Raw genomic sequence first — 69,509 nt, 5'->3', positions numbered from 1 at the left:
TACCCGTGCCTTTCATCCTGTCTCACAACCGCCTCCGTCAGAGCCTTTGCTAACACCAGCCTTCCTCCCAGACCAGGGACCAGAATCCTGGAGGCTAATCTACTTTTCCATCTCACGAGGCCCTGGGATGCCTCCCCAGGTTGTCTTCCTGAACCACCCGGACAACCCCAAGCTCCCGTGAAGTCACTGGAAATAAAGGATCGCCAGAACCGTGCCGACTTTGGGCGTGCTGTCTCCCCCGCTGCCCTGCGCCCAGCACACAGTAGGTGCCCTCAGCAGCTGTTGGAGACCCCAATGACGAGCCCTGTACTGACAAACCCTCATCACGCTACACTGTGCTCATCCGAAAAGACCGTAACACCTCACCTCTTGCCAGAAAGGTTTTCAAATTGTCTACCATGCAGATGGCCAGGCCTGAAAGCAGCAAATGGGGTGTGGCCCTGAAATCTGCATTTTAACCACACTCCCAGGGGACTCTGATGCACGCCCTCCACGGGCTCCTCTTTAAGAAGTTCCACCGTGGACAGTAGGGAGCCACGGAAGGTGTGTGAGCAAGAACAGCATGACTCTATCAGTGCGGGATTTAAATAGGGCTGCGGTCTGGAAGGTGAAGTGGTGGACCCCGGGCTGGGGTTGGCGGGAGGAGGGGGGGCGGTGGTGGGAGAGATGGGCTGGGAGACAGCGTGACGGTAGAAGTTCCAGAACTCTGTCGCGAGCTTAGAGGCAGAATCTGCTCAGAAGGGGCTTTAGGGGACTTAGAGTGTGTTCATTTGGGGTATTTCGGGGAGGTGTTCTGGGCTTTACCGCTTCATGGGAGAAGGGGCCATGAACATGAAGAAATGGGCAGATCACAAGGTTGGGATGTCTGTGGGGACAGAAAAAAAGGAAAGACATCCCCCCTTTCCTTCTTTTATTCCCTCCCCCTCCACTTCCGAATCCCCCTTAGCCAACCTCTGAACCTCTAATTCCAGCAGCACTCCCCACCCCAGCCTGCAGGGTCCGGAGGGACCAGACTCCCAGCTTCTACCCCGCCAGGTTGCTCTCAACAGCATCCGGCCCCGGAACCTGGGCTCCGGCCGGCGGCATCTGTTTGCAATGTTTGACTCAGTAGTTTTATTTCTGCTCAGCGGTATAATATAAACTATCTTGTTACACGGCAGGCAGGCTGGGCACTGAGCCGGGCCTCTCTGCAATCCTGCAGCAGGACCAAAGCACAGCGTAAATGAGCTGGTGGGCTCGGGCAAGGCCCTTTCTGCAGTCAGGAAATGGCTGCTTTTCTAGAACGTTTTCCCCTGGCCTGGGCCTCTGCCGTGTGAGTCCCCGAGGCAGCTCCTGGCTGACCTCTGGAAACTACGCCGCCCACAACAACATCCATGCGTGTGCTCACAGCGTGCACGCACACACAGGCACGCATATCCCACACCCCACGTCTTGTCCATTTCGGAGTCTGTACGGATAGATGAGAACTACTTGCTGTTAAGGATGGATGTTGGGTAAAAGCTCAACTCCTGGAGGCGGTCTGCCTGGCCATCAATCCTTGGCGTATGATTTTGGGTCAAGGCCTTCACCTCCCCTGGCCTCAGTTTCTCCATCGGTGCAGTGGGATCCACTGTCCTTCCCTGCCCCCATGTTCCAGGGCTGTTCGGAGACCCGATCTCTGCAAAGCGCTGAGCCCGGCCCCCCGTGTGTGGTGTGCGCTTTCCGTAAACACTAGCTGTTATTACAATCACTGGGATGTTTGAAACAAAATGAAAAGAAAGGCCAGCTGGTACTGGGAGCAGCAACTGGAATCGTCATTACGCACAGCCCAGATCGAAGGAAATGTTCATCCCCCCACCTGACGTGGGGGCAAACTCGAGAGGAAACCAAACCTCTCTCCCTGCTCCCCGCAGATGCCCTTTGTGGTAGATGATGGGGTCCCCACCTTGGGATAGAAGACAGGCAGGCCCCTATGTCTGACTCCCCAAAGATATGCTGACACCTGATGGAGGGACAGGACCCCCCGAGCCCTCTGATTTCTCGTATCAGTGGTCAAGGTCGAAGAAAGTGAAGAAAGAACAGTGTGGACAAGGACAGCCCCGACCAGCCCCAAGCTCGCGGGCACTAAGGTGGGGGCTCTTGACTCTGACCACAGCGAGGTGCTGGGCATCTCTACCACGCCACAGACCCTGCATTTAGATATTCCCCAAGTCAGAGAGGTTGTCCGTGTGCCCTTGTGCCCTGGACCCTGAGGGATGGTCCCACCACCCCTTCCAGGGCAGCCTCCCTCTGGTTCACCCCGACTGCAGGGCGCCCGGGCAGCCCCGCCTCTAGGGGGAGCCCTAGAGAAGCACCTTCACTTCCTTTTTCTTTCCCTATTGAATACCCAGCCCAGTACTCGGAGTCCAGTAGTTGCTCCGGGAATGTGGAATGCCTGTGTATCCACACATGTGTGCTACAGTGAGTGAAACATGTATGTGTGTCTGGTGGACTTTCGAGCGGTGTGTGTGCACACATGCGGGGAGGCTGTGTGACGGCGCGTGCACACACACACACACGCACACACGTGTACACACACACACATCCCTACAACAAGACATCAAGCTCTGCCCAGCCGCAGAGATGCTGGCCCGACACACCCAGGCTCCCACCCAGGGCAGACGGAGAGAAACTGGAAAGTTGAAGATGGGGAGGTCATTAAAAAACACTTATAAAAGCCACTTTCTCCAGAAAGGACACTGAGCCCACTACAAATTGTAGCCAAAGACCTTTACTGTGACAGCCAGGGACCCACGTCTCAGATAATCTCAAATCCCTGCCCTGAAATGAATGATTTTACATCGATTTGGTTTTTTGTCCGCTGTTGGCTACAGATCCCACCCTCTGGTTCTGTCTTAAGCACCGGTGCTCTTCCTCTGTGTCCCTCACTCTCTGTCTCTCTCTCTCTCTCTCCTGTGCTTATGCTTCCACCTCTGTCTCTCTGGGTCTGCCTGTTTCCCTGTCTCTCCCTCTCTGCAGCCTTCCTGTCCCTACTCTCTGTCTCCCCATGTGCCTCCCTCCCCTTCTCTCTCTCTGTTTCTCCCTTCAACTGCCAACCTCAAAACCTGCCTCCGTCTCTCCGGTGTGTTTTTCTCTCTCTCACTATCTATTTCCGACCTCTGTCTGGGTCTCCTCCATGTGCCTCGGTCTCAGGGAATCTCCCTCCCCGCCCCCTGTGCATCCTGGCAGCCCGCCCCAACCTCAGGGCCTGGGGATCATCACTCAGCGGCCCTGCCCGATCCAGCGCCGGCCCCTTTGTTCACTGCTCCCTCCCCTCGCTGCCCACCCTCCGGGCCTTGCTTTCTCTTCCTCCTTCCCAGGCCCCAAAGCTAGGCAGCCCAAAATGTGGGAGAATGTGGCCCCGTCTCTGGGGCTCAGGCACCAGGAGGCCCAGGATGGGTGTCAGAGCTGGAACACCCCCACACAACCCCTGGGGCCATTGGGGAGACAACCCCCACCACCACTTTCACCACCCCACAGTCCCTGACCCCTGCTGCTCACAGCTCCACTGGGCAGCCTGCAGCACGGGTAAGGTCAAGTTCAAGGCCAGGGCAGGCCTGACGCCACTGGCCTTGGCCAAGTGAGTGCCCTTCTCAGGCTCTGTAAAATAATTCTCAGGGCCCATCCAGCTGTAAGTGAAGAGACAATGGTTTATCCACGCTGTCCGCCCCCTGTCTCCAGTCAATACCCAGCCTCCAGGTAGGTGATGCGCCGACTGATATCCACAGTAGGTCTTCCAAGAGGCTTTTCCTGGCTCGGCCTTCAGGCTGCCTCCATCTGTTGCCTTGGGCACCAGTGCCCCTTACCCACCCTCTCCCATTTCCTGGAGCAGATAAGGAAGACCTGACATTTCTGTAGCGAAAAGTTCTGTCCCCCTCCGCGGAGTCACTAGGAATAGAATTAGCTCAATAAATCAGCCCCAGAACATTCATCGGCACATTTCTGGAGCTATCGGCTGGAGCGCAGATGAGACCAGTTGTTGCAGGAACAATCCACCGCCCAGGACTCTGGCTTTGGGTATCTGTGATCACCGCAAGGATGGTCCAGCTCGGGGCCAGATTCAGGTCAGGGAGATGCAGTACTGTAACCTGCTTACATAGCAGGGGCCAGAGGAGGTGCAGTCCTTAAGCTGCAACGGTAATAACAATGAAGAAGGGGGGGTTAAGTAGGGGTGCACCATGTCTATAGGGGTCTCAAATTAGTACTCGCATGGGCTGTGAATGAATCCTTATGCAGGCATAAGCAGGCAATCTCCCAGGCCGAGCCTAATTCCTCCAGCCAAGCCCTTTTGCCCTTCAAAATACTCTAACCCCGAACCACAATGATTTTGCAGTTGGAGAAACTGAGGCCCAGAGAGGTGACTGACTGGCACAAAGTCACACAGTAATTTGAGCACAGAAGAAAAAACCAAAGTCTGACTCAGGGCACTGCCTCGCTTCCTCCCTCAGAGCTGCAGCAAGGACCCTTGCCCAGGAGGGAGACGGTGAGGGGCAGAGCATTTGGGTTCCACTTTTGTTTCCCCTCCCGACTTGATACGGAACATCAAGCCCTGCTCAGTCCCTCACCAGGCCTCAGTCTCCCCATCTGCAGGGTAGCGGGAGATCCCAAGATCCACTCATTCCATTTTGCAGCTGGTGTCAGAGGCAGTCAGAAGTGACCACCATCAGAATGTGCCAGATTTACAGAAAATGAGCTCCCACTGAGAACCTCCTCCCTCCCAGAGTTCTGGACCCACGACTTTACTAGCTCTGTGACTGAACAGATGACTTAATCTTTCTGTGTTCTTTAAAGATACGAACTTTTGAATGTCCCTGCCTACAGGGTTATTAACATGCAAAAAGAACTATGCATCAGACGTAGCATAGTAGGTGCTCAATAAAATGCTGGCAACTATTATTTTTTTTATTCTTAGTAGTAATACCTGTAATACCTGTAATCCGTTTCTCACATCTGCAGTTTCAAGAATTCCCTCCCAGATCTGCTCCACCATCAGCTCAGCCCTTGGACTAAGAGGAGATAGGGTCCATCCCCCATTGGGAGATGGAGGGTGAACAGCCCTTCGCTTGCAGGGGCTGGTGCCCAGAGCCAAGGCTATGTACCTCCATGGTGGCCCCCTTGGAAAACACGACCTTACTTAACTCTTGGCATCCCCCCTCCATCTTCCTGTTTGTTCCCAGGGTGACCTTGGGGAAGAAAACAAAGCTCAGGGTTAGTAAGCCTGGGATTTCTTTCACATGACTTGGGATAATGTTGGGAAAAGTTCTCCAAAGGCATGAATAGTGGTGGTGAGGAGTGCCTGTGCCTGAGTTCAAATCCTGACTCCAGGAGCACCAGGGTGGCTTGGTCCGTTAACCACAGACTCTTGATCTCAGCTCTGGTCTCCATCTCAGGGTTGTGAGTTCAAGCTCCGTGTTGGGCTCCGTGCTGGGCGTGGAGCCTACTTAAAAAAAATAAAATAATAAAAATCCTGACTTCAGCTCTTCCTTGCTGTGTGACTTTGGGCGGGAGACAACTTCTCTGTGCCTCCATTTTCCTATCTGCCATGTGAAAAGTATGTAATTCATAAAGGCATTATGAAAAATATTTGTGAAAGATGCATGAGTAGAAGGCTTAGAACAGTGGCTAGCCTATAACAGCTGCTTTATCAAAGGGCCATTGTGATACATATTTAATAATCTTACATTAAGTCATCACTAATAATTATTGTTGGAGGGGGAAAAAGGTTTGCTCAAAATTGAAACTGAATTCCAAAGGGGAAGCTGTGAAACTGACCTCAGTTTGCAAAATGACCATAACACCTCCTAGCCCAGGAAACCCTGAAAAATGAATGAGGACTTCCATGCAGAGAGCAGTACTGGACACTCAGTAAGCTTATTTCAGCGGAGCCCCAATCCACTACCTCCCTCAGGAGACTTCCAACCGGTTAGGGAATGCGCGCTCTCCAAGGAACACACACCCAAGGAACACACACACACACACTATTCCTTTTAAAAAGGGTCGCGGAGGGAGGCAGTTATTCGGACGTTTCACCTCCCCTCCCCCAATTCGCTCTCCAAAAGGGTCTGAGGGCGCCTGCTGAAAAGCTCTGATCCACCAGAACAGCCTCCGCCTCCCCTCGCGGGTGTAGACCGAGATTCGCGGGGACAGGAGGGAGGAAGAATGTTTGCGCGGCCTTCAAACGACTTGGCAGGCCACAAGAGGGAAAAGGCCGCTCCGGGGAGAGTTCAAATTGAAATTACACGGAGTGGAGAACGTGCAGATCAGCTCTGAAGCTCATAAAAAAAAGCGAGGTGACTGAGAAGAACAAACACGCCTCCAGAAGGAAAATGGAAAAGTTCGTAAAACGCGCTCTTCAAAGCCTGGCCGGGGTGCGGGGGAGGGGCTGGGCAGTGGCCTCGGGACAAGGCCACGGCCCCCTGGGCTGTTCCCATCCCGGATCTGAAAGGGAGAAACTGGCCAGGCCTCCCTCTCCTCTGCCCCCTCCTCCGTTGTGCTTCCACGCGGGGAACGGGAGGGGTTGCGGAGAGTGGTGCGAGCTCCAACAGAAGCAGAGCCTGAGGTCTGGGTGGACCCGACCCCAGCGAAAGTGGGGGTGGGGCGTGTACTAGTTAAATCTGAGTCCTGAACCGTAGGCAGCGGCTAGATCATTGGGTCCTTCATTCTTCGCTGGAGGTCTGGCATTGTTTGCGTTTTACTCAAAGAACACTTGGAAAACCTACGGAACCTTCCAGAGGAATAGCATGCTCTCCTGCCGCTGATCCTCCCCACCTCAGATTGCTTCCACTTGGGAGAAGGCCACGGTTGCCCTAGCCTCACGCGGCGGGCGGTGCGCCGTGCGCTCTGCGCTCTGCGTTCGGGCGCTTGGCACAACCCGCGCCCGGCGAGGTCCACGCGGACCCGCCCTGCTCCCCGGTTTGCCCCGACGCTCAGCCCCCTGTGCAGTTCATTAGCATTACAGACCCTCGATCACTCTCGCACACTTTGCAGAAAAGCCTGGACGTGAACCTCACGCCCCGCTCGCACTACCCCATGTCACCCCAAGCGGAGTATTCTCATAAAAGATGCGCGGCGCCAGCTCCCGAATCCCCAGCAGTCGCGAGCCGGCGTGCGCCCCCGCCTACGTCTCTCGCCTCTCGCTCCGGCTTCATCTTCCGCGCGCCGGAGAAACTTTCCACGGGCTACTGACCTGAGCTGCGCTGGAAACTGGTCCTGAGACGGGACTCCGTAACTTCCACGGAGCTTCTACAAGCCTCTAGCCTCATTCGAACCGCAGTGATCCCGCCAGGTCGGGGAAGTTGAGGCTCGCGAAAGTCGTGCTGCCCCCAAAGCAGGCCGCCCGGGAGAGACGAAGTGGGCCTGAACTCAGGGTTTACAGGTTTCGGATCGGAGTGGGCACGTCCTGAGGCACCTCTCTGACCTGCTCGAATTGGGTCGTGCGCGGTCGTCCACCCTGCAGAGAACGGAGGCTCTGACCCAGGAGGCTCTAGGGCGAGAGGGCTGCTCTGCCCTTCATCCTCATCCTCTCCGGGCTGGAGCCGATTTCTCCCACCCACACTCCACTCCCTCCCCATCCCCTCCATGCCCTCCAACCCCCGCTGAGCTTCTTAGAATTTCTTGACCCAAACCTCGAAACTAACCAGAAACTTCAAACCTCCCTGGCAAAGCCCGCGCTTACGTCCGTTATATCGCAGGTTCTCAGCCTCAGTGAGCACGGCAGTCACCTGAGGGGCCTGCTAGAACCAGACTGCCGGCCCGGTCCCCAAGACGCGGGATTCAGTAGGTCTGCGGTGCGGCGGGAGAATTTGCATTTCTAACAGGTTCCCGGGGCGGGCCATGCAGGTGCGGCCGCTCTCGAATACGCTTTCAGAACCCGCGCTCGACCTGTGTGGGTTTGATGCTCGGTTCCTCCGTTCCTAAGTCTGCGGAGTTTGCCTACTCCCCTTCAATGCGAGGACGTCAGGCTTCTTAGTACCTACCACAAGGCTCTGCACGCAGTAGGTGCCTCATGAATACTTGGGCTTCATCAGGAATGTCCCCATAAAGTCACCCATTACAGAGGTTGAGTGTGCCAGGCGGCACTCTTCTGGGTGCATTAGAAGTAGCGATTTAATACCAACCACGGGCAAATCCCAAAACAGAGCCTTAGGATGGAGATGCACCCAGAAAGTCCCCACGTGGAAGCCAAGCGCTGCCCAGTGATTAGCAACTGCTGTCTTCTCCACAAACCGCACAGTCCGGGAAGGCTGGGCTCTCCAGGCAGGCAAGAGTAGAATAGGGAAGTCCTGAACTGATCAAAGTTCCCCACACCCTAGAATATGCGCCCCTGGCACCCACCTTGTACCTGCTTGGACCAGCCTATCTGTGCATCCCGAGGCTGGAAGGCACCCAGCACGCCTGGAGCCACACCTTCTGTGCCAGTTACCCATAACCTTTCTAAAAGTTCCAGAACCCTCTACCAAGCACTGTAGGGGTTTCGACACCAGAGGATTCAACAGTTTAGGTGAAGAGGCTTAACTATCCAGTCAGTGATGCTATGCCTCAATAGGAAACCATCACCCAGGTAATACAAGGGTGAGCGCGAGAGGGTCCCCTGGAGAACTGAGGGCACCCCCTCTTACAACCTCCAGGTGGAGGCCCCCTCCCCTTCTAGTGCTGGGGCCAAGCTTCTGTATTCAAACTGTATTTTGTCCCTGAGTTCTGCACACAGCTCAGCGTTCCTGGGCCACATCATAAAAAAATTTACAAGACTATGTTAAACTGGCAGTAAAAACAATTAACTTTAATGGTACCTTGGGTGGGTGGCTGGGTGGGTCAGAGGGAGGGCCCAAGCTTCCTCCTCTCCTGATTGAGAAGCCAGGTAAGGGAGGGGACCTGTTGTCAGGCAGGCCTTTGGGTTCAGAGGTACAAAGTTAAATCTAGAAGAGGGCAGAGCACAGGGACCACAGGGGAAGAGTTCAAGTTCCGCCTTGATGGTAGCCAGCTGAGTGATCCTGAAGAAGCCTCTTAACCACTCTGGGACTCACTATTCTTATCTATGAAATGGGAAAGTATTTTTTAAAAATCTATTAAAATGGGAATTTGTAAAAAAAAAAAAAAAAAAAAAAAAAACTCCTTCTCATGATTGTAAGGTTTGCAAATAACAGTAATTTTGTTAAGCACCTCCCACTGGGCCTGGTTGGAAAGTGGGTTGGTAGGCAGATAGTAGATAGATAGACAGATTTATTAAGCATGTTTGTTTAATAAATGAAAAATGTTAGTTTCTGGAGGACTCAGGCTCCCCAGGTGTAAAGAGAAAGGGAAAGGGTAGGCTGTTGCAGAGGCTGGAGCCTCCCCCCTTCAGAGCCCTGATGTGGCCCCCATCACTTACAGGTAGGTTTCCTGCTGAAATTGACCTCCTTGTTCAGTCAATGACCCTGGCAACCACCCTCTCCTCAGGTAGCCTGGAGCCCCAGGCTTTGAAACTGACCTGGATTTCTGGAGAACTGGTAAGGAAAGGAGAGCGGCCAGGGGGTGGGGACAGGGCCTCTGCTCCCATGTGACCTGGTTCAGACCTGGAAGCTCTAATTCTGCAGGCTCCCTTGACCAGGAGACAATCAACCATCCATTTCCGGGAAACCTCTGTTGTCTGTGTGTGGCCCTCTCAGCCAACCAAGACTGGGGAGAGATGCCCACAGGAGGAAAGCACCCACTGACCTGTTTACCCACATTAGAACATGCACCTGCCACTCCTTTCTGGGTAACAAAATCAATTCAGAGCCCATTTCCGTTTTTTCTCAACCTCACCCCCCAGCAGAGATTTGTCCCCATTCATTTAAGGCCCTTAAAAAAAGTTAAAAGACCGGCATGATGATCTGGATGAAGGTAGAATGATGCCTAATTTTTTGACTGGGCTAAAGGATGCCCAGATAGTTGGTAAAATATTATTCCTCCGTGTATCTGTGAGGCTGTTTCCAAAAGAGGTTGTCATTTGAATGGTGGATTGGTTTAATAAGACAGTCCTCACCAATGTGGGCGGTCACCATGCAATCCACTGAGGACCCCCCATAACACAAAGAGGAGGAGGAAGGGCCAATCTGCTCTTGGCTTGAGCTGGGACATTTGTGATCTCCTGCCCTCAGGCCTCACTGCTTCTGAGTCTCAGGCCTTGGACTTCCATCTTCATTGGTCCCCAGTGCGAAGACCTTCAGACTTGGACTGAACCACACCAACAGCTCCCCTGGGTCTCCCCAGCTTGCAGAGGGCAGGTCACGGGACTTCGCAGCCTCCATAACCACAGGCATCAATTCCTGTAATAAATCCCGTTGCCGTGATGCAAGAAATCCCAAGCTGCCCGAACAGGCCACAGGGAGTTGTTGCAATCAACTGTCCCAGCTCAGCCCAGCCTTTGAGTCAGCCAGCTCCAGGTCCAGACACATGAACGAGCCAGCCTTCAGGTGTCTGAACTATCCCCGAACTGCTCAAGTCACTCCTAGCCCTTCAGACACCATGAAGCAGGGACAGGCTATCCCTGATTCCTGATGCACAGAATTTGTGAGCATAATATAAATGAAACGTCTTTAGGCCACCAAGTCCACAGTGGTTTGTTACATAATGATAGATAACCAGTAACCAATAACCAGTACAGTGACCTTCCCCAATTTGAGCCCCACTTTCCCCCTCTGCAACAGGTGATCTGGAAGTAAACGTGTTCATACAAATAGCCAATAACCAGGCATGTAGACCCACTGGATTTATGAGGTTAGAACATGCTGTACAGCCCATAGAGAGCTGGGGACCCTGAGATTCTAGACACCTGGACCACCTCCTCCATGTCACGACACCCAGAGAAACTCACCCAAAACTTCCCCTAGATCTCATGCCCAAAAGGAGCTCCCCACACTGCAGATACCCCAGTGCTATCAACCTCCCTTTGCATTCCCACCAAGGATTTCATGTCCAGACGGCAAGCCTGCCAACAGCAGAAATAAATCACGACTGGAAAGCACAGGAACATTATCCAAAGTGGAACAATTTAGCCAACATCTCCCCCCCTTCCTCACCCCTTCCAAACCAATAACAATTCAATTATTTGGCCTTCAGTATAAATGATGGGGCACCACGTGGCGTCCCTGGGTGGGAAGAGGGAAAACTTTGGGAAAGGAGATGAAAACCAGCCAGGAGGACACACAGAGGATCACAAAAAGGGGGGAAAGTGGGGATGTCCCTCTCTGAAATTGGGGGAAGGATTAACACGGGTCAGTCTCACAGCCAGTGGCATAACCCTTTGTTAGACAATGCCCCTACATCCATTACTGTGTTGTTGACCCTGGAGAAAGCCGGCAATGTAGCCTGGGATGATGTAATCCATCCCCATGGATCAGAGACAGGAAGTGGTGCTCAGAAAAGCAGTCAGGTGTGACCGAAGGAGCACCCAGGCCAGAGGGAGAAAAAGCTGATTGGTTCACATAGTCCATGACTATTTTAAAAACCGTCTACGTACTGGTCACAAGACTGGGTTCTGGGGACACATCAATGAACAGACCGCACAAAAATGCCCACGGAATTTCCATTCTAATTTGAAGAGAAAGATAATTTTTAAAATAAGCATAGTAAAAAAAAAATTGTTTTAAATAAGCATAGTAAAGAAAGGTATGAAATGGCTCCCTACAAAGCAAGAGGGGCCACGATGAAGACAAAAGCAAGGCAGGAGAGATGGGAGGGACAGGATTGCACTTTTGGATGAGGTGCACAGCGAAGACCCCAGGATACGAGCAAAGGCTAGAAAGAGACTAAGGAACCTGTCCCACTGCAGTGGGGGAGAAGGGCACCACTGGCAGGTGCTCAGTAAAGGGACGCAGAAGGAATCAAGTGGGCTGTTGGAGAAAGTCTTTTCAATGAGATGCGCTCAAAAGCTGAGGTTTAAAGGCTGGGTAAGAGACAAAGGGATTAGGACATCCAACAGAGGGTGGCCCCAATGATTCTGCCTCCTGGTAGTCACAGCCCGGGTAGCCCCCTCCCCCATCCGATAGGACCAACTTGCGTTACTAATAGGATACTGCAAAAATCATGAAGGGTGGCTCCCAAAACTAGGACAGAAAAGACATTGCAGCTTCTACCGTCTTCATCTTGAATCTTACTCAGGGGGTGTTTTCATGAAGTCACTCAAGCAGCCCGTGGACAGACCCATATTGGGTGGGGGGTACTGAGGCTTCCAGCTGATACATATGCAGGAGAAACTGAGGCTTCTATCTGATAGCCGGCACCTATGTAAATTCATCCCCGGTGTGAATCCATCCTGCAATTGGATCCCACAGCCCCAGCGGAGCCTTCTGATGACAGCAGCCCCTGTTCACTTTCACTTACACCTTCACAAGACCTTGAGCCAGATCTGTCCAGCCAGGCTATGCCAATGCCTGACCCACGGAATCATGTGAGATCATAAAATCTTACTGTTGTTGTGAGCCTGAAGTTAAGGGTAATTTGTTACACAGCAGTAGCTAACTGATACAATGCACAGAGTTAAGGGAGAAAAATAAAAGATTAAGTGGCTTAAACTTACACATGCAGGACAGAAAAACAGGAGGTAAGGCCTAAGAGAGAGCCAAAAGCCAACCCACGGAAAGCATCACAAGCCCCAGGAAGGAGATTGGATTTCATTTTAAGTGCACTGGGAAGTTATCAAAGGTTTTGTTTTTTTTGTTTTTTTTTTTGTAGGAGAATAACATCACCCACATTTATAGTCTCAAGATCTTCTGAAAAGGGATATGACAGGAGCAGGAAATCACAAGGAGGCTTGCAGTCTCCAAGCAGGCAGCGAGGATGATTGTCAAGTTGGAAAGAAACCAACTTACCGAAGGCAGAGTTCAAAGGCCAGCTCGACCGAATCAGGTGAGAGTTTGGATTATAGCGAACAGAGCAGAAGAGAAGAAGTCAGTGTTTGGGGCCTCTGTTCTCCATGGGAAGCGAGTCCTTCTCAGGAAATTGTCATACTTGAGAAAGAAGTTTCCGAAGGAGAGTGCTGAGAGTTTTGCTTTGGACATCTGAAATATCAGCTCCGTTGGAGAGGCCAGTGGGCTGCTGAATGAAGTTCTAAGCCCAGAATAGGAGATGAGACGGGAACTCACAATTTAGCATAGAGTCGTCACCAAAAGTCATAGAACCTGTGGGGCATCTAGTAGGGACACACTACTGAGAAGAGAACTGGAAAATATTGCCAGATCTCCCAATGTTGGGAGATTGAGGAGAGCAAGAAACATCCAAAGGAAACAGAAAGAGGTGGAAGAATACAGGGACACGGAGGGGTGTCCCCAAGGCTGACTTGAAAGGAGCACAAGGGAACTTGGGGGGCTGATAGAACTAGAAATCTCTAGGTCCTGATCCCAGTGGCAGTGATTTGACTGTAGGCATTTATCAAACTCCTAGAACCTTACACCAAAACCTGAATTTTGCTGCATATAAATGACCCTCCAATTAAAAAAAAAAAGTTCTAGAACTGTAAAGACATGCCTGCATGCTGCGAGAAGGGACACTGTAGAGAAGGAGAAATGAGTGATGCTTCAGAGAAAAGGTTAAGCGAAGGAAGTCATCAGAAGCCCAGATGCACCACTTACCAGCTGAGTGACTTTGAACAAGCCCATCTCCAGACCTCAGTCTCTGCACCTGTAGAATGGGTATCTTTCCTTAGAGCTGTTTTCGAAGATTATGAGATGATGTATGTCAAGGGCTTCCCAGGGTGCCTGGCTTAGGGAAGGACCCTGCAAATCTCAGTTCTTCTTTCCCTTCCCCTCCTGAAAAAGCAAGCTCTCTCAGGGATGCCCAGACCATCCGATCTGAATTCCAGGCTTAGGAATTATCAGACTATGGAACAATGGACGAGGCCCAGCCTGACGGCCCCACGGACTGCCTTCTGAGTGCCCGGCACTGTGCCAGCCTCTTTCCATGCACTATCTCATTCATCCTCCCCGTCATGCTCAGAAGCCCGTAATTACTATCACTGCGCCAACCTCAAAGCCTCTGGGCTCTCAAATTCCCATGACGTGATGTCACAAAGCAAGTCCCGGCTGTCATTTCCAGTCCCCAGGGAGAGAGACCACAGATATGCAGGTTGCCCAAGAGACAGCAAGAACCGAAGGATATCCTATTGGAAGCCACGGAGTCCTGTCCCTTGGATGGACCCTGGAAAAGGAAACTCTGACTGCTGTGCCCTGTGACCTTCTGAATCAGAGCTCAGCAGGTTCTCTCTCTGATGTCCCCGGCTGGACTCATCAGTCCTGCAAAAGGCAGGAGAGTATCGTGGTCTGTCAAGAGCGTAGCATCTAGAACCTATCTGCCTGGGTTCAAAAAGCCCAGCTTTGTCATTTACTAGCATGTAGGACACTAGAGAAGTTACATAACTTCTCTGTGCCTCACTTTTCCCATCTTTAAAATGGGGATAATCCACACCACGCCACAGGGCTGACCTAAGGATCAAGTTATTTGTACATGTAAGATGCTTAGGCCCTGATGGCCAAGGCTATGGGGTGAGCTGACCTGCTTTTCCCATAATGAGATGCTCTCTGGGACGCAGATTATCCAGGGGAGAGGAGAAGGAAGGAGGAAGAAAGGGAATTTCCATAGGGCAAGAAGCACAGGCTGGATCCACAGTGTGCACGGCCTGCATGTGTCAGTGAAGAACGGGGAGATCTGTAGCCTGAAGAACGGGCCTGTGGGACAGCAAGCGAGACCCCGTTCAAGATGTGAGCTACTGCCCACATGCCATTTTTCTTGAACGTTCGTCCGTAGTGTTCACACAGTAAGAGCCAGGAGGTATGTCCACTGTTGTCCCTTGCGGGCAGCACAGGACAGACTTCCAAGGGAACTGTTCTTGCTGTAGATTGAACATAACTGACTATCAGCAATCGTGTAAGGTTCAACCTCATATAATTTTGGAACTAAAAAAAAAAATTCTAAGTATGTTTATGGTCTGAAATGTGTCCCCCCCACCCCAATTCCTATGTTGAAGCCCTAATCCCCAGGACCTCAGAATGTGACTGTATCTGGAGTTAAGGTCTTTATTATTTTTTTAAAGATTTTATTTATTTGACAGAGAGCGAGACAGAGAGAGAGAGAGCACAACCTGGGGTGCGGTGGTCAGGCAGAGGGAGAGGGGAAAGCAGGCTTCCAGCTGAGCTGGGAGCCTGATGCAGGACTCGATCTCAGCACCCCAGGGTCATGACCTGAGCTGAAGTCAGATGCTTAACCGACTGAGCCACCCAGGGACTCCTGCAGGTGGGGTCTTTAAAGAGGTGATTACGGGAGAGGAGGTCTTTAGGGTGGCCCTAAACCAATCTGACGGGTGTCCTTAGAAGAGATGAGGAACACAGAGAGATGCAGGACACGGGTGCCCAGCAGGACGCCCTTGTGAAGAGAAACAAGAAGACGACCACCTGCAAGCCGAAGAGAAAGGCTTCAGAGGAAACTGACCCTGCCAGCACCTTGACCTTGGACTTCCAGCCTCCAGAGCTGTGAGAAAATCCCTTTCTGTTATTCAAGCCACTCCATCTGTCACATTTTGTTATGGCAGCCCGAGCAAATGAATACAATTCTTTTTAAAGTAAAAATGTCCTAAAAAGATGGCTGCACAAATCATAATCCGAGTGACCACCTCCTCTCCCTGCACGCCAGCCTGGCCTTCTCTGCTACACACTGTCTGGCCTCCATAACGGGGGGAGGAGGAAGAGAAGGAGGAAGGAGGGTAGGAAGGATATGAAAGAGAATGGAAAAAAAATCGGGGCGCCTGGGTGGCTCAGTGGATTAAAGCCTCTGCCTTCAGCTCAGGTCATGATCCCAGGGTCCTGGGATCGAGCCCCACATTGGGCTCTCTGCTCAGTGGGGAGCCTGCTTCCTCCTCTCTCTCTCTGCCTGCCTCTCTGCCTATTTGTGATCTCTGTCTGTCAAATAAATAAATAAAGTCTTTAAAAAAAAAAAAAGAATGGAAAAAAATGATCAATCCCTGTGTGCTCAATAGGTGTCTGACACCAACGGTTCTAAGTGCTGCACGTGGACATTCTTACTCGATTCCCACTAGAATCCATTTTACAGATGAGAAGACAGAGTCCCAGGGAGGTGACACAACATCCCGAAAGCCACACAGCCGGGAAATAATAAAAACAATGGATTGAGCAAATGCACACTACCTTTAAAATGAGACTCCTGATAAAAAGGGGCTGGAGAATGCTCCGGAGACACACACGCTCCAAATTCCTCTCCAAGTGCGACAGCCACACACTTGAGCCCTATCTGGGCGCTGACAGGTGGAGAGAGTGTTTCGCGCAAGATTCAGTGAGCACGCCGCAGTTCCAGGAAATTCCCAGCGCACCTACTGAAACGCACCCAAGAGTCCCCTTTCTCTGCAGAAAATAGTCTCAAGGTCACGGAATTTGTTCCTAATGGGAGGCTTATAAAGGGCAGGGGATGGGGCCTAGTCTGTGCTATTTATTCTGCACCTCCCAACCCCCCTTCCCAAAACCACACACACACACACACACACACACACACACACACACACACACACCTGGGCTTCACTTTCTTTGTTCAGAAGGTTCACCTCTTGAACCTGACCAGACCCCTTGCTCGCTAGCTCCTGAATGGGCGTAGCTCATGGAAGGCATTGGCTGCAGATAGGAGGGAGCGTGAATTGAGAGATCATCTCAGAATATGTATTCTCACCCCTCTCTGAACATGACCCTCATGCTGGATTCTCTCTGTGGTTCACTCCCTCATGCTGGACTCACTCGTCTCTGTGGTTCCAGCCCTCATGGGCTAAGTTTACCCCACACCTCGCCCCTGCAACCCAAGGGGCGGTATTGGCTCCCACTGTTGCTGGCCCCAGAGATCTCCAGCCTCTCTTGCTGGCTTCCCTAACCCCACTCACCCCCTCTGTAAGTAGCTCTTATAGGAAAGTAAACGTTTCCTGCTTGAATAGGGTGAGATGAAGCTGTTTCCTGCCAAGGCCCTCCCTGATCTAAAGCCCATGGTGGACAGGGTGCCTGGGTGGCTCAGTGGGTTAAGCCTCTGCCTTCAGCTCAGGTCATGATCTCAGGGTCCTGGGATCGAGCCCCACTTCGGGGCTCTCTGCTCAGCAGGGAGCCTACTTCCCTCTCTCTCTCTGCCTGCCTCTCTACCTACTTGTGATCTCTGTCTGTCAAATAAATAAATAAATAACACTTTTTTAAAAGACACACACAAACAAAACAAAAACAATAAATAAATAAATAAAGCCTGTGGTGGAACTAGAAAAAAAAAAAGATCCTAGATTTTAACTGTCTCTCTAAAACCAGTTTCAGGCCAAAGTGAAGTCAAGGAAGAAGAAGAAAGATCAAAGATCTCACTCGGCCTCAGACACCATCTCTCTTCATACAAGCTCAGAGCAATGGATAAAGGCTGGCCATTGTATCCAGACAGATCTTGATTCAAATCCTGACTCTGTCACAGAGGTCTAGGTCTAGGAGGCCTTAGCCCCACTGCTTACCTCCCCTGAGACTCAGTCTGCTCATATGCACAATGGGCTCCCTACTGCCCAGGACTGTTGAGTGGGCAGGACAATGGATGGAACACTGTCCCGTGGTACCTGGAGCCATAATGGATGCTCAGTAAATTCTTGGTCCCTTCCTCTCCCCACACTTCCCTCTTCCTTTACCTAAATTCTGTCCTTAATAAGTAAGAAGGCAAGAAAATAATAACCATCACGCCAATACATTAGGATTGCTTCATGACTCACAGAGAACGTCCATGGCTCTTATTTTGTCCCTTTAGGCAAGTTGGAACTCTTACAGGTGAAAGGACCTAGCTTTCAAATGTCTGCAGCCAACTGGATCAAGAGAAGAAGCTGTCAACATTTGGATCAAAAGCAAGAAAGATCAGGGTTTCTGGAAATAAGAAAACCTCAGTTATTCACCGTATCGATTACCGATTGCTCCGAAACGAACCGCCTCAAAAGTGATAGCTTCAGTGAACAATAAGTTTAGGGGTGCACGGGTGGCACAGTCGGTGGAGCGTCCGACTCTTGGTATCGGCTCAGGTCACGATCTCAGCGTCGTGAGATCGAGCCCCACATTGGGCTCCACGCTGGGCGGGGCATCTGCTTAAGATCCTCTCCCCGACACACACTCGTGCTCTCTCTCTTGCTCTTTCTAAAAACAAAATTACAAATAAAATAAAATAAAAGAAAGATACTGTTAAAAAAGAACAAACCTGTAAGCTTGTTCTGAGACTTACCTTCCTCCGAAGGTCTGGAGGTCTTCATCTTAGTGTCTCACGTGGACAGCGTGACGACGTTCAACTCACAGGCTAACCCAAATCCACTCATCGTCTTACAACAAACTTGGTATCTCTCCATAAGTCGGTGGGACGTGAACCTTCCAAACACGCTCTTGAGTCAGGAACCAGCGAGTCCACTGTACCCAGCTCTCTTAATCTGTAGATCAGGAAACCATGGTCCAGAGAGACTGAGTGACTTTCCTCGGATCACACAGGAGAGCCCAGGAAGAAGAGACTAAACCTGGGCCCCATGCTTGATCTCTTTCTCTCCTCCCTTTAGATGTCCATATCCAGGAAGTCACAGTTCTGACCCTGTGCCTCCCACCAGAGCTGCCTCGGTTTCCCTTCCTCATGATTCTCTCCCCTCCCCCGGGGATGCTGCGAGCACTAATGAGTTAATGTGTCTAAAAGCCTGCAGAACCTCGAATGAGATATAATTACAGAGAATTACCATCCACAGCCTTCTGGGAAGGATTTTGTCAGGGAGTAGGTAAATAAATTATGTCCTGTGGTTCTCTCTTCCCCACGGGCTCCTTAACTCTCCCAGAAAATGTTCCCCAGCGACTGAGGTGTTGGAGACCCTTGGCCGGCCCAGCCTCCCGCAATCCGGGGCTCCCTTCTTGTCTCTAGACACTTTCCAGGCTGCGCCCAGTCTGGACACACATCTCTGGGATCTTGTTCTTCTCAGGATGGATCCAAAGCCCTGGTTTCCAGGCCACAGGGGACCCCCACCCCCTACCCTGGCCACGTTCAGCCCCAGCCCCAGGTGAGTGGTTTCCAAGAGTTAACCATCCTCCACAGAATTCCTGGGCGAATACCATCCAGGCTGCCAGATTTATTGCCTTTTAATGTCTCCCGTGTGGTTCCATTAGCTTTCCCTCCTGATCCGTCTATCTTTTCCACCTGACTTCTCCTCGCCCATGTTCCATAACCCCGGGTTACATATCTTCCCATTAGCTTCTGCATTGAGATCTGGGCATAAAAAGTCACCGGGCTCCCCAACCACCTCCGCCACCCCCGCATCGAAATATTTACTTAGATGTTCCTTATCTCTTCCTGAGCATCTCTCTGCGTCTCTCATTTTCTCTGGCAGCTGCAGGTCCCCTCTCCTGCTTCGGAGAACTTCTCGATAGAGCTGTGGTTGCTTGTTAAATTGACCTCTAACTTGGTTGACTCATCAACCCCACTCTGCCAGGAACCCCTTTCTTTTGTTTCTGTTTTAGTCAATGCCCCCACCCTGAGCTACTGTCCCTAACCTGGCTCCAACAGCCGGTGGCCGCACTGTCCCCAAGGTCTTTCCCTATCTGCCCTCCCTGAAGGACAACATCCCAATGGCTGAGCCTGGCCGTCCACAGGCTGGGAGCAGAACTGACTGACGTCTCAGACACAAGAGTCTGCAGCCAGGCGGGCTGAGTTCAAATCCTGCCCCTGGCACTTCTTCATCTCCTTGTGACTTGGGGTTAAGTTATTCAACTTCTCTGTGCTTTGCTTTCCTGATCTGTAAACTAGGGAGACGACAGCACCAACTTCCTTCGTGGTAGGGGTGGGTGAGGCCAGGATTAGACTCATAATATGTGTCAAGTGTTTAACACAACACAGGGTAAGTGCTAGATAAATATTAACCCTCGGTATTTGCCAGCTAGCCAGGCGCTTAGGCCTTGACCCTCCCTGGCTTGCACCATCAACCAATTTGCCATCCCCTAAATACTTTCATGCTCCTGTCCACGTCTCTGGGTGTCTCTTTGTGCCCTCTGCTCTGTCCTGAATATCTCCCCTCCCCACGACATACCACTTGGGGGATTTGACTCCTCTCTATGGCCCAGCTCGAATGTCCCCTCCTCCAGCTCGAATGTCCCCTCCTCCATGACGCCTCCCTCCGTGCCCTGCAGCTAGCCATTGATTCCCCTTCAATGCTACGCAGCTCTAACAGGCTACACCCCTTTCCATGCCCTTAAGACTCAGCCCAAGAGGAGCACCTGGGTGGCGCAGTGAGTTGGGCAGCGATCTTGGGATCCTGGGGGCTGTGGGGTCAAGCCCGTCGGGGGGCTTCAGACTCAGGGCAGAGTCTGCTTGGGATTTTCTCTCCCTCTCCCTCTGCCCCCTCCCTCCCTTCTCTCTCTCTCTCTAATAAATAAATGAAACTTTAAGAAAAAGATTCAGCCCAAGGATTACCCACTCTAGAAGTCTCTCCTGGCATCGTGTGGAGACTCTAAGGGCTGGCGTGTACGTGAATAGATCAGTGATGATGGCAGCCAGCCCAGACTTACTTTGTTCTCAACCTGAATCCGGTCACCTTTGAGGACCTGCTGCTGTGTACCCGTGTTTCCCCACCTGTTTCATGTTTTTATTCCATACTGGTCTTTCAGACCCTAAGAGCTATTCATCTTAGACTCAAAATACCTTTGACCCTGAGAAATTGCTGTGGACCCCTTCATTTGTTGATCCATTCCACAAACTACCTCGAGTGTCTACTACGTTCCTGGAGAGGTAGTGTTCTAGGCACTGGGGATACAAATTTGAACCACCCAGAAAGCTCCTGACCTGACAAGAGTCTAGGGAGGAAGACAGATTAACAATTGGCCCATCACCTAAAGGTACAACTCTGATAAGGGCCATGAAGGAGAGACAAGGTGCTGTAGCGGGTGTGGAATGGGGGTTCACGCCTATTCTGAAGGGCCAGGAAAGGCTTCTCAAGGGAAGTAAGCTTTGAGCTGAGCTTTGAAGCATGAACAGGAGTCACACGAGTGACGAGGAGGCAGCATCCTGGGCTCTGTTAGAGGAAGCATGGCGAGAATGAATACTTCCCCCCCGCCCAAACCAGGGTGTCTTGTATCAGTCAGCTACCACTGCGAAACAAGCAAGTATCTTGCCTCAGGGGCTATAAGAAGAAGCATTTGTTTCTTACATGTTCCCAGGTTGGTTGAACTTGGCTGGGCTCAGCTAGGCTTTTGTGCTGCAAGCTGTGGGTCTGTCGGGGCTTAGCTCCCAGAGGCGAATCGGAATCCAGCCTGCTCCTTGTGCCCTCCTTCCAAGTGGGACCCAGGCTTCAGGGGCAATGGCTCTTCAGGGAAACCTCCTCAGTGGGTAGCAGCAGAGGCACAAGAGAACCAGGAGAAAATGGGAGGAGCCCTGGGGTTGGAACTGGCCGCTTTTTCATTTCTGCCCACTTTTGTTCATCTGACCTAGCCCAAAGCCACAGGTCAGGGAAGTGACCTCGGTCTCAAGTGAGAGGGACTTCCAAGGCCCAAGGCCAAGCAGACACACCAGAGTGAAGGTGTGGGTTCCGCCATTCCATCTGCCACAAGGCGAGAGGAGAGAAAAACGTCTACGAGCTTGAGGCAGATCGAATCAGAGAGCAGAACCAGACCCCGCAGAACTTCGAAACTCCAATTAAAATGTGGTCTTTCCCTGAAGAGCGATGGAAGCTACGGAAGGTGCATAGTGAGGTGGCGAATGATGATTCGACCTGGGTTCTAAAATCCTCCTCTGGGTGCTTGTAGGGGAGCACCCTGAAATACTAAGTAAGAAATCACAAAAATAATATTGAAAATCCCACATGCCCTACAGCTCCAGTTCTGCACGGATTTTCAGTGTATGTGTGTGCGCACGTGTGAGTGTTTATGCTTGCACATTTGTACAGCCAGTCCTCCCTTGGAGCATGTAGCTCCCCGGGATTTATCTTTCCACGCATCTGAAGAGCAGCTTATCTGCATATCGACTGAACCAACCCTTCTATTGCTCCATCTGTGGAACTCCCAGAATTTCACACTTTTCCAACATGGAGCACAGGAAGATTTCTGCGTGCTGGACAGATGTCAGTGGACTTCACTCCCAGCTGCTTCCCTTATCGCCATGACGTCCAGCATAACAATCCAACTTCCAACCATTCTGTACTTTCAAGTTCACCGAGGATTTTATCCATGGGGCCCCAGGAGATGGAGCAAGAAGCTTTAGCCCCTGGATAGGGTACTAAGGGATCAAGAAGTTGTCCGACTGGCTTTGTTCGTGATGTCGGGAATCAATGAGTCTAAAACCCATCATCTGCACTCAAAACCCAAGCAAGCTGGCTTTTCCACCAGCTTGTCTGTCCTGAAACTCTGAAACTTACATCGGTAAATCCAGCTGATGATGCTCTGTTTTCTAAAATTGTTTGACCAGTGGGGACAGTGACTACCCAGGAGGTATGTTCAGAAACGCATCCCAGAACTCCTGCAAACACCTTTGGACCTCCTTCCCCTGCAAACATTCCTGAAAGTCCCTGGCTTCCCCCAGTCAAGAGAAACATCTGTCTTAAGGGTAGTCAGCCAGAAAAACCTGTTTGCCAGCAAAATTTCACTAGTTTTCACAAAGACACAGAAAGAGAGGGGCCATGTGATGAGAAAAGCCATCAGCCAGAGGAGCAAGGACTAGAGACTGACCTTCTTTCTTCCCCAGCCGTGAAACCACAGATCAGCTCTACGTCTCAGTTCTGCACCAGGCCATCAGGGTGGGGGTGGCGGAGATAAAGAAGCAGGCTTAGTTGCTTTAGTGCAACACAAGAAACAAGGTCAACACAGCAGGGCTGCAAGTTTGCAAAGCTGGGGCAAAAATTCAAGCAGCTTCTCTCCTGTCAGCCTTTCAGGACAGGAGGGAAAGATTTACCGCCAGCCTCGCCTGACAGCCTTTTTAGAGCCATTGCAAATGGATTTGAGACAGCAGAGTAGTGGGCTGAACTGACCACGGAGGGACCGTGGCAGGCTCATTTTAAGACCCATCCAGCAGCACGGGCACCATAAAGGGGTGCTCCTTGCCAGAAAAGAGCACAAGATTCCGCTGGAACCTTCGAAGGCCAATGCTCTTAAAACACATGGCCAAGTTGCTGAGGGTTTCAAGACGTAAATGTTTTCAGCACGCTTGCTCAGCCTGGCATTTTCTGTCCATTTAGCAAGATCTGCCTGCAGTGTAGGCAAAAGTCTTGAGGTCCCGTTGATGGGGTAGCGCATTTATTATTGATAAAGGCCAAGGAAGAATGGCTTTTGTGTCTGGGTAACACCTGGCCCGACAGACTTACTGTTTATGTAGTGGATATTCATGATTTACCCCTAGATGCCATGTGCTACCATCTCTCGGCAGAGTACCCACTTTGTCTGACCTGGTCTCTCTTTTTTCTAGAGGGATGATTCCTTAAATGTCAAATTCAATATGAATTATTAAAAATATATTCCCTGTATATCAATTCACAATAAAAAGTCATCCTTCATATAAAATATAATACATTCTGGCATGAATAATATATTCCAGGAAATAAAAGAAAGTAATGTATCAGTGAAACTGTATATGTATGTTTAGAAATATACATACACACACACACACACATATCTATAAATATTTTATATACACTGTATATAATATAAACAGATAGTATGTATGTTATATACTATATATTAATATAACCAGAAGGATACATATATATTAATGTATATGTTAACATAACTATAAAGAAACACATTGAGATCAGAAATTGCTTACAAGGAATGGAAGTGGGAAAGAAATGAGGGAGAATTACTTTTCTTTTTTTTTTTTCCAAGATTTTATTTATTTATTTGACAGAGAGAAATCACAAGTAGATGGAGAGGCAGGCAGAGAGAGAGAGGAGGAAGCAGGCTCCCTGCCAAGCAGAGAGCCCGATGCGGGACTCGATCCCAGGACCCTGAGATCATGACCTGAGCCGAAGGCAGCGGCTTAACCCACTGAGCCACCCAGGCGCCCCAGAGAATTACTTTTCATTTATGGTTTAGTACCTCTTAGATTTGAGACCTTGTACACATTATAACCTACTGAAGAGGAAAAGTTTTTTGTTTTTTTTTTTTTTTTTAACTATATGCCTGGTGGGGGAGGAAGAAGGGAAGTGATTATTATTAGAATTGTGACTAAGGTTTTCTGTACATTTCACATTTACACTATGAATCTATTGACTTTTTCAATTTATTTATTTTTTTGCTTTTGCTTTTGCTTTTGTTGATTTTTTGTTGTTGTTGACTTTTTTAATCAGAAAAAAAATGCCTGCTTATTTGCTTCTTTATTGATGGCAAATGCACATGTATGCCGTGTAATTCCAAATTGTTTATAGTGGAAAAGAGGTTCACCTCCAGCCCAGGTTTCCAAGTTCAGCTCCCCATTGGAAACCAGGATCTCCAGATAAATATTTATGTGAAAATAACAGTTTGGGGTGTTTGTTTGTCTTTTTCCCCATAGCATGGGTACAGAGTGTGATCTTGGGAAATACAGGGATTAAACAGAGGGAAAAGGGTGTGCATGTGAGGTGGGGAGGAAGTAAAGAGAATGGGGCACATTACACTGTAATATATATTTTAAATACTCAAGGGAGCCCAGACAGGGGGTGGGGATCACCCTGGGCACCCCCCCCCCGTACCCTCCGCCCTCCCCACCCCCCCAAGCATTGCCCCCCCCCCCACCCCACGTTGCTCTGGAACCCAGGACAAAGAAAGGCAAGTCGACCTGGTCCCAGGCGGTGGGTATGGGTGGGGGAAGGAATGGGGAGGTACCTGAGAAGGGGACCTCAGATGGAGAAGCCCACACTGTCCTCCTCCTGTTGTGTTTTTTTTTTCCCTTTCCCCCTCTATAAACACGTGATTAATGCCTCCAAAAGAGGCACAAACCCACCTCCCCTGAGGCAAGGGAGCCTGCCAGATTCCCCAGCCTTAATTCTGCTGTTAACACTCCTAACACTCCTCAGGCAGAGGGATGAAGAGTAAATCCCCTCCTTTACAAAGCGGACCTGCCGGCAATGTGGTTTGTTTAAAGTCCCTCTCCTGGGCTATTGACCTGCCTGCCTCCCGTTTGCTCAGAGGGAGTGAAGGTTTTAAAATTAAAAATTAAACACGCACACCTTCCTCTAATGCACGTTCTAGTTTGTAAAGCCCAATTGCCAAGGACCCCCCTCCCCAAATGGACCCAGGTTTGGCAGAATCTTCCTTTCATTCTCCCAACCGGCATCGGGGAACAGTGGGGAGAGCGAAAGGATGCGCGGTGACAGTTTCCACAGGCTCCTTTCTCATTTGGTTTGCAAGAGACATACTGACTTATTTAAGGGGGAAAAAAAAAAAAAAAGTAAAGCTGTACACGCCCCAGGATTGTGCAAATAAACCACAACCACCGAGCCTGGGAAGAATGTCCATACGCATCTATTTTTCTTTTTAAGCTATCCTCTTTGATTTCCATTTCAGAGCAGTTCAACAATATATAGTCCATAGTCAACTCAGCAGAAGAGCTACATGAATTAGAAATGTGAGAATATATAGATATCAGACGTTCTACTAAAATCTAAGTGTTTCTGTTTGTTGGGTTTCTTTTCAATAGCACAGAGCCTAACATAGGACCCAAACTCACGATCTTGAAATCAAGACCTGAGCTGAGGTCAAGAGTCCGATGCTTAACCGACTGAGCCACCCAAGCACCCCTTCAATCTTGGTTTTTAATGATTTGGTATCTTCCAAAGAAATTTGGGAATAGTCCATCAATAAACAGAGAAGAAATGAAAGAAGAAAATCTCACCGTCTTGCAAACCCCTAACGACACGTTGGATCCATCCAGAAAATGGTCATCAGAAGCTACTCATAAATCAAGAAGAACGAGAAGTAACATTATACCCCTCCTGATGGACGTATACAGCGCCATCTCTAAAGAGGGTTTGCCCAAAGAATCAAGTCTGAGCCCTCACACTTCTCTGTCTAAACTGAGACTGTAGGAAATCCAGGGGATAGAGAAACACAACCAATGGACACCACAGAGATGCAAATGGTAAGAGCCATACAGATCCATGATTTCAATTTAAAACTTTTTGAAGGGAAAATAATAAGTGGAAGGAGGGTATAAGAGATTCATCCCCAAACACAGTGGAGACACCTTGTCCTCATTGTGACTAGAACAAGCCCGCTGTAATGAAATCGTAAGAAGAGTAGAAACAATCAGAGAACACTGAGACCAACTGAGTATTTCATAACACTGTGCAATCATTGTCTTTTGGAGTGTGTGTTATAACAGTATTATGGTTAGTGGGGTTTTCCTTTTTTTCTTTTTTTAAAGATTTTACTTATTTATTTGACAGAGAGAGAGATCACAAGTAGACAGAGAGGCAGGCAGAGAGAGGGGGGAAGCACGCTCCCCGCTGAGCAGAGAGCCTGATACGGGGCTCAATCCCAGGACCCTGAGACCATGACCCAAGCCGAAGGCAGAGGCTTTAACCCACTGAGCCACCTAGGTGCCTCTAATCTTATCTTTCTTGTTCAGCAATTGTGGAAGATTAATATGATTGGTTTGACCACTATATGACCATTTTATAGATAAGGAAACTGAGGCTCAGGGAACCAAAGTGACTTGCCGTACGGTGCCAAGACAAGAAGAAGAGCCGCTGATGAGCTAGGACATCTAGCTATTAAGTCTTTCTTTGTGACCTTGAAAAAGTACTTGTCCTCTTAGGTCTCCTTTTACCTAGCTATAAGGCTGGGCTAATGATTCACAAAAGCAAATTTTACTCGTAGGGTTTTTTCTGCCATACTTCTCTCCCCTTTTTATTTTTTTCTGTCTTCCCAGGAATGTGCCATAGCCTGGTATGGAAGAAAGGACAACTGGGTCCTGGGTTCCAATTATTGTTCTGCTATCTGCTATTAGAATGACCTTGAGCAAGTCATTTAATCTCTCCGAGCCTCACCTTTCCCAACCATAAACTAGGGAAGGAAACAGTATCTCTCTCTGGGCACGCCTGGAATGATCAAGACAGCGGAGAGAGAATGGCCACCTCAGAGTCCAGTTGGGGCAGGTGTTTCCAGTAAGGATGGGTCTCTTGTACCTGCCTCCTCTCTTAACACTTCCCCAGTCATTCCCAGGCTTGTTCCTTGGGAACAAGGCTTGTTCCTCTCTCCCCTAGGTCATGGCTGAAATGTCATCTTCTCAGTGAGGCCTTCTCTGACCTCCCCCTAAAATTAACACCTCCCCAGCCCCCATTCATTACTCCCTGATTGTTTTCCCAACGACTCATCACCATCAAACATTTATTTTACCTGTTGGTGATCATTCTGCCCCCTACTCAAAGGTCTTTGCAGACAATCATTTTTGTGTTTGGTATCTCATTGGTATCTTCTTAGCCTGAGACACGCCGTGGGCCCCTGGAACATCTGTTGAATAATGAGTGAATGAATGAGTTCATGAATGCATGAGTATGAGATCTGGTACCTTGGAATGCAAGCAAAGAAGAGGGCATAGGTCTTCCACAAAGTAGCTGGTCAGTAAATGCTTCTGTACTTGTTTTGTTGGGACCTTAGAATCCGCTGAGGTTACTCTGTTCACTTTTATTTTTACTTTGTTCACTTTTAAGCAACACCCAATCCACCTGAGGGAGTTCTAACAGCTTCCAGCTTTCTTAATTCTGGCTCTCCCTTAAATCATCCTTCCAGTACCTGTCCCAGTAGCCCAGAGGTCTAGAAGCTGTATTTCACCAAGGACAGTGAGCGCCACTATCCTGAGGCCATTTGCAAAGATGCTTGACTAAGAGCTTTGTTTCAAGGCAGATTAAGTGGCTCAGCAACCCCGACTTAATCTTTACAAAGGGATTACCCAATGCTGAGGTGGGTCTTGTCCACAGATTCTTTGGGGCAACAGAGCCGCAAATGTGTCTGGTATGATCAGAGAAAAGGAAGCAGCCCAGGATCCTTTATCCAGGGGGCCAGGCAAAGGTTCTAGAAGGGCCAGAGTTGCTCACAACATCCCCCCCCCCCCCAGAGGAGGAGTGAGGATGTGTTGGGACGGGGGTATTGATGGCCACTTTCTGGGAAGCCTCCCTACCCAGGCACAGGTCTCTAAGCCAAAGCTGCCCCACGGCAGACCTCCCTCCCTCCTGGGCCCATTGAGAAATAGCCCTGAAAATGTTGATCATGGCTTTCCTCTCCTCCTTGCTCAGAGTACCAGCAAGTCCTGCCAGCTTTCAAAGCTTGTTTCTCATGGGAACCTTCCTCTGTCCCCACAAAAGACTGAGAGCCTAATTCATTCCTTCTACATCTCGGGGTTTCTTGCCCTGGTGTCCTCCAACAGACTCTTACAGGAGCGCAGGAGCCCATGGGTTGAAAATTCAGGCGTCTGTGAACTTGGGATTTCACTCCATTTTCATGGTTCCTCAACTCAAAATGAAATGAGGGTTTTCTTCCATGATAAACGCAGGTGACCGCACCCAGAGGGCTTTGCAGTGACGGCGACTTGGTCACCAGTGAAGCCACAAGTACTTCTTTTCATGTGACATTAGAGGTGTGATGAGAAATGCCAGTTTCCTCATCCCGACTTCAACAGTACCATGCCAGAGCCCCTGCCCGATGGCGTTCCTGAATGCTCCAATAAGGAGCCTATGTGTTACTATACTTTGGTGCTTAATACTGCTTCTATTTGAAAATTGTAATTCTACACCTTCTAAAAATCTCAGGCTGAGGAGGCATCTACAGGCTTCACCAGATAGCCCCAGGGGTCCATGGCCCCACAAGGTCACGGTGAAAGCCTTCTTGGCGATGGGATAAATGAAGCAAAGGCTTGACTGTGATGGCGAGGAAGATGGTAGCAGAGCCCAGAAACACGAAATGACCATTAATGCTTCTGTGTTTTTAAAAAGCTCTAGGAGGGGCACCTGGGTGGCTCAGTGGGTTAAGCCTCTGCCTTCGGCTCAGGTCATGATCTCAGGGTCCTGGGATCCAGCCCAGGGAGCCTGTTTCCTCTGCCTGCTGCTCTGCCTGCTTATGATCTCTCTCTCTCTCTCTCTCTCTCTCTCTCTGTCAAATAAATGAATAAAATCTTAAAAAAAAAAAAAAAAAAAAAAAAAAAAAAAAAGCTCTAAGAAAGCCCACTGAGAGGTGTTCCCCAAAATGTCACGCTCCACGTGTAGGAGCAGAATGTGGTTTTGTTTGGCTCTGAATCATGGGGAAGAAAACAAGTACCCTCTCCGTCTCTTCCCAGACCCTCCTTTAAGCTCAGTCTTAGAGGGGTGCTAACCGGGCTTGTACGCCCTTCCGGCGGGAGCCCTGCTTTATCATGGAGGAGACAGAGAGCCTCTAGCAGCCGAGCCCCGGGAACATTGCTTTCTTCTCACTGCTTATCATGGTCTGGTTCCCTTCTACTTCTGGAAAGTGAGGCAGGAGGACTTTATTTACACTACCTAAAGATTTCATTTTCAACAAATAGGCTATTTTGAAAAAGTGAGCCCCCCGGGGCACCTGCGTGGCTCAGTCGGTGAAGCTTCTCCCTTGGGCTCAGGTCATGATCCCAGGGTGCTGGCACAGAGCTGCTTGCTCAGTGGGGAGCCTGCTTCTCCCTTTTTCTCTCCCTCTGTGCGCGCTCTCTCTCTCTCAAATAAATAAATAAAATCTTTTTAAAAAGAAAAAGAAAAAAAGAGTCAATTATAAAAATACAAATTAAGGAAATCGTTATGAAGATGGTACCAGGTCTGTAAAATATGAGTGTGCTATGTCACAACGACCCCTCCCACCCCCAGTCTTACCAGCAAGGGAACTGAGGCCAGAGGCTTGCCCAGTGCCTGTTAATTCCCCCAGCAAAGCGCAAGGCCTTTCCCTGTGGCATTCTCTGGCAGCTGGTGGCCTGCCATCTGCCCCTTCTCATCCTCTTAGATCTCTGCGGGGCCAGGGCTAGAGAAGCCAGGGACTCGAAGTTCCCAGCACGGGTGTCAAACATGCCTTCTGAGTGTCCTGGCTCCAGGGTCCCCCGTCCTGAAGGGCCCAGCTGAGTGGGGCTTTCATCAGCCTCTGAGAGGTGGCAACGAGTTTCAGGGCAGGACGTCTGCTGCCCACTGCTCCCCACTTGGGCAGACCAGGCAGAGTGCTGGAAAGACTGGGAGCAAGATTCCAGAGGCATCTGGACAGTATCAGTCACTCAACTGTCGGGCCAGTGCGGTGGGGTGGGGCTGGTGGCAGGGGGCAGAAACTGGCTGGAGGGTGGAGTCAGAAATCCCACACAGATTCCTGGGGCCAGACCCGACTGACTCCCAGGGAGGAGGGAGGAGCACGGAGGACGGCCACGATGCACTAGGGCTGCAAATCCCGCACGCTGCCCAGCCCTCATTAGGCGGCAGGACCAAAGGCAGCTGAAAGTCAATGATGTATTTGTCTGACAGAGGAAATGGGAGGGAGGGGCTGGTGGGCAGAGAGGGATGAGAGAGGCAGCCAGACTACTCCACTGGGCAGCACTTGAGGACAGCAAGGGGGTGGGAGGGGCAAGGCTCGCCCTCTGGTCCACTTGAAGATTCCTGCTTCAAAACTAACCCTGATGGCTTCCAGACAAGTCGGCACCAAGGGTCACTTCTGGAGGCTGTAAGTGTTGTTGATGGCAGCTGTAGGGACAGGTGTAAATCTGTCCATGCATTCCTTCCCGATACCCCTCCCATCTTTCTGCACCTGAAGCAGGTCCCATTTATTACTGCAAGCCGGCCCAAGAGGCCTACACACACACACACACACACACACACACACACAAACACACATGCACACATATGCACGATTATGCGTGTTCACAGTTAAGGCTCGGCCTGCCCTGGGGGTACTTTTTTTTTTTTTTTTTTTTAGCTCCCTTAAAGCAAACCCTATCAGCTGTTTGTTAAAGCAAAGCAAACACAAGCCTTTGCAACAACAACAACAAAAAAACAAAGAACAAAAAAAGAAAAGAAAAGAAAAGAAAAGAAAAAGAAAGAAAGAAAGAAAAAAAGAAAAGAAAAGATGCAGGGGAAAGGAAAAGAAATTTTTTGAATTTGCTACCATGAAAATGTTCTTTTAATATACCTTTCTGGGCAGACTGGGAGGCCAGTTAGGGAGGAGGCGTGGTTACAGGGAGGAAGAGCTGTGCTGTGTGGGCAGCCCACAGAGTGATGAGTCCCGGAGAGGGCACTTCACCTGAACCGGCCTTCTGGCTAGTGAACCCTCCTCCTCCTCCTCTCTCCCTGGGCCTCCCACCCCATGAGCAAAGAGCTGCCTTCCCAGGACTCGTGGGGGCCCCTGGCTCCCACCCCCACCCCACCCTCTCCACAGGAAGCCTCTAGGAAATGGCGATACCCTTCTCCATCTCTACAAATGCGCTCTGGGAATCTGGAGGCCTCCGGAGGAGGAATGCTTCCTCCGCTTGGCCGGCTAGACCCCACCAACCCAACCCTCTTTGTGGGTTTGAGCAGCTGGGGAGCCGAGGGGCTTGGAGGCCAAGCTAGCGAGCAAAAGAGGGAACCGCAGCCCCAGCAGGCTCTCGGCCACCAGCTTCCCACCCTCCACTGCCAAGCCCTTGTAGGGGGCCCCTGGAAGCCCCCTAATGAATGATAACTTATCTGCTATGTTGCTGGTATCTGATGCTTTATATGGTTTTGAAAACCATATTCCCTGAGGGCTGGAGGCTACTTCGGGAACTGGTCAGTTGGAGCAGCTCAATCGCGATTTAATGGAGGCATTTATATGGTGCTAGATGATCTCCGAATGTTAAGTAATACAGCAGGAGGGCGGCCTGGGCGGGGTGGGCTGTGCGGCTTCTGTCTCCCTGTGGCCCTGCCTTCCTTGGCTCCCACATCCCCCCTGCCCCCCCCCCAACTGTCCTCGCCCTGTGCCTCCCCCCCCTCCCTTCCCTGGCTCTCCTCCAGGTCCCTCCCCGCTCCCCCAGCCCCTCCCTCCTTCTCTCCCCCACGTCTCCCTGGCATTGTCCTCCATTTGTCCCTCTCCCCATTTTTCTTTCTCCTCTCTCTCCTCCCCCTCCCCACCCATCCACCCCCAGGTCTCAGGCAGGTTTGCTGCCCCTGCCATGGTTTGCAGAGCCCCAGAGCACTGGGGACAGGTACGGCGGGCTCCTGCTGCTGATCATAAGCCTAGGCCTGGGAGTGGGGACCTCAGTCACAGCACCACACTGACAGCCCAGAGGCCTTGGGGCCTCACCTGGAGCCTGAAATGCCTTCACATGCAGCCCTGCCTCACTGATGGGGGGGCAAAGCCTCCCATAACGTTGTTCCTTTACCCTGCACAAACTCTTTCTGCTCAATAGATCTGAGAAAACTTCTCTCACCTGGGGCGGGGGGGGGGGCAGGTGGAGAAGGCCTGGATTTGAATTCAGGACACCTGGGATCCCAACTCCCAGGCAAGAGGAGGAAGGGGGCACTCTACCTTTGGGATCGCTTACAGTTTTGGGATCCCAGGATTTGGGAAAGGGGCATTAAGCTTTGAATGGGAAGCTTGAGAAAGCATCTCTCCGCAGTGTCTTCTTGGGAGGAGACCAAGAAATGGACCTACAGGCAGATCTGGGAACAGAACTGGGCACGAATGATACTAATAGAGATGGGGCTTAATATATGCCACTTAGTTGTCTAAGAATATACAGAGAAATACTTCTAAGTACTCTAAATATATATAGTGTATGCTTTGAGTATGTGTATATGGTTGATACTAAGTATATACCAAGAGTAGATGAGATAAATAGACCGAGCAGAGGGAGCTTAGGCGTCCAAACAGCTCATGTTTAATGAGGACGTACTAGGTGCCAAGCTGTGGCTGAGCACTGTACACACCCGATGACATTTACCCGGTGCCATGTGCTCTGTGGCAGGACCTGTTTCCCTGGTTTTCAGAGGAGGTAACCGAGGCTCAGGCTCGGAAGGGCTAATGGACTCATGGGAAGTTCTAAGGCTCTGACAGGGCACTTCTCAAATCTCAGTGGGAGGTGTGTCAACACAACCCCGTGAACCAGCGCTGGGTCTGCAAATGCCCCAAAGCCAGGAGCAGCAGCAGTCCCAGCGGAGCAGATAGGCACACAGGAACCTGCTCCGCGCACCCCCGTGCACCTGCTGGCTAAGACAGGCTTGTCCTCGCCTACAGGCACACAGGCACACAGGCACACAGGCTGTGGGTGGCCCTTACAGAAGACTGGGGTCCTGGCGTTGGCGGGCTCCATTCCGAGGATGGCAAGCGAGGCAGCACCAGCGTTTCCTCTCCTCTTCTGTGCATGCAAGTGGGTAAAAGTCCGCGGTGAAAGGGAGCGCAAAAGGAAGCGGGGTTCCTCTGCACCCCTCCCTTCACACGCAGCAACTGCGCTCCCACCACCAACCAATCCATCCCCTGTTCCTTCTCCTCCTTCTCCTCCAGCCGTGTGGCCGTCACTTCTCCAACCCGAAAGCAGCGGGGAAACTGAGGCCCAGAGCGGCTGGCGCCGAGCGCGAGCGGAAAGCTCGCCAAGCTGCTGCGCCCGCGCCAGGCAGGGATGTGGCGAGCGGAAACCACAGTGCCGGGCCTCCTGCGAGAGACGGGAGCCGAGCCAAGCACGGCGCAGGCGCCTCGGCGCCTCGCGTGAAGCCAAAGTCGGCCAAGTTGGCAAAAGAAGGTAGAAAAAACGCGAGTCCGGGCCGCCGCTGGGAACGCATGCGTTCGCCGAAATCCTCCGCGCGAGTCTAGGACCTCCCGGAGGCGGCTTGGGAAGGGGCTGGGCGGTGGGCGAGGCAGGGAGGGCGCGGGGTCCACGTGGGCTTGTTGAGCCGCTCGGATCCTGGCGGGAGGCGGCAGGTGGACGTTCTGACCTCCGCTTCGGAGTCCGATTCCATGTGCAACTCGGGGAGTGAAAGACTAAAGCAGAGACAGAGCAAGAAAAACAAAAAGACGAGAGAGAAATACAGAGACCGAGAGGTTACGGGCCTTGGAGCCAAGCGGGGTAGGCGAGATGATTCTGGCGACCCTCGGCCTGTCCATAAACATTCGGACGCCCGCCAGTGCCTCCCTAGAAGGTGGCACCCTCAGCCTTGCCTCCCCTTGGCGGAGTGCCCCCAGGAAATACACTCGCGACTCCGAGCCCTGAGTACCATACCTCCACACCTTAAGTGCAAGGAAGTTGGCACGCGGCGCAAAAAGACCTTGAAATAACTGGGTTTAAGATTTGTGCCTCCCTTCCCTTCCCTCCAACAGAACTGCTTTTGATGAAAACACCCTGGTCTTCCTCGCCCAGGGGTTGACAGGGAATGACTGGAGATGCTGGACCAGGAACGTACACAGCAGGCGCTCAATTATTGCTCAGGTATTGCAGGTCTGCCTTAATCCCCTATCATATGCGGACAAAGATGACCGGTTACCATGCCTTTTCAAAACCACCTAGAGGGCCCTCCTAACCACCAGTAAGAGCCCCCATCCAAGGTGACTCAAGGATGAAGAGTTGTGTCTCCAGGAACCCACAGCAGGCCTCAGGGATCCAAAACAGGGGCTCATTTCCACCGGGTCTCCCTAAGTCAAGGATTCTCAACATCCCCAGCGCTGTCCCCAAACCACCCAGCTCCAGATCCTGCTAGGCTGAGGCTGGGACCTTTTTAATTTTTTTTTAAGATTTTATTTATTTATGAGAGAGTGAGAGCAGGAGAGGCAGGGAAGAGGGAGAAACAAGCTCCTGGCTGAGCAGGGAGCCCTACACGGGGCTCGACGCAGAACCCCGGGATCATGACCTAAGCTGAAGGCAGACCCTAAACAAACTGAGCCACCCAAATGCCCCAAAACCGAGACTTTAGAGAGAGGACAGGTGTCCGACGGAGAACCTGGGAAGCAGCGCGGCCGAAGAAGAGGAAGGGAGAGCCGGCGTAGGGAACCCGAGTAAAATTCAGGGAGCAGGGGAGAACCGGAGAAGGCTCTGGCCCAGTCAAAAAGACGGGGTGGGGAGGAGAGAGCAGTGAGAGAGGAGACACAGAACCAGGGAAGCAGACAACGGACGCGAGAGCCTGAGGGAGTGAGCGAACCCGCTCGAGAGCAAGGCGCCTGGCGCTGGACGGCCAGAGGCGCCCCAGCTCTGCTCCCCACCGCGCCCTACCGAGCCCAAGGGGAGCGCCCCGCCGACCAATTTGCCTTGCACAAAACCCGCGCCCCAGGGGCCTTTGCCTGGCCGCTGGGGCTTGAGTCGTTTCTTGACTAATTAACTGGAAGCTACGTCGCCCCTTCTTTCAGGGCCCAATTAATTCGCCGCGGGCGGTTGGGCGGGGGCCTTGAGGCTGAGGCGCCCGCCTGGAGCCCCTTTGTAAAGGGCTGTCTGGACCATATTGATTCCACACACACACACACACACACACACACACACACACCCCCCTTCCTTCGAAAAAAAAAAAAAAAAAAAAAAAGTCTTGAAAGCGCTGGATTGCCAGAGTTTAAGGATTGTCAGACTCACAATCCCTCCTCCCACCCAACCGATTGCATTAGCTTCCAGAAGGAAGGGACCCACCGGCCAAGGCAGTTTCCAGATAAGCCTCAGAAAGGGTTACATGGAATTTCTCCCCGCAGAGGGCAAAGAAGTAAAGGAGACAGGTGGCCACTGTGTGCCTACTCTGTGTGTGCGCCAGGCACCTTCTGCCTCGCAGTTAAAATCCAGACGACAACACAGACAATCCCCAGGGGGAATCCCAGCTCCAGAAGAGACTAACTCGCTGCGGAACTATCTATCTCTCTGCATGACTCAGTTTCCTCATCTGGAGAATGGAGCTCACTGAAAAGACTCTTGCCTCCTCCAATTGCTGTATTTGATGAGCTGATGGGTGGGGCAAGTCTTAGAACATTATCATCCACCGGAACATTTCACAAATGCCATTTTCAATAAATAGCATTTCAGAAAAAAAAAAAAAAACCATTTTGTTGATGAGGAAGCCGGGGCTACGGAGCGCAGACCTGCTGCATAACGATCCTGGTGCTTGATTCCAAGGCCAAGACGCTCCAGAACGAAATCTACCAGGGGGTTTCTCCAGCACTCTGCGGGCTGGGTGCGAGTGGGGAGTGCTCTCCCGGTCTGATGGACCCAGAGGCTTACTCGGAGGGGGCTGGAGGGTTACCCCCTCTCTCCCCTCCCCCCATCCTCCCTTCAGTTCAATACCGACTGCAAGGATCCAGAAACTCCAAATCCCGAAAGCTTCCGGTTGGAACCCAGAGCGCGGCTCCGGCGGTGATTTCCCAGCGGTTGTGGGGGCCTCAGCGATTGTACTGACCTCACGGTAGGTCAGCTTGTCTCCTTCATCGATCAACCAAACGAAGTCTAGGACTAAAATATAGACGCAAGGGAATCACAGCCGTCTTTGCAAAGCTAGTGGGAAGTGGCCTCGCTGTGCCAAAGCGCGCGGGGGACCCAAGCCGGCCCCACCCTCCGTCACCGCGTCAGGAAACGGAGCTTCTCACCTCACTCCCCTTTATTCAATCATTGTTTCATTTTTTTAGTTCTGTGTTATACTAAAAACAAAACAAAACAAAAAGGATTAGTTTATTCAATCAACAAACACTTGATAAACACACCGACTAAGCCACACTGCACTGGTCACTGGGGTACTAATGAGGGAGGAGGGTCTGCCCAAAAGCATAAAATCCTAGCTAGGAAGGGGTTGTAAAGGCTTTTCTGCTGTCACTTTTTAGCAAATGCGACCTTGGGCACGACTCCCTAGCTATCTGTCCCACAGTTTTTTGCCCATGAAGAGCGACAACACCGTCTAGTCCTAAACAAGGTGTAGGCGCTGCGTGGTAGAAACGGATAAGGGAGTGTAGAAGTTAGATCCTTCCGCACAGCCCGGGGCTCAGAGCTGCTGTGAGCAGATCTGGGTAAGTCCTTTACGAAGCCTGGAGTGGGTGTAGGCTCCTTACTCCTGAAAATTGATGGGAGCCCAAGATCGCAGCTTCCTCTTCTAGGGAACAGAAAACCACGGCTGTACCAACCCCAGCAGGCAGAAAAGCTGAGGCTGGACAGAATTTGGCCTTCCTGTCAGAGACCTTGAACGGAATCCCTCTCCCACCGCACCTTTCCTGGGCCTCAACTTTCCTCATCTTTAAAATGGAAATGTATAGGCAGGTACAATCATCACAGTGAATAAGGCTCAGGACAATGGGCATCAAACCAGCCAGGACCCAGGGTCTCCAGCGCTTAGCAGGGTACCTGGACCAAGAAGCCCCTTAGTCAATATCTGTGGGATGATCTGGTGGATGTTTCTGTCCATGACCCCAAACTTCCCAAACTCCCCTTCCCACGACCATCCTTACACTGTTGCGCTTTACATATCAGAATGTTTGCATTGTAGCCACTCAGTTTGATGCTGATTTTCTAAAAATGCACTTCTGGAGTGATCATTTGTTTCCAAATGCACGAAGAAACCCCTTTAGTCCTTCTCCCCTTCTTCATTGACTTTTATGCCTCTACTGAAAGATATTCACTGAGCACCTATCAATTGCCAAGCACTGTAATCTGTGATTGAAGTTGGAGATAGGATGAGTCAGTCACTCCTCTGCTTCCAGGAGCTTACAAAATAGAGACCTAATGTTAGACACTCCTGGCTGGACCATGTGGCCAGCGAACCTCTTTGGTTATGGTGGATTTTTTTTTTCCCCCTTTCCTTTCTACGTCACTTTGACCAGATCATAAAGTCTAACACCGTGCCTGGAACACAGTAAGGGCTCAGCAAGCGCCACATGAATTTATTCTTCGCAATACTGTAGCCACACTCCTCCTTTGGCTGGTGCGAGAGGTCTTCTCTCTTTGGTGCCTTCAGAGACACTTCCAAATGAGGGCTCCATTAGATCGGGGCGCAACTCGAACCCTAACATTTCCAATTCCGGGTAATTCAGGCCGGTAAGGCCAGCCCCTCCGACTTCAACTGAGCATGTCTGGGCCCGGTTTGCAAAAGAGGGTGTACCCGTTTTGCATCTCCACACCTATCTGGCCGTCCTCCTTTCCAGATACGCCCCCCCCCCCCCCGCACACACGTACACACACACTTTTCCCGGTAAACAAGAGCTAGTACAGGTGGCGCCTAAGAAACGAGGCGCCAGTTTGCGCTGAGAACCCTCGTCCCCTGCATCCCGGTTCTACCCTAGCCTCTCGGGATCCAACTTCCAAGTTCGGCAGACTGTGAGCGACCCTCTCCCGCCCCAACCTGCAGGAACAGGCTTGACCTCCCGGCGCATCCGGAATTGGCACTGCGGAAGCTCAAAACTGAGGTCCCAACCCCGCGCGCGTCGGTGGAGATCCGCTCAGGCCCTGCGGGGTCCTCCGAGGACCGAGGTCCGCCGCCGCATCTCCCCCCGAGCGCCATCCAGCGGCGAGAAGGCAGGGGCACCTTCCGCCGAGTTTCCGGGCGAACTTCTCCAGGAGCGAGGCGCGCAGGTTTCCAAGTGGGAAGCAGCCCCTTCCTCCACCCACTACCTCCCCTCACCTCCGAGATAGGGGCACGTCTCTCTCCTCTGCCTCCCCACGTACTTCCCGCGCTGCTTGAGGCTGATTCGGGTTCACCCGGCGTTCAACACCACCTTCCCCCTTTTATTTATGCCCAACATATGCACTGGACAGGGAATTTTTTCAAGGCGAGCAGAAAGAAAAGAAGGAAGGAGGAAAAATTAAAAAGGTGTTTGCACCGCCATTGTCTGGGAACTTTCCTGTGGCGGCTCAGGGGGTTTCATCCCAGACCTGGTGACTCTTGTTCTCCCTTCGCTGAGAACGGACGTGTTAAGTCCTGCCTTCCTAATTCTACACCTATGACCTTATCCTGGTTGGAGTCAGGCGCTCTGACTCCCTGCCCTTGCATGCAACCCAGCCTGGAAACCTCCCCCGCGACCCCCATGGGCATCTGCCCCCCCCCCCAAAATGGGTGTCCCTGAGTGGCAATGCAGCACGCACGGAATCTTAAATGCAGAGGGAGAAAAACACCATTCTTCATACACCCGGAATGTTATCGCTAATTTTTTGGAAAAGTGCCTGTGTACACACATATTACATATATTATGAGCGGGTTAGTGCAAGACTAAGAATACCGAACGACAATGGGGGGGGGGATATTCTCCAATTCTCTGGTAATTTGTAACAGGCAGACTTGATTGCTCAGAGAGAAAAGGAGTAGCTGTATAGCTGGAAAACAAATTTAATTCTGTCTATATTGATCAAATGGGAGTCTGCCCGTGGGGTGTGATTGCAATGCATTTTTTAATCTGATATTTAATTTCATATTTCGGGCTACTTGGAATGTCCATATGTACACACTTGTACCCACATAGGACAATTTGGAACCACACCTGCATATTCTATTACATTTAAATAATGCAGTGGAATATGGCCTTTAAGTCGGGCCCATACATGGTTCAGCAAGCTCCCCAGACATTAGGAAGATCTAAAATGAAGCCCTGGAAAGCCGGGAAAGCGGGGCCCTCCTCTCTTCCAGATTCAGTTTGGGGCAATCTTCTGATACCCCAACTACACAACATTTCTTTGGCCTCTTACCTCTCCTTCACCTAATCTCTCCAACTGAAAAAGTTTATAATAACTCAACTCCAATATCCCTGATATTGAAATCCGTCTCATTCCCTAAAAATAAAAAAATAAATCACAAACCCACACTCAAAAGGCCTTTCTGTGACTCCAACAATTCTCCAATTCTAGACGGAGAAATGAAACAGAGGAGTTGTCCTGGGTATTCACGGCATTAATACACGGACATAAAAGTGAGTGCAACATCGTATTTTAACTTGTCTAATAGAAAAATCCTGACTGCCTCACTGGTCTTCCTCCTCCCCACTTTCCTCTAAAGGAGCAGAGTCTTGGAGTTGGGGGAGCGGGAAGAGGGGGGAGCAGTGAAATGAAGTCGCTTGGAAAGGGTAAAAAAAAAAAAAAAGCAAGAGCATTATTTACACCTGCAAACTTGGATTGCTGTGTTCGGCCCCAATTGGCTTAATTGTAAATCTTTTCCTCATGGCCCCGATTCCTGGACGGAGCGTCTGGGTTTAATAATGTGCCCCGGCACCCCAGCAGGGCCGGGCTGAAAAGAGAGAATCCCCCCGCCCCACCCCCACTCAGCGCAGAGGTAATTAGAGCAGCCCCCCTCCCGCTCCCCACTACCAAAACCCTGCTTGAGGTACCAGAAGACCAGAGTCAGACATGTGGGGAACTCATATTTTACCGTCTGAAGACAAGAGGAGCTATTTCAGAAGCAACTATACCCTCCAAGTCAGAAGTGGAAAGTAGCTCCCTCCACCCCCCCGCCTTGTCCCCCCCCCCCCCCCCCCCCCGTTCGCTTGTAGGGAAAGAGAGGCGTCTGCACCCGTAACCAGACACAGCCTCAAACTCCCTCGGCTGGCAGTGTAGGGCTGACCTGTTTATAGAACTTGCTGTTAAGAAAACATGTAAAAACACACCCCAGCGGTGGGAGAGGAGAACGCTCCCTCGCACCCCACCCTCTCTTTGTACGCGAAGATTCTCCCAGGACTCGGCTCCGTGGCCTTGTTTTTCTCCCCAGGAGGCTATCTCCTTGCAATTGTTTTTTCATCAGTTAGAGAGCCTGAGAGAGCTATACTAGTCCTTTATTTTTGGTAACCCCCGCACCCCCTGCGCTGGAGGTCTTTACTAACCACCCCGGCTTTGTCCTTTGCAAGCGGACTGGAGAGGGGGAGGTGGGAATCACCCCTGTAAAAAGACGCTGGGTGCTGGGGCGGGGGTGCTCCTCACCGAACCCCGGTAACCCTAGTTTGAGCTCTCGAGGAGCAAGGCCTGCGCTCCGGCGGAGGGGCGGGCGCGCCTTCTGCACCCGCACCCGGAGCCTGCTCGCCCCGCCCCGGGAGCTGCTGAGGGAGAGCAGGTAACCCGAGCGCAGGGAGCCGGGGCGCTTGGTTCGGGGACTCCCGGGCCTGGCAGCACCTCCTCGCGACCGAGGGCCGGGGCAGGCCAGCCAGTGCGGGGACCCTTTTTGCTCCCCCGCTGGCCGGGCCCGGCCGGACCTGAGCCTCGACCCCGCCACCCCCGGGTGCGGATGTAATCCGAGGCAGCGAACCTCTCCTCGGGTTCCGCGCTGGGCGAGGCCTGCAGCCGCACGGAACACGTCCAGCTTCCGTATTTGGAACCGGGGTAAGGCGGGTGCGGCGGTAGGGGAAGCACCCCGGGGCGGAATCCATCGCCACGAGGACCTGATGGGGCGCTCTGAGCGGTCTCTGCCTCACACCCCTCATGGGGGTGGGCAGTGGGGCGGGGGCGCAAGTTTTCCTTTTCCAGGGAAAAGTTGGAAAGGACATTGCCAGGAAAGGTTCCTAGATCTGGAAAGGCCGCTCCTCTCTGCCCTCCCGCCCGCCTGCCAGAAGGATTTTTAATATTTGGCTTGGAGATGAAATGAACTGAGGTTTGCGAGCCAGCAAAAGCAGCGCTTAGGAAAAGCGCTTTGACAATTCCAAACATTCCCTCTTTCTATGTATGTGTGTGTCTGCCTCTCTCTCCTTCCTCTTAAAAATAAATCAAATTTTAAAAAGAAAAGAGAGAGAGAGAGACTTCTCTAGTCCTCAAGTAGTCAGATCCCAAGCTGGAGACCTTTAAAGGCTTCTGGGGTCGCCAAGGTCAGCCTGTCTCCCAAACCTGGAGCTCAGGTTGGGAGACAGAGGACAAACGGTCCCTCCAGCTTACCCCCCATAGCTCCCTGATAATCCAGTCTAAAAGATTTTCGGGGGCGCTGGGGGGGGGGGGGGGGGGGGGTGATGATCTGTTTGGGAGCAAGGCACCTCTGACTTAAAGACACATTGTTGAGGCCTCAAGTTTCTTTTACCCCCATGGAGGAGGCAGCAGCTACCCAGATTGTCAGGTAATGAAGACTGACACTGGGGTTCAGCGATGCCTCCCCCAAACACCCGTTTTCTGAGCGGCCCTGGTCCAGGGTCAGTGATCACAGAAGATCGAACACTGAAGGAGCTGTTGCTTGGTCCCAGATTGTGAGGAGCCTGTATGGTCAAAGAGTTTCCCTGCGGGGGGGGGGGGGGCAGCTGCTCAGGGACAGACCAGACCTGCAGTCAAGATCCTGAATCTAGGGCTCACCCCCTAGCCTAAGCAGCAGGTTTCAGAGTCTCCTACCTGCCCTGGGTATGCCCGAGAAGGAGGTGAAATCACTCCCTACCAGCCTGTGTCTTGGAATCACGATAAGTTGCATTTTCCTTAGAATTGTACAAGGGAGAAGGGGTTTTAGCAACTTTCACCGGGACAGTAAGGCTTGGAACCTTAAACGCTCACACCCCGCCAGTCCTCGAAAGCCCGCGCCCACAGAGGGAAGGCAGACCCCTGCCCAAAGCCGTAGCTCCCCCAGGGACAGCTACCTCTTGGGGGCTTTGCTGGATAGAAAAGACTCTCTTGAGTGTGTTATCTGCTACAGGGTTGCGGAGACATGAAAACATGACTTTGACTACAGGTGTGGCTGGCAAGGAGCAGCTACGCATGCATGTGCACACACACACACACACACACACACACACACACACACTCTTCTGTGTCCACTGTTCCTTTTCATTTATCTCCTGCCTTCCCTCTCTGCTCCCACCCTCTCTAATCGAAATCCAGTACGGGGAAACGGTAATGGATATTGTGTTCCAATTGAGAAAACGTGTCTGTGGCTAGGAGTGGACAGTTAGTTCAGCAGATCTGCAGGAGCCCAGCTTTTTTGGCCCTGTCAACCTTCCTGGCAGTAGCAGAATGTCATTAGCCATGCCCCACCTTGCTGACACACCTCCCTGTTCCCTGGGCTCCATCTGCTCTCGGAGGGCAAGACCCCACTTTCCCTATCACCACCCCCTCGTGCCACCGCCCCACGCACCCCTGGCACCAAGCAACACCACCCGTGTGTGTAAAACCGGGAAGGAGCGGGGAAAGATGACAGTCTGCTCTTCCAGGTCAGAGGAAACCCCCCATCTGCCGTCGTCGGGGGGCTGGAGAGTATCCTGTGGTGGTTTTCCTCCAGCTTTTTAAAGCATTCTGTCCCTTAGACCCCCCACAAGCCAGATTCCTGGACTGAGTCGCTGAGGGACCACTGACACCCTTACCTGTCTCAACTGAAAATCTGGAAAGAGGATGTTATGTTGGATAAACAAAGGTGTTGGGTGGTCAAAAGTGCCCCAGGGCCAAGCCAGCTCTGGCCTGCGTCTTGCTGATTCTGAGTCAGATAAGATGAGGAAAAACTCCCCCAGCCTCTTCCTCGCAAATTCATTTCTGCTGGACTAAGAAAAGTCCATGCGTTTTTTTTTCTTTTCTTTTCTTTTTTTTTTTAAGTAATCGGGTAAAACATACAAAGAGAACATTGAAGATGCAGATTGGTTTGAAATTAGGAAACCACAATTAGTTCCTTTTCCTGAGAGAAAGAGAGAGAGAGAAACCCTTCACAGATGTATAAAAGGCAACACACACACACACACACTTCATCCCCCCACCCCCTTGTTTCCTTTTCAACTTATCTAAATCACTAGCCATGTACAAATTTGCCATTTTCCAGAGCGATCAGCTTTGATGAAAGGTAGGTGCTAATAAGAATGATGCAGAGGGTGAAATCCTTCCATTTTGTTTCTGCCAAAACCATATTTACATTAGAAGGAGGTACGATAAGCATGGATTAAGGGAATAACAGATGACGCTCTAGAAACAGCATAAACCAACTGGCGCCAAACTGAGTCTCCATACTAAAAATACTGCCTCCCCAAGCTAGACAACTTTGACAATCTTTTCTCACACACACACCCTTCAGATTCTTGCCCTGAATCGTCCTGATCAATAATTTAGAGGGCTGTCAGAGGACAGGGAAATGTGCCTTATAGGAAAGCCCCGTGCTGCTGGGGCAAGGCAGGGACGAGGAGCCCGGGCTGGAGGGCAGACGTGCCTCCTCTCACCCCGGGCTCCCGCCTTCCAAAGGAGATCGAAAGGGAAGGGGGAGAGATCCTGGGGTTGGGGTGGCTGACTTTGGGGATCCCAAAAGGAGACGGTGATACTTCCAACCTACACCAGGCACCCCAACCAATTTCTAGTCTCAGGACGCCTTATCTTCTTCTTAGCCAAGGGCGTGGAAGGGAGGTGTCAGCTTGAACCCCAAGAAGAGGTAGCTCCAGCCTGTCTTGGTTACTGGCACAGTTGGAGGGGGGGGGATCCAGAAACACAGAAAAGCAAGAGAGAATTCAGAGAGGGCCAAGAAAGCCAGACAAACTAGAAAAGGGGAAAGAAGAAGCAGAAAAAGTGGGAAAGAGTCCATCAGAAACAGAAGGGACAAGAGAAGTGAAAGGCTGGGGGGGGGGGGGGTAGAGACAGACAAGAAGAGGAAACAGAACAAGACAGATGCAAGGGAGAGAAGAGAAAGTTCAAGGAAACAAGGCAAGAGGGATCATACCGATCTACAGTCCCAGAGTCCTGAAAGATGAACAGAGAGAGACAGGGACATTACCCAGGAAGGAAGGAAGGAAAAGAGAAGAGAAGAAGAAGGAAAGAAAATCGAAGAGAAGAAGAAACAAAAGATTGGGTCTTCAGTCTGGTCCAAGGAAGGGCTGGTACCTGCCCCCAGAGGGAGGAAAGATAGGGAGGCTAATTCCATCAAACTTCATGATCGGGCAGCCTCCTGGCCAGGGAGGAACCCAGGTCTTTTTTTTTTTTTTTTTAATCCTGCTGAATTTATTTATTTATTTTAAAAGATTTTATTTATTTATCTGACAGAGAGAGAGAGAGATCACAAGTAGGCATAGGCAGGCGGGGGGGGGGAGCAGGCTCCCTGCTGAGCAGAGAGCCCGATGTGGGGCTCGATCCCAGAACCCTGAGATCATGACCGAAGCCAAAGGAAGGGGCTCAGCCCACTGAGCCACGCAGGCGCCCCAGGAACCCAGCTCTTAAAGCAAGCTAGAGGCGGGGGAGCGTGCAGTGAATGTAAAGCTCCAGGAGGAAAATCTAGCTTCCCTGGTCTGTCTAGAGGTCCTCCACTGGGTTCAGAACTGCATATAGCAGAGTCAAGGTTTGGGGTGCACCATCGTGCTAATGTGAGAGGGGTGTGCTAGCAGCATTTCGCAGGACTCACAAACAGTAAGGGAGGCACGCGTTGGGCCGGGTGGGGTGGGTGGGGGGAGCAGATTCCTCGAGATCCGGGGTCCGAAAATCAAGTCTCAAGTTAGCAGAATGGAGAGCCAAGGCCGACCGGAGCCCTCCAGCAGAAACTTAGTTTCAAAGCTGATCAATTAAAAAACAAACAAACAAACAAAAAACCTAGATCCAAAAGGGGGGACCATTGAGCATAAACGGAGACTTCCCCACTCCGCCAGGTGACCAGAGAGCCCCTCCCCAGGAAAAGTTTATGTATTGACCGACCACCGTAGGAAACTTCTTAATTAGGCCTCAGACCCCTGGAGAAACACGGATGTCCTTATGTCAACAGAGTTTCCAATTTAGTGACACCTCGGACTGAAAAAAGCTCCGCAGCAAACGGGGGCGAAAGTTGAAGAGGGAATAAGCGTGTAATAGTCCCTCGCCAGACCTCACACATGCTGAAGAGAATATTTACAGCAAACTTGCCAAAGTAAACCTCCCCGCCTACCCACCCCCCTTGCCCCCCTCCTCCCCCCCCTTTTTGTAAACTGCAGATAAACACCATTCAGTCACCAAAGGGTCGGTTGGTCCCCTTTACAGTTGGAGTGCCATGGGGGAAAAGGAGAACGGAGCAGAGGCTTCCCTGGCAACTCTGGCAAGGCTCGCCTCTCTGCCGCATCTGTGGCCTGGGCAGTGGCTTGGTTTCGCATTTGTGTGTGTGTGTGTGTGTGTGTGTAGGAAATTTCCTCTGCCCCTTCCCCATTTTACCATCTGCGTACACACACACATACACACACACAGCTTGGCCTTAAACACTGCAGGCATTACAGATAGGGAGACGCGGGGCTTTTTTAATTAAAAAAAAAAAATCAGGCCTGCAAAAAGGCGCGAGAATATCTGGAGGACATCAGACATTCTGTGGGTCCCCTGTGATCCAAATTTTAGCCCCCCCCTCCCTTCTCCCGCCCTTAAGGCAGGGCTCCTCGGACTCTGCCCAGGGGCAGACTCAAGCAGTGTTTCCCCGAATGTCTTTTGTTGAGCACGAGGTGGGGAGAGAGTGACTACGGTCTGCAAACCGAGAGAGAAGGCTGTGTAGACCCTGCGCCTGGACCCTAAAGCTGCCGGCTGGGGCCCCAACTAGCCTGGTTCGCTGCCGCTGCTGCCAGGCCTGGCACAAGTCTCCAGAAGGCGCTGGCCAATGTTTCACCCGAATGCGATGGCCACCAGGCCGCTTTTGTTTGTTCGCAAATTAATCACCCAGCGCATGGCCGGCGCCAGAGAGGGTTTATCACCCACCGGGAGGGGGGCGCGACGGCCCTGCAGAGACAAAGAGGAGTTCGCACCTTCCTGCTTTTGATCCCAAGTTACCGAGGCCTCCCCGCAGAATACGAGCCTCCTGGGGCCGAGTCTGGGAGGTCAGTCATAATTGGCGGAAGTTTGCAGACCATTAGCAAGACGTGGACATTTTCGAATCAGAACCCCGCAAACTTTCCTCTCCCCCCACCACTTGCGAGCAAGAATGGGAGTGGGGATATGGAGTGGCAACTGGGGTAACCCCGGGGTTAAGTTAGAACTACGGGCAAAAAATAGGCAATGGAGGGAGGGGGCGGTGTGAGGGACAGAGATCCCGCTCGGTCCACTCTGGGGCCAAAGGCGAGTGGAGATATTTACAAGTGAAATTAGCAAGCTCCCTTCCCACGGCCAGGACCGAAGGGAGGCCTGGAAGCCGAGGACTTGGTGAAAACGTCTCTCCCTTGAGCATCTGGACGCTTGGGGCAATGAGAGAGGATGCGTCCAGTCACACTGTGCCTCCAGAACTGCTTTCCCTCTACTCTGGGCGGCCGGGCAGAGACTGGCTGGCGAGCGCAGGCAAAACCAGATCGCGGGGATTTGGGGCCGCTCCTGAAAGCGCCGCGGGGCTGCCCCGGGCTCAGGCAGCGAGCAATGTGGGGGAGGGGGTGGGTTTGGGCCTCCAGAGACTCGCGAAACCCTGCGGTGACCTCGGTGGACGGCGTAATGAGGGGGAAGGCCTGGCCTCTGGCACCCTCCAGGATCCGGCCTCTAAGGGACGCGGGAGGGGGGGACGTTGTGAGCCAAGACCGTGGGCGCCTGCGGACTTCCTTTTCTCTCTCTCGGCAGAGAGACCCCGAGAGGACGCCAGAAAAAAAACAGGCCGAAAGGAGGGAAAAAAGGGGGCGAGATGGCGAGCCAGACAAGAGTTCGAAAAACCACTCCATTCTCTCCGGTGACTTCAGGGAATTCTTAGCGGTGACGCCAAGCGCTCTTAACCATGTGCGTCAAAAATGCGAGGCTGAAAAAGCTTGTCACCTCGAAAGTTCCGCCCCTATCTCGAGGCGGTTGGCTCACAAAAGAAGTGCATTTTCACCTTCCACTTGCTTCCACTTCGGAGTGTGGGGGCTGAGGGTTTGGGGGTCCGCAAGGCAAAATGAAAAAGGACGGATCTGGCTGTCTACACACAGACACACAGACACAGACACACACACACACACACACACACACACACACACACACACACCAAGCCTTGGTTTTCTTAACCCCCTAAGCCCCGAAACCAGCCCTCCTTTCCTTTCCACTCGAGGAAGCTCTCCACTCAGGAAGGGTAAAAGAACATTCTCCCCAAGAATGTTCCATCTAAGCAGGGAGGGCCTAACTCACTGCACACCCCCCCCCCAAAAGCGAGAAATGCGGGTTTGGGGACTCCTCTGACCCAGACAGGGACCTGCCTGCGGTAACAGATACCCGTTCCGCGACAGGTCTGATTCGTGAGTGACCTCCCTCCACTCCACCCTCGCTGACGCCCCCACCCTACCTGAACTGGAACAGCCACCTCGCCTCTGGGGTGGGGGCGTATCACGGTTTGTTTTACAAATTCACCCCCGACTTCTGGTGAGATAAGTCCCCGGGTGCCCGGAGAGATAAGTGGGATGCCTGGAGAAGATACAAAGAGGACGTACCTCCCCCTACCAGCTCACCCGCGGCCTGGGAGGTGAGGGCAGCGGCTCCGCGGGGGCAGGCCCAGAGCCCAGTAGCTTGCTGCGCTCCTTCTGTCCGGGTCTCCATTCTCTGCTCTACACTCAAGCACACATTCAGGTGGAACTCCCGGGGAGCCCGGATTCAGATAGAAGAAAGACCTAAAAGGGCTGGTAAATCCATTCCAAAAAACCCCCGAGTCCGCCTCCCCGGGGGAGGGGGGAGCGCAGCCAGGGCCAGCGGCGCAGGCTGTGTACGTGTTTGCGTGTACGTGTTTTCCCGCGGGTGGCTGGGTCCCAGGGTGCTGGCGCGAGTCCGCGTGCAGGAGTGCCGGGGTGTTCGGGTCTCCGCCCAGAGTTTCGGGTGGGGACGGGGGAAGAGGGAGCCCCCCCCCCCAGCACGCCTGTGCCCCGGAACCCCACGAGCCCAGATGCCGGGAGCCCGGCGCCGAGAGCCACCCGAGCTCTGGAGCCCTTCAGCGGCGGCCGGGCGGAGCTTGGCTCCACGTGGGGCTGGGGAGCACGCAAGCCCGGAGTCTCGGCGCTCGCCTCTCCGCCGCTGCCGCCTTTTGTGGCGCCCGGCGGCGGAATGGCAGCTCGCGGTGGACTCAGCCGCCCGCATGGCTCTCCCCGGGCCGCCGTGAGCGGGTGAGCCGCACGCAGAAACGGCGGTGCCGGCCCGGAGAGGAGAGGCGAGCCTTGCGCGCGAGAGGCGAGCGCCCCTGCCCGGCTCCCGGCGCGCTCTCCGCCTTCCTGGCCTGGCTCGCTCGCTCGCTCGCTCGCTCGCGCACTCACTCCCTCCTCCTCCCCCTTCCTCCGGGGCCCTGCCTCCTCCCTCGATCCCGGGCTGGATGACTGAGGCATTTCAGACGTGGGCTGAGCCAGCGCCGGCGAGCGAGCTCCGGGGCTGCAGCGATCTCTCGATAAGCCACCTAGAGGCGACTTTGCGCGCGCTCCCCTGTGGCTCCCCGCCCTCCCTCTGATCATGTTGACATATTCACAGGACAGGCAGTAGTACCGATGCGGCGCTGCGACGTTACAGTTTCCGACACCTTCTTTTTATAACTCGGCTCTATCCCCCAGCACTCGACCTGTGAAAACCACGCCTATGCAGCAACACAATTGGTCCGAAAGCGTCAAAGAGCCAATCAAGAGGCCTCCGGCTCCCCGCAGCCCACAGCAGAGCCCGACCTTCTAGAGCCGCCGAGCAGACGCCCGGGGAATTCTAGAGGCGGAGGAGGGTGGCGCGGAGCTCTCGCTCGCTCGCTCTCGCTCCCTCCCTCTGCTCGCGCTCCCTCTCCCACTCCGTCCCCCGCTCCCCACTCTGTTTCTCTCTCTCTCTCTCTCTCTCTCTCCCTCTCTCTCTCCCCCTCTCCCCCTTTCATTCCCCCCACTAAATCCTCCCTGCCCAGCGCGTCTGGACGCAGATTTAGGAAGCGATTTCGCTCACGTTTTAGGACAAGGAAGACAGGCGCGGGAGGAGAGCACGGCAGGACTCCGATTGCAACCCAGACACCCTCCGGAGGCTCCGGAGCAGAGGAAGGAGGAGGAGGGCGAACGGAAGCCAGTTTGCTGTTCAAGTTTTGATAGCGCTGGTAGAAGAGAGCTTAAATCAGAGAGTTGTTGTTGTTGTTGGCTTTTTTTTTTTTTTTTTTTTTTTTTTTTTTTTTTTTAAGGCGAGAGACTTTTCCGCTCTCTCGCTCGCTGGGGAAGCCGGGTGTAGCGCAACTGCGGGCGCCTCCAGCGAGAAGAGAGGGAGAGGAAGACAGACAGGGGGGCGGGGAAGAAGAAGGAGAAGACAAGGTAAAAAGTCTCCGAGCGGAGCGGTTCGCATTTGCAACAAAGAACTGGGGGCTGGGGAGCCATTCCCGGGACCTGGGGCTGCGGTGTCTCTTTCGGCGAAGCCGCGGGCTCGGGCGCGGGTGAGACCCTGCTCGCTCCCCTCGCCCCGTGAAACCGACTTCCAGGAGCGGCTTTTTAAAAAAACGCAAGGCACAAGGACAGTCACCCAAGCGACTATGTCTCCTGACTTCTCGCCTTGTCCTCTTTGAAAGCGGCATCCCCCTCCCCAAAAGACACTTTTCCTCCCTCTTCCCTAGAGTGCTAGAGTGGTGGTTCCCCCCGTTTCTTCTTTCTTTTTCTTTTCTTTTCTTTCTTTTTTTTTTTTTTTCAAACTATGTGCTGCTGTTAAAAACCAAAAACAAAACCAAACAGCAGCTGAGGACTTGTCCCCGGCTGGAGCCCAGCGCCCCGCCTGGAGTGGATGAGCCTCTCCATGAGAGATCCGGTCATTCCTGGGACAAGCATGGCCTACCATCCGTTCCTACCTCACCGGGCGCCGGACTTCGCCATGAGCGCGGTGCTGGGTCACCAGCCGCCCTTCTTCCCCGCGCTGACGCTGCCTCCCAACGGCGCGGCGGCGCTCTCGCTGCCGGGCGCCCTGGCCAAGCCGATCATGGATCAATTGGTGGGGGCGGCTGAGACTGGCCTCCCTTTCTCGTCCCTGGGGCCCCAGGCGCATCTGAGGCCTCTGAAGACCATGGAGCCCGAAGAAGAAGTGGAGGATGACCCCAAGGTGCACCTCGAGGCCAAAGAACTTTGGGATCAGTTCCACAAGCGGGGCACGGAGATGGTCATTACCAAGTCGGGAAGGTAAGCAAGTGGCAGCCCCCCCCCCCAAAGTATTGCACCTCCCCCCCCTTCCCACCCCTTCCCTTTATCTGTTCCCAGCTCGATTGGTTTGCCGGTTAATTTGGGCTTAAAGAAAAACTTAGGTCCTCCGAACTGTGTGTAGACATTCTCCGGCCCTGTTTCTGTGGCAGGAAATTTCGGCTTACCTGGACGTCTGCAGGGGGGGGTCGTTTCTCCTACCTAGCTCTGCATCCTGGATTTCCCAACAGGCTGGATAGACTCTCTTCAAGGGAGCACAGACACGATTGCAGGAAGAAAGAAAACGACCCCACTCCAGGAAATTCACTGTGGCAAACCTTTCTATGCCTATATTTTTGTTGATGTTCTGTTTGGTTTGTCTCATTTTGTTCTCAGAGAGAACAAGTGGACACCCTTTTCTTTAGTGTGGTCGTGGGAGACCTGACACTAGGCTCTCTACTTGCCCTTTCTGCCCTCCAGCCAGCCTCTGGGTCTGCAGGAGCACCTGAGTGTGCCTCTGGAAGGGTCACAGAGAAATTTGGGTTTGTGTGTCCACACCGATTCACGTGTCTGTAATCCGAGGGAGAGTTGAGGCAATTTTGGATCATTAAGATTATGTTCGCAGATTCAAGGAGCCAGTGGAGACACACATGCTGGTTTTTTACGTGTGAATCTTATCAACCATATTTCATATAACTTTCACAAGGCCCTTGCCTGACCGAAACCTGCCTGTCCCTTAAAATCACTGATTCTTTTTTTATGGCCTTGAAGCCCATATGAAGGCTCAATATTACAAGAATAAAAACAAAATTCCTCTCTTCGTGTCTTGAGCTTTCAGTGTCTATCCTAGCTAAAAAGGAGGCCAGCGTTTGGCAGAAAATTTCTCAAACCCAGGAGACATTTCCTCAGTTTCACATCGAAGTGCTTCCTTTTCAGCCGAGACTCTAGAAGGCCAACACTCCTGGGAAGTAAAAGTCAGTTTGGGGCCGATCTGAGCCATGGGAGAAACGCGGTTAGCCCGCGTGTTAGGCGAATTAGTTATCAGGCCCAGGAGTCCAGCCTGCGCTACAAAATTCGTTTTGAGAACTCACGAAGGCCGCTTTCATTTCGCCAGCGGCGGGATTCCTGTTCCGTAGGGGAGGGTGGCGGTATATTTCCTTGATAAGTTTAACATATTCTCATCAGTGGAGTGGTGGAAAATTCTAGCCTCGACTGACCTCAACTTTACTAAAATGCTACTCCAAGCTATTTAGAAGTAGACACTCAAAGGGGAGGAGCACAGGCAAGAATTTGTCTGCAAAGAGGGCCATCTGTGAAGTCCTACAAGAGGAAAAAATTGTGGAGAAAGTATTAGACACTGCAGAGAATTGTAGGGCAATATTCACTTGTTTTGAACCTTGGGGCATTCCCGGATAGAGAAACTGGGCATATGCAATGCTTGGGACATGGAAGGGATACGATTCTGCACTGAGTAGCCCTCCTCTGACACCAAAGCCTCATCAGTCAACCACAATAGAAAAGTTTTAAGTTTGATTTAAACATTTTAGGGTAAATAAGGAATCTGACCCCAGAGTCTGAGTGATTTCTTTTTCTTTTCTCTTGTTTTCTCTTCCCTCCAATTGTAGGCGAATGTTTCCTCCATTTAAAGTAAGATGTTCTGGGTTGGATAAAAAGGCCAAATATATCTTGTTGATGGACATTATAGCTGCTGATGACTGTCGATATAAATTTCATAATTCTCGGTGGATGGTGGCGGGTAAGGCTGACCCTGAAATGCCAAAGAGAATGTACATTCACCCAGACAGCCCTGCTACGGGGGAACAGTGGATGTCCAAAGTTGTCACTTTCCACAAACTGAAACTCACCAACAACATTTCGGACAAACACGGATTTGTAAGTTTTCACCGCTCCCGCTCTAGTCAGTAAAATTTCCTCTTTCTTCACCCTAGCAAAGGCAGTGCTTCCCCTCTCCTTGCAAAAATCACCAGTTTCTGCTCAGACCTCTCCCTTGCTCTCTGTTGCTAAGCATAGCAAAGTTGTTCAATCCGAAACAGCCAGAGAGAGGATTCCCCGAGTGTTTCTCTTCGGATAATGGAAGGCCTGGCGTTCCTTTAAAAAAAAAAAAAAAGAAAGAAAAGAAAGAAAGAATCGAGGGCCAGAACACTGACCGCTCACGTTCTGTGGCAGTCCCAGATCTTGGTAAATGGCTGACAGTGAAGTTAAAAACCAGTTAAGATAACAAAATCCATTTTAAAGTTCCGTGTTCTCCAGGGATTGGTGCTGAGCTCTCTGAAAACTTCTGTTTTGAACCCAGCCATATTATTTCTCGCAGGAGTTTTAAGGTTAAGGAGTTTTAACCAAGGGCTACAATTGTTAAAGGGGTGACTGCATTTTTTGAAAGATTTCTTTCTTTTGTGAAAATAGTATATGGGCCTGAGGTGGAAGTCAGGTTTACTAGAAATGAGGCTGGAGTTCTCCAGGATGAAAATTGCTGTGCGTGTCTGTGTGTATTGGGAGTGTATAGAAATCGATTCCATGGGAAAGTCCTTAGAAACTTTTAGGAGACCAGAATTGCTTATAAAAATCAAAACACCTTTTGCCCCCAGCCCCCTACCTCTCCCCAACATTTCAGTAAAATAAAGCTGAGTGATAAGGGAGGAATCAGCAGAGAGATTAGGCCCCAGAAGAGTGAATGGCACGGAAGTATCTTCAGCGGGCCAGGATTGCCTTTGAAGCCCTTGATTTGATTAAGGCATAAATATTCCCTCTCTAGAGTTCAACCTTTCAGGGCTTTAAGTGGATTGGGCTCGTCAATTAGTGGGCGCTTAAAGGACTGAATCATTTTGTAAATTAAAATGCATGTTTTTCTCTATCTTTTAAGACTTTGGCCTTCCCAAGTGATCACGCAACGTGGCAGGGGAATTATAGTTTTGGTACTCAGGTAGGCTAGGGTTCAAGGTATGAACGGACCTTAGGTGGTGAGGGTGGGGGGTACCCTTTGGAAATTGAAGAGCAATTTGGATTCTCCAGAAGAGGATGTCTGTGGAGCGGAATGTGCCCAAAGAGGTGCTCCGAGGAGGTGGGCTTGGCCTAAGCCGTCGGTGGGGTAGACGTCAGCCTGGCAGGGGTCCTGAGGTCCCGTTGGTCCTACTAAACCACCCCCCCCTTTTTTTTTCTGATGTCTCCCTCATCCCTGCCTTCCCGCTTCCTCCCCGCAGACAATATTGAATTCCATGCACAAATACCAGCCTCGATTCCACATTGTCAGAGCCAATGACATCTTGAAACTTCCTTATAGTACATTTCGGACTTACTTGTTCCCCGAAACCGAATTCATCGCTGTGACGGCATACCAGAACGATAAGGTAACCAAAGGCGCTTTTCTTTTTCAGGGTGGTATTTTTCCCCTCCCGCCAAAGGCCGCTCCGGGGTGAGGTGGAGAAAGTTAGGAAAGATTAGGGATGGCAGTCCGAGGTTTTTCTTCCGTGATTTGGCTCTTCCATGGAGCTTTTGGGGAAAGGGGGTCTGGGCCATCCCGAGAGGCAGGGAAGAAACAGAACAAAGCAAAACAAAAAACTTGACCAGCTAGGAATCCCACACGGAGCGAAAAGAGGTCAGACTAACTTTGCTCCTCTGGGCTGATATCCGCTCCCCCAGGGGGGGCTTTCTCTTGTTTTGAGGCTCAGCCCCTTCTCCTCCAGGAGGAAGGATCAAATATCAGGTTCCAGGTTCTAAAGGAACCCCTCTAAAAATTGAAGGTAAAAGCCATTTGGGATCTTGGAAGGAGAATCCCATTGGAGAGCAGCTTTTCTCCCCTAGCCAGAAATCCCGAGTAGCTGGTCTGGTTTTTATTACCTTTTATGCTGCTGTGTTTTTTATGGTGTGTTTGTGTGCGTGTGTGTGTGTGTGTGTGTGTGTGTGTGTGTGTGTTTGGAAAAACCTTCTCTGATCACAGGGGTCATGCTAATCGAGTTGTCTGAGGCTTTTGAGATGAGATGACCAAAGTCAAAATCACTTCATTGGAAGGCTTTTCCTCCCTTGGGCCTCAGACCCGGGATTAGGAGTACCCCCAAATGGAACAGCAGGCAGCCCCTGGTATATAAAGTTATGGTGATTTGAAGGTCATGGGCATGTGCACTGAGACACACAGAGAAAGTGACTCTTGGTTATCTGACAACACCTTGTATCTTGAACTCAGGGTCACCGTGGGTGGGTCCTCTGGCTGGCCCTGTGGGGATATTCAGGTATGTTTCCTTAATCCGGAGACTGAGACACCACCAGTCTTAAATACAGGAGTTTATTCCAAGAAACAAGAATCCATCCAAGGGGCCTTTTTCCCACCTCTGGGGAAATCTGTGTATATCATGTGTTTTTTGACCCCCCTCAAAGGGAAGGGCTTTGAAAGATTACATACCATAGTGTCCATTTTGCCCCAGCATGCAAACAAAATAACATGCTTCCTCTAGACCCAGAACCCTGTGAATGTAAGTTGTTAATGTAATAATAAAATGTACCATTTCTGATCAGACAGAGAAGCCAGAGGCCTTCTCCAACCTTCTCTGGTGGCAGAGTAGATAAATGAAAACAAATGTTTTCAGTGGTCATTCAGTCCTTCGACATTTGTAATTGTCAATATTGTAATTCCTCAACCCTCCCCCCTCCCCACAAAACCCAGCAAAAAAATCAAACCCATTCTGGCACAAGGGTAGTGAAAACCCCATAAATCATTTAATTAGATTTCATAGAAAAAGTTGGTGTGCGTGCTGTGGGATGTGTGTGTGGGGGGGGGGGTAGGAAATATGCCATAACCTACGTTATGATTAATTGTGCTATATTAAAAAAAAATGAAAGCACAATTTTAAGATCTACAGGTTGTCCTGTGGACAGCTTTTGACAATCTTTCCATTTCTCAGTGCATGCTCTCAAGGCTGCTACAGAACAGAATGAGGCATTTCCTAGACAGTCCCTCATTTCAGTCTGGAATCCCTGGTTTGGCTTCCTATGGGAGATGCAAGCCATTGGTACAGTTGCTTTGATTTTTCTCTTGGTCCCCTCTGACTGGCAGACTGTGATGTCCTCTTTCTTGTCTTCAGCCCGGCTTAGCCGGGTGAGTTCTTCGGGCCGTCAGATCTCTAGTAGAAAGAGTTGGGGGGCAACACCACATTCTGGAAAATGAGGCCAATGTCTCTTGCTTGCTTGTGTCTCCTTCTCTAGATAACCCAGCTAAAAATAGACAACAACCCTTTTGCAAAAGGTTTCCGGGACACTGGAAATGGCAGGAGAGAAAAAAGGTGAGTGGAGACACTCTGTATTATTTTCTCAGATAATTTGGAGAATCACTTTTCTGGGGCCCAGATCTCATCCTTTAGAAGTGGGATGCAGGCACATCTGTAGTAGTTGGAGGGGTGGGGGCAGTGGGAAATAATTTACTCCCACCCTTCCCCCTGCCTGTGGACCTCAAGACACTGTACTTTTTCCTGCCTCCTACTGGTTACCTTAAAGGAGATGAACTAGGCCACGCCATTCTCGTCTCTGGAAAGAAAAGTGTCAGGGGTAACAAATGATATAGAGATGCCTGTTAACTCCTAATTAATTGAGGTTCATCCCAGGCAGGTCCCAGGAAAGGACTAAACCATTCACAAAATACTTTGGAATTTTTGCAGTCTTGTCTTGCAAATACCATCAGACAGAACTGAGGCCCCTTGAGAAGTCTATGGCTCTCTCCTTCATGGGTATATGTATCATTTTGCATGAAGCAGACAGCTGGAGAGTGTATGGAAGACGCTCTCTCCTCCCCCACCAGCTTTCAAAGAATTTCTAAAATCCAGTAAATCAGTCTAGATCTTTAACCTATCCCCTTGCGGGGTGGGGGTGAGCATGGCAAAAAGAATTTCTAACATCTAAATGGATTTTTTTTTTTTTTTTTACTCTGGTTACGATTAATTAATGCGCTGGTAAAACAATTAAAGTGCACCACGAAGGAAGCCACTTCCTCCCAGTCTTAGCAAGGAGTCGAGTCAGGAGTGTGTAGGCTGCTGGTGCTCACCAGTTTGGGCACCCAGGTCCCCTCCTTCTCTGTAAGGCCTGCCATTCACCTGTCTCTGGCCCATGGCTTTTCCCTAAAAAAAAGGCACCTTCCTCCAACCCCCACCCCTCCCCATCCTGTGCCATACTCTTCAGCCTAGTTACAGCGTCAAGAACCATGCTTGGGTCTCTGTGGCTTCCTTGGAGCAAGCAGGTGTCCGAGACCACTTGATGTGTTGTCCACAGGTGGTGGGCAGGGTGAGGTGAGCCCAGGCCGGGTCTTTGGAGAGGGTGAGGCAAACAAAGGGGAGGGGTCTAGATGTACCTTTGGTCTGTAATGACGGGTGTGGGCTTCTGCCACAGAAAACAGCTCACCCTACAGTCCATGAGAGTGTTCGATGACAGACACAAAAAGGAGAATGGCACCTCAGACGAGTCCTCCAGCGAACAGGCAGCCTTCAACTGCTTCGCTCAGTCCTCATCTCCCGCTGTCTCCACTGTAGGGACTTCGAACCTCAAAGGTAGGCCTGGTCACGTCTGGTTTCTCCACTCCAGGTCTGTGAGGGGAGGTGCTGGAGTGAGGGGTGGGTATCTGGGAGAGTTGGGGGCAGGGCGCTCACCAGGGAACCGGCCCTTCAAAAATGTCAGGTGCTTCTAGAAGCTTCTAAGCAAGAGCCAAAGTTCGAAAAATGTGGCCAGGTATGTCCCCCTCTGGAAATTGTATACAGGAGAGCTCAGAACCCCTTCCCCCAAACCTTGATTCGGCTGAGGGTGGGGTGTCTGCATGTTTCAACTCTGTGGAGCCAGCCTTGAAAACTTGTGTCAAGCACTTAGGTCTCTGTCCCTCCACTGTCCAAGCAACTGCTGACGTCTTGACTATCTTTGAGCTCTAGATTTAAATGTGTTGGGGGGCACGTAGGGGGAGAGGCAAGGGATTCTTTGTGCCACCTGGAACAAGGAAGGTGGCTGAGAAAACGTCCAGCCCCAGAGCAGCAGTGGGCACTGGGAGAGAAATCAGAGCCCTAGGGATCTGAGTGGGGGGAGGGGGGAGAGGGGGAGGGGACAAGAAGGTTCAAATCCCCAGTTAGTTCCTGTGTTTAAAGAGCAAGCACTATTTATTTCTCTCCCTCTCAAGGGGAGGAAACCTGTTTTTAAGTTAATCAAAATGAAAGCCCATTATGACTGCCATCCTTTTAAACTTTACACATAAAATTGGATCCCTTTTTCTTTCTTTCTTTTCTTTTTTTATTTTTTTTTTTCTGGTAGGACACCCACAGAGGGTGTGGTGACAGCAAAAGAGAATCTGTGATTGTCTCTGGGCAGTGAGCAGCAGGCTGCTCCCATCTCTGTCTGCGGGGACAGGGGCACACAGAAGGCTCCGCAGAGTGTGTTGGGGGAGGGGAGGGTTTTCATTTCTGCCACTACCAATTCAGATGCCAGGGTTCAAACGAATCCTTCTGAAAGAATTCACAAATTTGTGAACAAAGACTCTGAAGAGTAACTAGGTGTTCCCAAAGTGCGTTTTAGGAGGAGTTTAATTTTTAAGAAAAGGAAATACAGTGGAGTTGGGGAAAGACGGGGGTGGGCGGGGAAGCTTTGACACAGGAGGAGCTCAATGGATGATTGTAAAAAATAGTAAAATCCACTAGCGGTTGGGAGAAGAGGTTCATTCGACCTAAATATTTTAAACTCATTCATTGCTAGTTTATTGATACATCCCACTAAAGTTGGGAGCTATCATCGCTCCCACTTTGCAGATGAGGAAACTGAGGCACAGAGAGCTTAAGGGGTGTGCGGAGGGACCACCCAGCTTGTAAATGGCCGGGCTGGAGTTCCACTGGCCCCGATTGGAGCTCACGTCCTTCCGCTTGGCTTTTGTTCCCGTGTCCTCCGGTAGATCTGTGTCCCAGCGAGGGTGAGAGCGACGCCGAGGCCGACAGCAAAGAGGAGCACGGCCCGGAGGCCTGCGACGCGGCCAAGATCTCCACGACCACGTCGGAGGAGCCTTGCCGCGACAAGGGCAGCCCCGCGGTCAAGGCGCACCTCTTCGCCGCCGAGCCCGGCGGCCGGCCTCGGGACGCCGGGCGGCTGGACAAGGCGTCGCCCGACTCGCGCCACAGCCCGGCCACCATCTCGTCCAGCACCCGCGGCCTGGGCGCGGAGGAGCGCCGGAGCCCCGGCCGCGAGGGCGCGGCCACGTCCAAGGCCGAGGAGGTGCGCGCGCTGCCGGGCAAAGAGGCCTTTGCGCCGCTCACGGTGCAGACGGACGCGGCCGCCGCACACCTGGGCCAGGGCCCCCTGCCGGGCCTCGGCTTCGCCCCGGGCCTGGCCGGCCAGCAGTTCTTCAACGGGCACCCGCTCTTCCTGCACCCCGGCCAGTTCGCCATGGGGGGCGCCTTCTCCAGCATGGCGGCGGGCATGGGGCCCCTGCTGGCCACCGTGTCCGGGGCCTCCACCGGCGTCTCGGGCCTGGATTCCACGGCCATGGCCTCCGCTGCGGCGCAGGGACTGTCGGGGGCGTCGGCGGCCACCCTGCCTTTCCACCTCCAGCAGCATGTCCTGGCCTCCCAGGTAATAATGAGGGCTCTACCCCCGCTCTCCATGGTTTCCCAGACCCTCACCCAGAGCCCCTCGGTGAGGAGCTTTGAAGAAGAACGATGATAGTAGTACTAGTAATAATTGTTAAGGCCAAGAGTTAACCTCATGGACTCGGCATAATCTCACACTTTCCCCAAAAGCTTAAAAAAATGCTTTCGAAAGTTCAGGACTGTTTACGGTAGAGTAGCTGGGTAGTAGTAATGATAGTGAAGCTGTGCCTAGCACTGAGGTCACATTTGGTCTATTCTGACTTCAGTGGCCCTACCGTCACCTCCAGTTAATAGAGGAGGTGGCGGAGGCCCAGAGATGTTGGGTAACTTATCCAAAGTCACACAGCTGGTAAGTGCAGAGACTCTACCCCAGGGCTTTTTTCAGGGTCTCTGATTCTAGCTTCAAAGTGGGAATGTCTCTTATCTCTTAAATGGCTCCTAGCCAACCAGCCACCAGGAATCAGACAAGGGGGGGACCATGGCCTGGGGAGGGGAGCTGACTCTCCTAGGGTGGGAGTTGAGTCCTGAACCTTTCCTGCCAGTGGGAACCTTGTCCCCTGTCCCCCAAAGGGTTAACAGTTTGTGCCTAGTGGGAAATGTCAGGATAGGGGCAGGCCTGGCAGCCTCTGTGTGTGGTTCAGACAGCTGTGCTGGGGTGCAGGGCAGCTGGGGAAAAGTCCTGGGCCTCTGGAAACGCTCTGAACCCAGCGACGAGGTTCTGTGGGGTTTTCTGCACGTCCTTTCTTTTGTTTTGTCTGAGTACATTCGTCTCCCTTCTCTGAGCCAAGAAGCAATGTTGTCCTCCCCTCTTGGGGGGGGGATGAGGGAACTGAGAACAGGGTTGGCTGGCTTCTGGCCTTTTCCCATTGCTCTCCTGTCTGTGAGCCCCTCCTGGGTCACCTTGTCCTAAGTGGGCTGTGGACAGGTGGGCAAGAGGCTGCCTGGGCACACAAGTATTAATGGTACCCCAAGGCCAAGGTCAGAGAGAACTAGCCCAGCCCAGGCTGGGGTGCCTACATTTTAAATTCTGCTTCTGCCACCGAGGGAGGGACTTTCTGCTCCTCTGGGGCTCACCTCAGTTTCTCCATCTGAAACACCAATATCAGGCTGGGTGATTTCTTTGTCTTTAGAGCAAATGCCTTTTGCACCCTCGACCCCCAATTTCCTTTAGCTTAAGGATCATCTCTAGATTTTGTTTTTTCCCTCATTTGAGAAACTTCTGGAATTAGAGTGGGATGGCTGTGTTGGGGGTGGGGGAGGAAGAATGAAAGAAATGTATGTCCCATAATGTATGCCCTGTGGCAGTTTTCAGTCAGCTACCTTAGCTGTGGCTGGCCTAGACTGCTGCCCCATTTAACAGGTGCAACAGCTGACCCCCCAGTGGGAGAATTTCTAGCAGTTCTATTGGCCAGGTGCCCCGTGGAGCACATTGCAGGCCTCAGCTCATTTAATATCCAGAGTCCCAATCACTGCATGAACTATTTAGTATTGCTCTGGATTCCACCCCCCCCCCCCAAGAACGCTGAGGCGGGCCTAGAGAAGGAAGTTTGAGTGTCCCCACCACCACCACCACCGCGCAAGAGATCAAGGATTTGCCAGAGGTCCCAGGGTAGAGGTGGTGGGCTTGGGGGTTGGGGGTGGGTAGATGGACGGAGGAGATTGGCTCCTCCCCGTCGCGCAACCCCTGCTCACCGCCTGCGTTTCTCTCCTCCTGCCTCCTCCCCACCCTTCCCCGCAGGGCCTGGCCATGTCGCCCTTCGGAAGCCTGTTCCCTTACCCCTACACGTACATGGCCGCCGCCGCGGCTGCGTCTTCGGCCGCGGCCTCCAGCTCCGTGCACCGTCACCCCTTCCTCAACCTGAACACCATGCGCCCGCGGCTGCGCTACAGCCCCTCCTCCATCCCCATGCCGGTCCCGGACAGCAGCAGCCTGCTCGCCACCGCCCTGCCGTCCATGGCCGCGGCCGCGGGGCCCCTGGACGGCAAAGCCGCCGCGCTGGCCGCCAGCCCGGCCTCGGTGGCCGTGGACTCAGGCTCAGAACTCAACAGCCGCGCCTCCACGCTCTCCTCCAGCTCTGTGTCCTTGTCGCCCAAACTCTGCCCCGAGAAGGAGGCGGCCACCAGCGAACTGCAGAACATCCAGCGGTTGGTCAGCGGCTTGGAAGCCAAGCCGGACAGGTCCCGCAGCGGGTCCCCGTAAACCCCTCCCTAGAAAAATCTCTTCATTCCAGCCCAGTCCAGTCTGCCGTGCACTTTGTTGGATGTAAAATAAACCACGGGCGCTCAGGGGGCTTGGCCGCTTCTTTGTGCAGTCCTGCCTGGGAAGGGGTGCCGGACTCCCTCTAGAGAATGTGCTAGAAACAGGCCCTGTCGTCTTGGCGTGGTTTATATATCCGGGATCTGGTTCAGATTCTGGGGCTCAGAAATGTCTGTTTCGTGGAGCTGTTTGGGGTGGGAGCAAAAGCGTTTTATGACCAGAGCACCTCCAGCCAGGCTGGTCTGGGAGCTATGGGAAGGAAGCAAAAGGTAGCCAGGCCCACCAGGAGGGGAGGTGTTGAAAGGCTTCTCCCCCAGTGCAGATTTATATATTTTTTTCCTTCACCGTGTCAAGTAGAAACAAAAAGAAAATTTAAAATATATATATATATATACTGGGGACAAATGAATACATAAACATGATTCTGTTTGTGAAGATTAAAAACTTTATAGTGACTTGCGTATCAGTTCTAAATAAATGACTGAGCAGCGTTGTGTGGGGAGGGAAGTCATTGCCACCTTGTTTGGTCTCTATTAAGGAAATCTGTGTCTTTTTAATATTCTTGTGATGTTTAAAGAGCCGCTATAGGTCTCTCCTTGCATGTTCCACAGTAATGTATTTGTGGGTTTTATTTTGAAATGCTTGCTTTTAGAGAGAAAACATGACCCCACACCTTTCTCCCCTCCCCCCCCCTTCTCTGCCCTCCCAACGGCAACCCCAAGGGGGAGGATTTAAAGGGAAGGGGTGGGGAAAACACAAAAAATGAATTTATTTTATCTAAGCTATGTAGCAGGATTTATGTCCTCTGTCAGTTCGTTCTCTTTCCTGTATATGCAATAACAAGGTTTTAAGAAAAATAATAAAGAAGAAGCGAGACTATTAGACAAAGTATTTATGTAATTATTTGATAACTCTTGTAAATAGGTAGAATATGAATGCTCGGAAAATTAAACCTTTAATTTATTGACGTTGTACATAGCTCTATGTAAATAGGGTGGCAGCTGTCAGGTTTTGTCGTCTTATTTTGCTTTCGTCAATTTTATTTCAAGGTAAAGGATCGCTTTTAAAACCAGAAAACAGCACATTTCCTGCACCGACACCAACACACTTTCAAGAGTTGCCTGCAAAAAAAAAAAAAAAAAAAAAAAAAAAAAAAAAAAAAAGAAAAAAAAGCTGTTTTTTTTTTTTTTTAATGTCCAAGAGTGGTGGAAGGTGCCATTGCCTATGTCACCCCAAACTGGGGAGGTGATGCCACATCCCAGCTCACCTTAAAATTCCTTAAAACACCCCAAGTGTGGTTCTGAGATTGCTTAGGGGTGGGTTTGGGGGGGTGGGGAGTGCAGAGGCTGTGGTTTGACTTTCTAATTTTTCTTTTGTATTTGTATTTGCTAGTCTGATTTCTTCAAAACGGAGTGGGATTGACTACTGTCTTCAGTATTGGTGGTGTTTTGAATTGGTGCCTATAGAGAGTCACAGTTCACAAGTCAGGTGCTGAGAGATGGTTTAAAGACAAAAATTCATGAAGGTATATTTTGTGTTATAATTGTGGATGAGTTCTTTGGTTTTCTGTATTTCTTCTTCCCTCTTTAAAACATCATTGAAATTTCAATAAATTTTTATTGAAATGTCTCTGGGCCTCGTGTTAAGTGTTTTCTTGAGAAAACTTTGCTGCTACAGGAGTCTTTCCGTCGGTGCTCGCTTCCTCTCTCCCCCCCTTGCTTTGCCTTTAAGTCATTAAGACCGCCCCCACGGAACCCAAATGAGCTGTCACTCAAGTGGCAAAGCTAAAAACAAAAGTCCCTTACTGGGGCGAAGGGAGCCGCTTCAATCTGAAATTACTTTTCCTTTAAATTAGGGAGCAAAACGAGAGACGGAAAGAGGGCTGATTAGAATTGGGTAGAACAGCAATTTCAGATACTTAAGTTCTAATGGAAAAAGAATGCTCTGCTCCCCTAAGTCCGTGGTTCCCACACGAATCCGACCAAGAATAAGTTTTGAGGACTCTGGACGATTTCGTTTTGGGCTCGCTCTCCCTTCGCACGTCGGTATGGGAAACGCAAGGCAAAGCTATCTTGAACCAGTGTGCAAAAAAAAAAAAAAAAAATCTTTTCGCTGCCAGACCTGGCTTGGCAAGGCAGGGACCCTCCGGGTTGTGGGAGAAACGGCCGGGCCCGAACGCCCCCCGAGGTCCCCGGTGTCGCGACTTGGACCCCGCTGACCCTAGGCGCTCCGGCGTGCCTGCGGAGTGCGGTCGGCTCCGCGTAGACTTAGCTGTGTCACGCGAGAGAGGAGGCAAGTTTTCCCCGCAAGGGAAAAGTATAGTTGACACCCCCTCCCAGGGACAAGGCACCCTCCTGCAGCCCTCCCCTCCAGCCAGCCTCCAGGCTGTTTGGGCAGTTGCCTTTTGAAGCTCAATTTATTTTTGAAACATTCAATAAAGAAGAGCGCGGCCGTGACCATCTTTTGGTTTCCTAGCGTCCCCACCCCCGGCGGAGGTGTATTTGTGCGGGGGGAGGGGGCAAGGGAAGGTTCTCGCGGCCTTTTCTGGCCCTGGGGGCCGTGACGTGAGGACCCAGCCGGAGCCTGCCTGGCGGCTGCCTCCCTCCCCCCCTCCCTGGAGCCCGCCAGCCCGGCCCCAAGTCCCTGTCACCTTCGGGCCTCTTGAATGGCCTGAGCGGAGGATCGCCCTCCCCTCCCTATTCCTGTACTTGGAAGGGGATCGAGGTCGGGACCTTTTGGAGAGGGGGGGCGAGCCCCTTGCTTCTGCATCCAGGCACATGGGGAGCCCCACACCCTCTCCAGGGCTGTCCCCCGGGGTGAGAGGGCAACCAACCAGGGTCGGAGCTGGAGGGTGGGGTTCTTGCAGGAACCGGGGACCTTTGGGACGCTAAGTCCCCCGAGAGCAGGCAGAATGGCAGGGCGCGGGCCCACTGGGGCGGGCCGGGCCCAGGGGTTCCGGGCGGAGCCTGCGCCCCAGAAAGGTGGTCGGGGGCAGGGTGGGCCCAGCGCGCTCTGCCTCTGGGGGAGGGGGGCAGAAGCAGAGAGCCTCGGCCTGGGAGAGGGAGGGAAGGCTTTTCTCTCAGCCCATATCTGCTCCCCCCCACCCCGAAATTCTCGGACAGTGCTCAGACGTGTGGCGAGCCTTGTCCCCCGCCCCTTAATCTCCTGTGTATCTTATTTGTATGTAGTGATGTTAATGAATAACTCTTGTGGCGCTGATGGACCGGGGGTGAACCGCTCGCAATCTCTCTGGATTTCGTTGCCTATTACTCACCTGGCGCCGGTCGCAATCTCGCCGCGGGCTTTATGGTGGCGGCGGCCGCCACGGAGGCCACTCGGGGCCGGCGCCTTCGGCTTTTTTCCGGGCTTCGAGTGCCACCTATCTGTCTGGCCCACGAATGCGCCCAGGCCGCCGCCGCCTCCGCCGGCTCGGCATTCCAGCGCCTCCCGGGCTCCGGAACTTGGGCTTTTCACCTTCGCCCCTTCTCATCCTCCCCACCCCAGCCGGCGCGCTCCTCCTTCTCGGACCCCTGCTCCCCAGCCCCCCGCATCGGAAGAAGCCGGGCTGTCTTTCCTGGGTATCACTTTCACTCTTCTTTGGGCCCCAGATGAGAAAAACAGTCCTTCCCGTCTTTGGGTTTCCAAACAGTCAGGAAATTCCGGGAGGGGGACCCTCTCATCATTTTCTGGCCAAGCACCCTGCTTCTTGGCGTAGAAATCCCCCGCAGTCCGCCCGGACCCAGCCGGGCGGGGGATAACCTGTGCGATCTCGGTGGGCAGATGGAGGGAGCAAGGACTCCCGCCTCCCCCAAATTACATAATTCACATTCTACCCTGGATGCGACTCCCCTTTGCCTGGATGCGCTTTCTTTCTTTCTTACTTTAGAACTCTGGAATGTTTCGGTTTTTACCCTGGCCGCGTCTACAGGGACAAAGGCCGCGGCTCGAGGGAGCAGCAGTCCGTAAGGGGCCCGCGCGGGGGTCAGCTGCGGCAGCCTGCAGGGCCGAGCGACTTCGTGATTTGTAGATTTAAGGTGACAAATGCGGGTGCTGGCCGGAGCCCTCCGGCCCCAGCCCCTGGGGGAGGTCGGCTCCAAGCCCGGCTGCGCCCTGGCGTCTGAGGCCGGCCGAGGGGCGGGGGTGGGGTCGCCTTTGCTGTGCTTTGAGCCGCGGGTAAAGGCGTCCGGGTTCCTGCTGACCTCCCGGCGCTAATTGCAAGGGCCGAAGGGCGCGCTCCGGCAGAGGCAGGGGTCACGACCCTGTGCGCTCCCTCCTCCCGGATCGGGCAAGCCTGAAGGAGCGAGGTGTGTGCAAGCGGGCGTGTGTGTCTGTGCACGCGCGCGCGCACACACACAGCCTCCCTCTGGGTCTCCGCGGTCCCGGAACCCACTCTTTCTTTGTGGGGTAAGTTCCCGCGCGTGGGCCCTCAAAAAAAAAAACAAAAAAAAAAACAAAAAACCACCACCACAACAAAAAAACCTCCATCCAAGAAGGAAAACCCTTGTTCTGACCTTTCCCCTAAGCTAGCAGACAGGCAGCCGCCTTCGGGCGCTGCAAGAGGCTTGACACGCTTGGCGTCCGCGCGCTTTCTGCCTCGCTGGTTTCCAAATTCGACCTCGCGGCAACCAGCCAAGAGAGAGGCCGCGGGGGTGTGGGTGCCCGGCCGCCTCATGGGCTCTACTATACAGAGCCGTAGATGTGTGTCCCCAGGGGTAGCTCTTTGGGTGCTGGCGCTCCAGGGAGAGGACCTGCAGGTGTGTGTGTGCGTGTGTGCGTGCACTTGTGCGTGCTCCGTCTGCAGACGTCTCTTCCAATTTAGCCCTAGAAGTGCACGCGCCAGACAGTTCCGGATGTCGATGCATTTGGTTGTTTTACAATCAAGATGCGTATAATCAAGATGTATATGTTGCAGATGTCGGCGTTCAAAGTACACGTAACAACGATAATAAAAAGAGCTGGCGTGAAAGAGGCGCGTGCGCGTGCCAGGCACTCGGTTAAGCACCCCACAAAGGTGACCTCTTTTCATGCTCACAATTCACCGGACTTTTATCCCTGTTTGACAGAGGAGGAAACTGAGGCACCGGATCGTTAAGGCGCTTAACCGAGATCAGCCGGGGGAAACCCGGAGCCAGAATTCCAGCCGAGATGGGCGCCAAGAAGCCACTTGACCGTCGCCATACGTAATTCAGGTGGCGGCGTACGTACCTGTAGTAGGTATGTCCCGGATGTGGAGAAATCTAAGGGCGCGTTCCGGATTTTTGTGTGTGTCTCGAGCGCTCTGCAAAAGAGAACACTGTACTTTCCCGGCCACCCCGGTGGTGCCGTAGAAGAGCGCCGCTCCTATTTTGGCGTCCCCGTTCTGGGGCCTTTTCTCCCCCGGAGGACCCGTCGGGGCGAGGACCCAAGGCTTGGGGCCTTTGTTCCCAAGCAGATGAAACTGAGAGGTGGCCTGGGGACAATATGCCAGCGGCGGGACGCTGAGGCCGAGACCGCGTTCTCCTTCGGGATCTGAGTCGGGAGGGAGCGGGAATGACAAAAGGGCTAGCGCGTGCCAGGGTGGGCAAGGCGACCCCAGCTAACTCCAGAGGGTCCCTTTCCCGCGGGATGGGAGAGCCCCCTTTCCCACCACACCCCACCGCACTCCTGGCCTCGGATCCTTCCCCACGTCCCTCCACTCTCGGTGTCCCATCTGTCCAGGAGCAAAGGCCCCGCCGGGAGTGGGGACTCTGCCCGCACAAGGACCATTCATTCTCTCCTGCTTCCACCCTGCCCAGCTTCCAGGACTCTAAGCAAATTTATTTTTTCCTGCCCTCTGCCTCTCAACTGTCTGGCCTCAGCTGGGAGCTGGGCCAGTGGGGAGCCAGATTCTGCTGGGAAGCGGGAAGAAGGGGTGTGGAGAGCACAGCCCTGCGTAGGAAAGGGGATGCCGCTTCTGGTTCGCGGCCCAGTTTCCCGCGGCCTGGGCAGCTGTAGGCCCCACGCACCTGGAGAGCCAAGGCCTGGGTCGGGAGGCAGGCCGGGCAGCGGTGGCACAACGCGCTGCCTGGTGAGGAGCAGGGACCCTTCTTCTCTGCCCCACGGGCTTTCTGCCCGGCCCCTGAGAGGCAGTCAAACTGCCTTTGGGTGTTGCATCGCTCAGCTTGAGCGCGATCCCTGGAACGGGGGACCGGTGAGGGTTTAGCGAGGGGGATATTGGTACCATCCGAGCTGTCCGGTTCTCCTCTCCGCCCCCCCCCCCCCACTCCCGCCCAGTCCAACGTCCCCGGTCAGCTAGACTATTGGAGCGTTTGAAATGCGATCCCCGGACCACTTCGGGTTTCCCGCTAATGACCCGGGCTCCGGTTTCGGGTTGGGGAGTCGCATCAGGAGATGAAGATTGCTTCCTCACGCCCCGAGCCAGCCAGCCCTCCCCTAGGCGCTCTTCCCGCTGGCGCTGTGGGCCCAGGAGAGTGCGCCCCTCCACACCGCCCCCGCGAGGTCCCCAAAGCGTCAAGGAACCCAGGCACGGAACTGACAGCGCGTGCGCCGACTTCCTTTTCGCCCCTTTTGCGGTGCAGTTCGCCCCAGTCCCCAGCGCCGGCACCTTGGCGGTAGCACCCGGACAGCGCCGGCCGTCTTGGGGCTGTTACTTTAGTCCTCCCAATGCCGAGGCTGAGAGCGAAGGCGTGAGCCTGTTAGGGGACCCAGCCGAAAAGTGTCCCCATCATCTCAGTCACCTCCCGGCCTCCAGGCCTTCAGCGTGGCGCCCCACTTGGATAGTCTCTAGGGTGGGTGCCCTTAACCGAGGCCAGACCTTCTGGCTTCAGTGAATCGGCAGAAATCCCACACAGAAGTTTGTTACTGTGCATACATTTGGATCTGGGGACAGTGGGGGGAACCCTACAGTTACGCTCAGGTTCTCAGAGATGCGTGAGCCCCACCAGATGAGGGACCTGTCCCTGCTCTGGGGACAAAAAGAAATGACAGGAAGTTCTGGGGTGGTCTCTGGAGACCCTTGTTTTGGCCAGGCCGAATTTAGCTTAGGGACTAACTCCATTTCTCTCACCTTCTAGAAGGACACTGTTTCCTTGCTTACTTTGAATCGAAGCTTCCAGACCCCCAGGGTCACAGCCGGATATTGTCTAATTAGTGGACTAATTAATGATATTAACTCATCAGGCAAATGATTATGAACAATCATTATCACCCCTAATGAAGTCTGTGTTCATCTCCTGTTGATAGGCTTACCCCCACTCCATGGGCTCACAGGCAATAAAAGGAAACCACTTTTCATAAAACGATTAGCTTTTACTACATTCCTCCCACCTGGAGATCTAGGGTGGGGGAGCAGTGGGGGGTGCCCTTTGTGGACAGACTGCTGGGGTCCAGGCTGGGGGCTCCTGGATCTCTGTACCCCTTCTACAGACATCACAATGATACGGAGATATATATATATATATATATAGTCAGGTTTCATCTTTGTAGGATTTACTTAGTTTTTCCATTAAAGTCCCATCTGGTGGAATCAGGGGCTTGAATTTTGGAATACAGATGTGTATGTGTTGTTAGGGGGCTCTGGAATCTGAGGGTCCCCTGGACCTTTTTCTCAGGGCAAACATTAACAAGGTGAAGGCTGGGACCTTGGTGGATGCTGAGAATTCTTTTGAACTTGACTGCCCAGCTCAGCCTAGAACAAGGTGGACAGCTACCCAAATCATGTATGCGGGTCAAGTCTAAACGTGCTCAGGGACCCCACTAGCTTGGAAGGCAGAGGTGGGAGTAGGTCTGTTTTGAAAGCCCCCTGCCTCTCTACCGCGCTTCCCTCTCATGTCTTTCAGTTTTTACTCAGGCAGACGCCTCCACAGCCTGGGAAAATTCACAAGCACT

The 69,509-nt window shown here is 52.2% G+C and overlaps 2 protein-coding genes and 1 long non-coding RNA gene across 4 annotated transcripts; 1 reads left to right on the top strand and 2 right to left on the bottom strand.

Moving 5' to 3' along the window:
• Nucleotides 1-2,744: 2,744 nt before the first annotated feature.
• LOC132023196 (uncharacterized) lies at nucleotides 2,745-27,466 on the bottom strand. The gene is made up of 6 exons (XR_009405888.1): nucleotides 27,354-27,466; nucleotides 18,253-18,451; nucleotides 17,945-18,167; nucleotides 13,608-13,656; nucleotides 7,205-7,468; nucleotides 2,745-4,147 (listed from the first exon to the last, which is right to left on the bottom strand). It is a non-coding gene; the product is annotated as an uncharacterized LOC132023196 (long non-coding RNA).
• A 5,344-nt stretch (nucleotides 27,467-32,810) lies between these two features.
• Nucleotides 32,811-48,747, bottom strand: LOC132023749 (uncharacterized). Its single transcript, XM_059409898.1, has 3 exons — nucleotides 48,553-48,747; nucleotides 48,129-48,224; nucleotides 32,811-33,920 (listed from the first exon to the last, which is right to left on the bottom strand). The coding sequence occupies exons 1-3, from the start codon at nucleotides 48,745-48,747 to the stop codon at nucleotides 33,174-33,176; spliced, it is 1,038 nt and encodes a 345-aa protein (XP_059265881.1). The 3' UTR covers nucleotides 32,811-33,173.
• Nucleotides 48,224-63,272, top strand: TBX3 (T-box transcription factor 3). 2 transcript variants are annotated; one of them, XM_059408504.1, is made up of 8 exons: nucleotides 48,224-50,777; nucleotides 52,400-52,667; nucleotides 53,656-53,715; nucleotides 53,993-54,139; nucleotides 55,989-56,065; nucleotides 57,162-57,319; nucleotides 58,696-59,369; nucleotides 61,125-63,272. In XM_059408504.1, the coding sequence occupies exons 1-8, from the start codon at nucleotides 50,389-50,391 to the stop codon at nucleotides 61,584-61,586; spliced, it is 2,235 nt and encodes a 744-aa protein (XP_059264487.1). In that variant the 5' UTR covers nucleotides 48,224-50,388; the 3' UTR covers nucleotides 61,587-63,272. The 2 variants fall into 2 exon arrangements, with proteins under 2 accessions (XP_059264487.1, XP_059264488.1); XM_059408505.1 differs by lacking the exon at nucleotides 53,656-53,715.
• The last annotated feature ends 6,237 nt before the right edge of the window (nucleotides 63,273-69,509 follow it).

This window comes from Mustela nigripes, chromosome 8 (assembly GCF_022355385.1).
Source record: "Mustela nigripes isolate SB6536 chromosome 8, MUSNIG.SB6536, whole genome shotgun sequence".
NCBI lineage: Eukaryota > Metazoa > Chordata > Mammalia > Carnivora > Mustelidae > Mustela > Mustela nigripes.
Note: the sequence above shows the minus strand (reverse complement) of the source record. Positions and strands in the feature narration are given on the sequence as shown.

Excerpts from the sequence above, each read along its gene's own strand:
- TBX3 (XM_059408504.1), top strand. The coding sequence starts at position 50,389 with ATGAGCCTCTCCATGAGAGATCCGGTCATTCCTGGGACAAGCATGGCC. Across the intron at positions 50,778-52,399 it reads GTCATTACCAAGTCGGGAAG|GCGAATGTTTCCTCCATTTA; the intron begins GTAAGCAAGTGG and ends CTCCAATTGTAG. Across the intron at positions 57,320-58,695 it reads AGGGACTTCGAACCTCAAAG|ATCTGTGTCCCAGCGAGGGT; the intron begins GTAGGCCTGGTC and ends GTCCTCCGGTAG.
- LOC132023749 (XM_059409898.1), bottom strand. The coding sequence starts at position 48,747 with ATGCGGGCGGCTGAGTCCACCGCGAGCTGCCATTCCGCCGCCGGGCGC. Across the intron at positions 48,225-48,552 it reads GCCGGGCTCCCGGCATCTGG|AGCAGAGAATGGAGACCCGG; the intron begins GCTCGTGGGGTT and ends GCTTGAGTGTAG. Across the intron at positions 33,921-48,128 it reads CCTCACCTCCCAGGCCGCGG|TCTTTCACTCCCCGAGTTGC; the intron begins GTGAGCTGGTAG and ends TCTCTGCTTTAG.